Below are 71,669 nucleotides of genomic sequence, written 5' to 3' on the forward strand. Positions count from 1 at the left end.
GAATTAACCACAACACCAGTTGAATCTCCATTTAGTAATGGAGTTGTGAAAGAAATACTAAAATTTTATAAGAGTCGATGAAGACAATGAATGATACAAAATGTGACAAGGAGACATCTCTTGCTTGGACAGTATCAGCAAAGAACAAACTTCAAAATCAAGGCAGTTTTTCAGCAAATCAACTTGTGTTTGAAGCAAACGTAAACATTACCATCTATTATCACTGATTTGCTACCAGCTTTAAAACCTGTTTCTTCCAGTGAGACAATTACAATAAATTTCAATGATTATATATACATATATAAACCAAACCAACTTGTCAAGAAAAAGACGTGCTAAAATGACGTGCCATAATGACAGAAAATATAGTGAAGTTCATTATGAAAATGGTGACAAAGTACTTTACCACAGGAAAGACACAAAAGGTTGGAAAGGTCCTGGTACCAGTTCTTGAAGTGGATGGAAATTCAATTCTTGTGCGTCATGGAAGTGCATTTTACAGATGCCATCCATGTGAAATAATGAAGGCGATACAATCAATTGGAGCACGATACACAAACCCAAAAAATCACAGGAAAACAAAATGAAGACAGATGATAAATGGAAAATACAGGAACATCTATAATGTGTGCAAAAAGGAAGGAATTGTGGACAATGACTTAACCAGTGTTGAGAATAATGGGTGTGACACTAGTATTCCAGATGGACCTGGTATAGATCATAAGAGATAAGAGATAATACGAGAGTCGTTGAAGATTACGACAGAGTTCAAGAGAATAGAGAGAGGGAGAGGGAATAGCAAGAGAAAGGGAGATAAATAGTGGCGAAGAAAATGAAATTAATGTTGATAACCAAATTAAGAAAATAACAAAGTCAGATAACTTGCAAATACAAAAGTAACACAAGATTTAATTAATGATGAAATATGGCAGTAGTGGCAGAGCATCTAAATAGCCAAAAACAACTGGAGGCTCTAGACATTGGACTAATGTGAAATTAGTTAGTAAAAATGATCTAAGTAGCATTAATTGGAAGGAAATATCTTGGTGGAAAAAACTTGATAATGAAGAGAATCTGCTTTTGTTGACATCTTGTGATGAGGTTAAGGACATAATGAAAAATATGAGGCTCTTTTTGGCTGAATTGTGGACATTGACATACAGTGTTAAGTTTTATCATTTATGAAATTACTTTAAGTTTTGTTAAAAAGAGATTTTGTGCTGTCTTTAAAAAAAGATAAAATTTTAACATTTTGAAGAAAACATATTGATAGGAACAAAATTGGATACTAACACTTAACTAGGAAACAAAAAAAAATGATAAAAATTTAACAAGTGGATTTCTTTGAAAATGATAAAAAGTGGTATAAAATCTTTTTAAGATTTTCTAATCACTTCCCCTTGTTACATAATACTAACAGGATCATATTAGACAATTTACAATTTTTGACTTGAAAAAAAAAAAGTGACAAAAATATAACAGCCTAGAGTTCAGATTTTGTTAATTTTTATCACGAAATTGCTTGAAAACAAAAAAAGTTAAACTACACATTCTTGGATAATTCATTTAGAACAAGTCTCATATAAAATTAAAGACACATAGAAATGTCAAACATAAACAAATAATTATAAAATATTAACAAATTATCAATATTTCATCAATATCCTAATATATCTATTTTTTTCTTATTCTTATTTATATGGAAAAATATAGTTTAGTTAAAAAGATTCTATAATTAGATCCAGATATTCACAAATATGATAAAAGCTTAACAATGTCAATTTTTTATCACAATTCTGTAAAGAAAGATATTTTTTAATTTCTTTCCAATGCAGTCTTGTAAAGTACAATAGTACCCATCATCTGGGAAATTTTTATTAGAATAAACTAAAAATTGAGTGAGCTATATATGACAAAATCATTTTTTTCACAAATTTTCAATGCCCACAATGAAGCTTCATATTTTTGATCATGTCCTTAACCAAGCTGTGATCAACGCAAAGTCAATAGAATTAAAAAAATTGGGAGATAATCAAGTCTTTCTTTGGATAGATGATAACGGTGAGGAAACAGAATCTTGTAAATACGTGATTACTGAAAAGGAAAAAGAAGATCCTATAGCATGCTGAAAGCAGGACTTGTGGCAAGGGGCTTTGAAGAAAGAAGAGCTGGTAGACGGAAGACCATTTGGAACCACGCCACAAGTCAGTCTGACCTTCATTGTCACAGAGAATACTGCAAGAGTGCGCACCCATGCAACTTAAATTAACCAGAACATGGGAGAGGTTAAGTGACCTTTACCTTAAAAAAGCTTTCGGACGAATGTTCTCCTATGTAATACCAAAGAAAAAACATGTTGAATAAAGTTAAAGTTAAAAGGGGAAAGAGAAATAAAAAATAACTAAAAATATATTTAATCCCAACAACATATAGAAAATCTGCCAACATATCAACGTTGTTTTAACTTTGCACTCGTGGTTAATACGTTTCACAAAACTCATTTCTTTGCAGCTATAACATATAACGTTGTGGTAAACAAAAAATAGTTAATTGTGAATCACATTTGCAAATATTCACATAGCACTCGTAATTTTTTAGCGGGTTCAAGATATTCAAGATATAGCCTGACATGTAGTCGACAAGCTTTGAGAAAAATATTTGTATCTGCTAGTACATTTGGAAAGTTTAAAAAGTAGAACTGCATTTTCACAAGGTGATGTAATAGAAATAGCAGTCTTCATAAACCCCCCTGAAGATTTGCTTCTGAAGGGAAGAGCTGGAAGCTTATGCGTTGCCTGTATATATGGCTTGAATGATGCACCTCGTATGTGGTATAAATAAAGTTAAAAAGTGCTGCTTGATTTTAGAGAACAGAGATTTTGTATGACAATGCATTATTTTCATGACAATAAAAAAATAATGTTGTATTCTGGTAACTCGATGACTTCATATCCTGCGGAACAAAGAAATGGAAAGAAACTGTTATTCAAACTATGTTCAGGACCTTCAAAATTAATTAGTAGTAAGTTATAGAGTGGTTCTTTCAGAGTCAAGTTATGGCTGTCGGTAACTTCAGTACCCACAAAAGTACTATTTCATGTGTTTATCAAACAGTTGTGGTAGTGACAGCCAGATAATTTTGCCACTGGTCAAGAAGTATAAGGTATATCAAAGGTACTGATGGTACACACAGGAAAATTTCCTACATCATGTACTGAACCGGTAAAATATGCGAACACATTGGTAAATTTATTTGGATGATCGCAGACTGCTTGCAAAACAACCGATAAAAAACCTTTTCTGTTTATGAATGCCTTATTGTGGGTTTCTTTTCCACTGATCATTATGTGTCATCCATCAATTGCTCCAATTACGCTATCCATTCCATTTATTTTTCAAAATACTTTAACTAATTCTATTACTTCCGTTCCTGTGAGCCATTTAATCAATTTATTAGTCATCAAACCCAAACAGACTGTGACAATCTGAAAACAATTTTCAGAACAGTCAACATGTATAATCTGTCTGCAATAGATCAATAGTTCTTTTGAAGCACTGTACCAAAAGTACATACAAATTTTCTTGCCAAGTTCTGTCATAGGATGACCACCACTTTGTTTTTGTTGAACAGAAGTAATTAACTTAACACACTGCAAAGATTCTCAACGAAAGTATGGCTCAGTTTGAAGTGCAACTTGAACATGTTACTGTTAACAGAACGATTTTTCCAATATAGTCAGCAACTTCTACCAATGAATGTATTTGTGAAATACAGGTATTAATTGCAGAAATTATGACATATATATTAATTTTTTGTTGACACTGTTGACCCCAAATATTTATTTTTCTCTTACGCTGAGTAGAGATAATTTTCACTGGTCTTAATTATGCGATGTCTTATATAATTATTTTAACATGAATGCCATTACGAAAGAAGCATTGCTACTTTCATAATAGCTTTTGGCAGTTGGCTGTGGTTCGATTTTTTCAGGCACAAACTTTGTTGGTATCTGCACTGGCAGCCAGATTTACATATGAAAAAATTGGCCCTTCGTTTTACATATACATTATTGGTTCAAATATCCAATGGCTTTTAATAAGGTTTATTGGCGTTCAGAAGGCAGCCCCAATGCTGATCTTAACATTTGATTTACTTTTGTTATAGTAGTACCCTAGCATAATATTGCGAAGGTGTCATCATAGTGAGCTGGATTGCTACGGGAAGTACCATTTCACAATCTATATACAACAGGTAACAATCTATGTTTAACAATTGCCTACATTCAAAATCTTAAATGTGATAATTCTTTCTAAAGTTCTTGTTATACACAATAATATGCCATACATAAAGACATTGTAAAATACCCTGATTTTTAAAAATGTAGGGCATAAAAACCACCCAAAGTAGGGCATTTTAATATTGACGATTTTTGACTAACTTTGGGCTGGATAAAAACTACCCAAAGTAGGGAATTTTAATATTGATGATTTTTGACCGAGTTTGGGTGGGAATAAAAACCATTTAAAGTCTAGCAGCTTTCCCACCAAATACTACCTTGTAGGGAGTCACTTTTATGTTTTGCACAAATGAAGTGTTCACGGCATCTAAAACATGTAAACATACTAAGATTACTTACCATACCATAGCCTTTTAGCAAAAAAAGTTCGTTGCCAGCTTGGTGCAAAATTTAGAAGCATAAACAAAAATCAGAAAAACTTCGCTGACAGAGTTTTTTAGACTTTGAACATATTTAACAGAATACACTATATTAACTTTCAAAATACTAACACTGGATTTCTGGCAGCCAATCAGACCAGTTGCATGTTCCCGTGGCGTTCTCGGGCGCTGATCATTGTCTAAATTTTTTTATTGCCTTGTTCCACCATGCCTTGTGATTGTGAAAGACCTGGACTCTCCAAGCCATAACATAACTGTTGCACGAATGTTGTTGTTCACAAATATCAATGAATGAACATGTTTAGAGAACAGACAGTACAGAAATATAATTAATGTGTTTCTTCTGTATGTTTATTTCAGGGAGATGTATTATCTTTGTAGATAAACCAAAGCAAAGCAGTACTCAGCTGTTTTAATAACTGGGAAAGGTAAATTAAACTTTAAGGTGTTTCGCAGGATTTTAGTTTCATGAGAGAGCAATGTTAACATTTTCTAATTAAATTCCTTTAGCATAGGTGAAGGGTCTCTTTAAGAGACAAGAGAGGAGTTGAACGTCCTCCACCATACCTTAGTTTAAAGGGGCGATTGTGGAAGTCTCATGAAATGCCACATAGTGTTGGTGTCACTTTAAAAAACACCCAGTTCGGTCTGTGAACGGTTGGCACTAGGAAGGGCATCCGCTGTAAAGCTGTAAAACAATGCCAAAACTCTTTATTAATAGCCGCAAGAATAGTTGATCAGACAAACTGCGTAAACGGGGCTGGAACTCTAAGGAGTAAAGGTGTCGCGCACGGTAGGACAGATGTCAGGTGTGAGCATCGTCAGACCGTTACCCAGCTATCACATCACAAGGTAGATAACACTAGGTTGAGGATGGCTAGTGTAAATGTTGGTACTCTGAGAGGTAGAGCAGGTGAAGTAGTTAAAATGTTAGAACCTAGATCTGTTGATATGTGTTGTGTTCAGGAAGTCAGGTGGAGAGGAGCTTCAGTGAGATTTGTGGAAGGTAGGAGGGCAAGGTATAAGCTTTTTTGGATCGATAATAGTGATGGATATGGAGGAGTTGGCATATTCGTTGCAGAGAAGTAATAGATGTTATGCGTGTTAATAGTTGTATTATAGTGATAAAGTTTTTGATAGGTAATAGGATTGTCACTTTTCTGTCAGTTTATGCTCCAGTGTGGACTCAGTGAGGAAGATAAAGATAAGTTTTATGATGAGTTAATAGCAGTCACATCAAAGTTTGGAGACACTGAACTTGTCATGGTGGCCGGCGACTTTAATGGCCATGTTGGGAAGTCATCTGAAGGTTATAGAGGTGTGCATGGAGGCTATGGGTTTGGGAGCAGAAATAAGGAAGGGGAGAGATTGCTTGAGTTTGGAATGGCAACGGACATGGTGGTTTGCAACACATCATTCAGTAAGAGACAGAGTAGGCTGATAACATATGAGTCAGGTGGTTGTAAGACACAGATAGATTACTTCCTGGTTAGAAAGTCAGACAAGAAAGTGGTGAAGGACGTGAAAGTTATATCGGGGGAAGAGTGTTTCCCGGCATAGGTTGCTGGTTTGTGATATTATCTTGAAGAGTGTTAAAGAAGCCAAGGGAAAGTACAGGCCCTGTCGAAAAGTCTGGAAGCTGAAGGAAGAGATTGTAGCAAGACAATTTAGTGCAAAAGTTCAGCAGTTAGCCCACAATGGTCAATGTGATAGTGACAATGTTGAAAGTACTTGGACTACATTGAAGAATTGTCTTCTAGAAGCTTCTGATGATACCTGTGGGTGGACGAAAGGACCAGCTAGACATAGACAGACCTGGTGGTGGAATAATGAGGTTGACCAGTGTATAAAGGAAAAGAGGAAACTTTGGAAAGAGTGGAAGTAAGGTGGTAGTAAAAATATTTACTTAGAAGCTAAGCAACGTGCTCGTACAGCAGTGGATAAGGCAAAATCAGAAGCAGAGAGAAACAGATTTGCAGATGTGTTAAGAAGGGAAGACCAGCACAATGAGGTATTCAAGATAGCAAAGCAAATGAAGAAGACTAATCAAGATGTTGTAGGTGAGAAGTGTATACGTAATGATGAAGGTGCTTTGGCTTGCACAGAGGAGGAGAAAAGGGTAGCTTGGAAGAATCATTATCAGAGGTTGCTTAACACTGAGTTTGATTGGGACGAGGATAATTTGCCTGATGATGATGTTGTAGAAGGGCCAGCTATGCAGATCAAAACAGAATGGGTAGTGGAGGCTATTAGGAAATTGAAGTTTGGCAAGGCTGTAGGAGTATCAGGTATTGTTGCAGAGATGGTAAAAGCATCTGGATATATTGGAGTTGAGCTTATTACAAGTCTTGCTAACCAGATTATAAAGGATGGTGCTATTCCGAGTGAGTGGCAGTCGAGTGTAATAGTGAATTGTTTCAAGGGCAAGGGTGATGCATTAGAAAGGGGTAACTATAGAGGTTTGAAGTTGGTTGATCAAGTAATGAAAGTTATTGAAAGAGTGATTGATAAGTTACTTAGAGCAAGAATTGATATAGATAAGATGCAATTTGGTTTTGTTCCAGGGCGTGGCACTACAGATGCAATATTTTTACTCAGACAGCTTCAGGAGAAGTATTTAGGAAAGAGAAAGAATCTCTATTTTGCCTTTGTAAATTTAGAGGTGGTAACTCAATTTTTTGTCAGACTTGCAAGCATTGGGTACATAAGAAGTGCAGTAGTATTAGTGGAAGGTTAAGAGCTGGCATACAGTTTGTATGCAAGCGTTGCAAAGGTGAGATTATAGAGAATGAAGTATTTCCAGCTTCAATGATGTACAACAGTGGCTCGTTAGAGATAGTTAAGAACTTCTGTTACTTAGGTGATATGTTGGGCAGTGAAGGGGGTGTTGGAAGAAGTGTTACTTGCAGGATAGGTTCTGCTTGGAAAAAGTTCAGAGAGTTACTTCCTTTATTGACTAGCAGAGTCCTTTCAATTGAGGTAAAATGTAGGTTGTATGAGGCCTGTGTAAGAAGTGTTATGTTGTACGGTAGTGAGACATGGGCAGTGAAGCAGGAAGATCTTGACCGTTTAGAAAGGAATGATATGAGAATGGTTAGGTGGATGTGTAATGCCAGTCTGAGAGACAGAAAGAGTTCAGATGAGCTAAGAAGCAGGCTAAGTCTCTGTAGAATTAAAGATGTTATCCAGATAAGAAGATTGAATTGGCTGGGGCACTTGGAAAGAATGGAGGAGGATAATTGGGTAAGAAAGTGTAGAGACTTGATAGTTCCTGGGGCAAAGCCCAGAGGCAGACCGAGAAAGACTTGGCAGGAGGTTATATGGACAGACTTGATAGAGAGGAAGTTGACTTTAGATCTAACACAGTCTAGATCAGATTGGAAGAGGGTCATTAATATACCCCGTCCAACCCATGCTAGCATGGAAAACGGACGTTAAGCCGAGAATGATGATGATGATGATGATGGATGAGTGGCTAGTTACGATGGTACAGTCTATGTACAGCAATGCTAGAAGTCGTGTCAGGATTAACGATTCACTTAGTGATGAATTTAGTGTAAATGTTGGTGTACATCAGGGTTCTGTACTTAGTCCTTTCTTGTTTGTACTAGTCTTAGAAGCGCTGTCGATGGAGTTCAGAACAGGTTGTCATGGGAGTTATTGTATGCAGATGATTTGGTTCTCATAGCATGGAAGAGAAAGGGCTAAAGGTAAACACAGCAAAGTCTAAAGTCATGATTAGTAGCATTGCAGCCAAGTGTGACCTTGTAGTTGGAAAGTGGCCTTGTGGAGTTTGCAGGAAAGGGGTTGGTAGTAACTCAATTTTTTGTCAGACTTGCAAGCATTGGTTGCATAAAAAGTGCAGTAGTATTAGTGGAAGGTAAAAGCTGACATTCAGTTTGTATGCAAGCGTTGCGAAGGTGAGATTATAGAGAATCAAGTATTTCCAGCTTTAATGATGTACAACAGTGGCCCGTTAGAGATAGTTGAGAACTTCTGTTACTTAGGTAATATGTTGGGCAGTGAAGGGGGTGTTGGAAGAAGTGTTACTTGCAGGATAGGTTCTGCTTAGAAAAAGTTCAGAGAGTTACTTCCTTTGTTGACTAGCAGAGACCTGTCAATTGAGGTAAAAGGTAGGTTGTATGAGGCCTGTGTAAGAAGTGTTATGTTGTGCAGTAGTGAGACATGGGCAGTGAAGCAGAAAAATCTTGACCGTTTAGAAAGGAATGATTGGAGAATGGTTAGGTGGATGTGTAACGCCAGTCTGAGAGACAGAAAGAGTTCAGATGAGCTAAAGCAGGCTAAGTCTGCGTAGAATTAAAGATGTTATCCAGATAAGAAGATTGAATTGGCTGGGGTACTTGGAAAAAATGGAGGAGGATAATTGGGTAAGAAAGTGTAGAGACTTGATAGTTCCTGGGGCAAAGCCCAGAGGCAGACCAAGAAAGACTTGGCAGGAGGTTATAAGGACAGACTTGATACAGAGGAAGTTGAGTTTAGATCTAACACAGTCTAGATCAGATTGGAAGAGGGTCATTAATATACCCCGTCCAACCCATGCTAGCATGGAAAACGGACGTTAAGCCGAGAATGATGATGAGCGTAGTTTTAATTTTTTTTTACATTTTTAGACAAAGAAAGTGTTTAAAATGAAGATAAGGTTAAACAATGCACTTCAATTTCCTTTTGGTGATTCCTTTCCCTTCTATATTCTCACTGATTCTTTCCGAAAAAAAGTTTTGAGAAAGTCACTAAATACCATGTGCATTTGTTTTTATACCATCATTAAAATTACATATAGAAATATTGGAAAAATGTAAACCACCTTTTCTGTTGGCATACACAAAACGTTGTGAAGTCCGAGTGTTGGATAATCCATAATTTATAATTATGTTGATGAGCCACCAATATGCAACAATTTCATCATGCATATCTTGTTGCACGATGCCTCCATTACATTTTCTCCTCAGGTTTTAACCACTCTTCCACCTTTTCTCTGTTCTTGTGTGTGTTCATGTTAGTTGATTGATCGAGTGGGGAACTTCTGGAAAATCTCTACATGTGAACAGAAATTAATCTCATTTTTCTGAGCTTCTGTCAACCCATACGGAAGAATATACCTGGGCACAAGTTTACAAATTGTGCAGGGCAATTGTGTACTTAAGTTAAAAAGTTTCTGTTTATTTTATCGTAAATAAATTCTTTATTTCTCGCCAATAAAAAATGCTCTCTTTTTTTCAATTGTACGACGGTAAAAACTTTTAAAGTCGGGCGGCTAAAGCCAGACAAATATTTTTGCCCGACTTTGTATATAGCTATAAGGTCTTTGCGTGGGACAGTATTATGTTAGGGTAAGGTGGTGGTACATCTACAGCAATGTTTAAATGTTACTTTACATGTCAGCAAATTTTATGACCTTGCATAACCACCTCATGTCTACATAAAGAACCTTTGCACATATTTTGTTTACACATGACTTAATTTTTTTCTATCGTTGAAATGAGTTTTTATGTTCATTTTGGAAATAAAAGGCACTCTGGAATTCAGGTTTAAAATGATATTATATATTTTTTATTTATTAAAAGTAAAAGTGAAATGTATAGCTATATATTTCTCTGAAAATTCTTCGCGTCAAAACAACGCACAACAATGGAAAAAATCGGTATATGAGTGTCCTCATGTCTGCTAGCATAGCTATATCAACTTGAAATAATCCAAAAAACTAGCTGGTGCCATGCATTTTTCATTAGTGATTATCACCCAAAATATCAATAACTAATAAATACCTAGCTAACGTGAACTGCCTTTTGTTATAACGAAAAAGTAACAAAAACGGAAAAGTTATCTATATTTTATTTACAGTTTACCCTAACCTTGGAAAACAGCTACCATTTTCAGATTTCTGTGCGAACCATGCTGAAGACCATGTTCACACGTTGCGGCTGGAGATCTTCCGAAATTCGTACCGGATAAAGAATTTGGGATGTCGTCAGAGATTTTTGCCATTTGAATATAAAAAGGCAATAATTACTGGAAACGAGGGTGAAGCAACCGATCCTCTATATGATATTTGGCATGGAATGACCCTCTTGTTCCATGTAGAAGGATTCTAGCTCCAATTGCAACAAACCGTATAAAATAGGTATTCCGGAATAAAATTTCTCGCCGGAATGACTTTTTCCGTGGGCGCGAATAAAACTCGTGGCTGCAAATCTCCATGCCCGGGCAGGAGGAACAGACATTGCGTAATTTCCTGGAAATAAACAAAGAATCTTATCGTTTATTGGCTAGTATTTTTTTAAACCGTTATAAATCTTACATAAACACTGCGATTAGTCTTTTCTAACGAAACAAAGCAGAAAAATACACGTTGAGTAAAAAGGTTGGTAATGATGTTTAAAATAAAAACGAGCTTCTCTTCTTAAGCAAGCTTCATTTTTATTGCTGTCTATTTGAAATCGTTTGCGCTCCGTATGTAGTTGACTTGTCACTTGTGTCCACACGCAGATATACAATAGGCTTGAATAGTTTATTAGCGCGAAATGTAGATTTTATGTTCCTAAACGTTGCTATAAAGGATGGAGTATTTTCTGTGAAAATAATACCATATTAATACCAAGAACCCAAGAAGCTGCAAGAAAAACTAGTGAAAAACACAAGGGAATCATTAAAAATAAATTCGCGTTTTCTATAGTGGCCAAAAATTTCGTTCACTCTTAACACAAAACCGGCTCGCGTAACGGAAAAATACGGGTAATGAAGGGGCTACAAAACGGGAGACCTCCACCCAGGGATTCTTGCCTTTTGAATATTTAAAAAACACGTTGAGTAAAAAGGTTGGTAATAATGTTTAAAATAATAACGAGCTTCTCTTCTTAAGCAAGCTTCATTTTTATTGCAGTCTATTTGAAATCGCTTGCGCTCCGTATGTAGTTGACTTGTGTCCACATATACAATAGGCTTGAATAGTTCATTAGCGCGAAATGCCAGTGGCCATCAAGTAAGCGGTAGCTGTTATGACGTCAGGCAACAAACCCTGCAGACAAAGATGGCAAAATGACATACGGGAAAAGTTTATCCCGGGATCCAGGGCTCCTAGAGGTAAGACCAGGGACCGACGCAAAGCAATTTCTAATTTAAAGGAGAACTAACAATTGATAAAAAGATGTGCTTTAAATTCTCATTACAATGTGAATACAGACTGTTAATTTTTTTATATTTATGAGCTTTACTTCTCGAGATATTTAACATCAAAGTAGTCTTTACGGTCGCATCAATGACAGTGTCAATTAATACTTGTGTGCTGGGTGTAAACAAATGCATTCTGGATGAACGAAGCAAGGGAATGCTTTTATTTATCATGTTTTAAAATAAAAATCTTGTTATCACTTGGCAAAAATAAGTGTATTTAACTTTATTGTGATTTTTTTTGTGTTATATTTACGATGGACCCTATGGCTCACTTCTTTTCCAATTTAAAAGCACTTCACTTCTAATAATATACGAATAAAAAATATCACGAATCAATTCAACTCAGTAGCTGGGTAACTAGTTAATTTTACTTATCAATACACATAATAACTGGCAAAATGATGCACGGAGTCCTTGAAATTATGGCAGTGCGCCTAACAAAAAACTACATGATTTGCTTACTTTTATAACAATTTGTTTTATAAGAACATCAGGATTTTAGGTTAGAAACAAAAGGTATTTTGTTTAGAACGATAGAATAATAGGAATAAGAAGAATAACATGGTCCACTACATATACATTTTCTGGAGAGTGATTAAATAAATATGAAACCATTTGCGTTAAGTTTATTATATATATACTAGTCGATAAAGCCCGTGGAGAAACCCAATCAAGCAAAAGAACAATGGAAAATAGGTTGTTTCAGATGTTTTGCTGACGTCAGCACCGCATGTACACAATTTTTTGGCGAAGTTTAACTTATCCCTTGCCTGTAATGTTTAGGGGTCAGAATGCTAATCAAAATAATGTGGAGGATCATATATTTTTGACGAACGACTAAGGAGATATGAGGTTTAAAAATTCTGAGGTCGTTATTTTTTATTACTGTTTTTATATAATATTTATGTATCTATAGAAACGCTTACTTACTGTAACATTTTAACTTTTAATTTGTAAAAAATATGCACTCTGATGATGTCTACTGGAATGTGTAGACGTATATATAGTTTCTTAAAGAAAATCGTTTTACATCCCTCTGATTTTCACAATGATTAAGCTTCTGGTTATTTTATTTATAATCAATTTGTATGCCCGAAATGACATTTAATAATTTTTCTGACGTCAAGAAAGTCCCTAATAAAAGTAAAAAAAAAAGTTTTTTATTAGAAAAATCCAATTAGGCAGAAGGGCAATAGAAAATAGGTTGTTTTAGATGTTTAGCTGACGTCACCAGTGCAGATCCTAAAAAAATTTGCGAAATTTAATTTATTCTTTGCCTGTAATGTGAAGAGCTTAAAACGCTGGATGAGAAAAATGTATATGATCATGTGCTTTTGATGGATAGTTAATAAAATATAATGGTTTAAAAAATTTGCTGACGTAAGCAAAGAACAGCCAAAACAAAAATATTTTTTTTAGAAATTTGTATACCTGTTGCCTTCATCGTATACATCTTTAAACGCCGATCAAGATAATGTATAGGATCATGTATCTTTGACAAACGGTTGCAGAGATATTGGGATTGAAAGGTTTTTATGATGATGTCATCATCTGTAATGCCTGCATTAAATTAAATTAAGATATTGAATTTAAAGTAGTACTATTGACGTCGCGCTGTTAAATCATTTGAGACATCACATTTTTAGTTACATCAAAGGAAAATAAACACATCCACTTTGCCTGTCACAGACAGACGGACACACTCTCTATATTATTATAAGAGAAGCTCCAGCTCAATGCAGCTCAATCAATATTGCGGACCAGAATGGGCCTGAGAATTTTTTGAGTTCATGGAAGAGAAGTGTTTCAAACGGAAAAGAAGATTTTGAAGGACAGAAGAGAGGTGTTTTGATTGAGAAGGGAAGTGTTTTTTATAATAACAAATGGGAGCCATAGGGGCCATCGTATTTAGACAACAGGTGCTTCATTTAATTTGCTAGACTTGAAAACAAAACTTCAAACGATTATGCGCAATAAAGTATACTGGAAGTGATTTTCTGGTAGGGAAATAAAACAAAAACAGTCCTAAAAATATTCTTCGTTTACCTATACTTTTTCATGTTGTTAAATTGCCGAAAAATAACTTTATCAACGATAATTTTGCTCTACTGGAATGTAGCTTGTCTTCTTCATCGCTCGAACCTCACAACAAATTAAAATCTCTCTTGGAAGACCAAGAAGTTAGTGCATTCTCGCATGTTCTGCTGAGCTATTTATGCCGTGCGACTTCACAAATGAACAAAATTTAAACGAACCAAGTTGGCTTTTGTTCGAAAATGCCGGCGACCGTTAATGTAATTATCGTTTCTGGGTTACAAAATTTGGACATGAAATAATAAATGTTGTTTTCGGGATATGTAACAATGTTTTCATTACAAAAATACAGTTGAAACGCTGATCAAGATAATGTATAGGATCATGTATCTTTGACAAACGGTTGCAGAGATATTGGGATTGAAAGGTTTTTATGATGATGTCATCATCGGTAATGGCTGCATTAAATTAAATTAAGATATTGACTTTAAAGTAGTACTATTTACGTCGCGCTGTTAAATCAGAAAATCTAACATTTGAGACATCACATTTTTAGTTACATCAAAAGAAAATAAACACATCCACTTTGCCCGTCACGGACAGACGGACACACTCTCTATATTATTATAAGAGAAGCTCCAGCTCAATGCAGCTCAATCAATATTGCGGACCAGAATGAGCCTGAGAATTTTTTGAGTTCATGGAAGAGAACTGTTTCAAACGGAAAAGAAGATTTTGAAGGACAGAAGAGAGGTGTTTTGATTGAGAAGGGAAGTGTTTTTTATAATAACAAATGGGAGCCATAGGGGCATTTAGACAACAGGTGCTTCATTTAATTTGCTAGACTTGAAAACAAAACTTCAAGCGATTTTCTGGTAGGGAAATAAAACAAAAACAGTCCTAAAAATATTCTTCGTTTACCTATACTTTTTCATGTTGTTAAATTGCCGTAAAAAACCTTATCAACGATAATTTTGCTCTACTGGAATGTAGCTTGTCTTCTTCATCGCTCGAACCTCACAACAAATTGAAATCTCTCTTGGAAGACCAAGAAGTTAGTGCATTCTCGCATGTTCTGCTGAGCTATGTATGCCGTGCGACTTCACAAATGAAAAAAATTTAAACGAACCAAGTTGGCTTTTGTTCGAAAATGCCGGCGACCGTTAATGTAATTATCGTTTCTGGGGGACAAAATTTGGACATGAAATAATAAATGTTGTTTTTGGGATATGTAACAATGTTTTCATTACAAAAATACAGTTTTGTTTCTTTGTTCTCCTTTAAATATTACGAATAACAAGAATGCCACAAACGAAAACATCACGGCAAAGAGAGAAAGCAAACGAGATACATTCTCAACCTTTTGTTTTATGCAATGTTTGGTTATTTCTAAAAAAGATAGTTATGCAAGAGTACCAAAGCAATTTACATGATAAAGATAACGACAAAAGTTTCTCGAAATTCAATTTAGAACAGACAATATTAGATGGCTGTAAATTTTTAGTAACAGTTTTGACACGGTGAATAAGACTGGATTCTTATTGCTATCAAAATACAAAAATAAATACAACAATCATTCTGAATTTATCCTTACACTTCTCTGCCATATCGTGATACAATGCAAAGAATTCTTTTCGACTCTTTCAGCGCATTATTCTTTCTTTGCTTAGTCTAAATAACCTTGGAAGAAGAAAAAATAACATTTTTTGATCATCAATTTTTTAAGGCTATTAAAATTAAGTTTAACACATTCTTCCTCCGATTTAGGTGATGATTAAAAAATTACGCTGTGTCTCCTTAAAATGAACTATTGTTTGACCAGCAATTACGTAATGTTAAAACTTATTAACATATCCATTGTCTTCTCCACCAATAAAATTGAGACGCGCCAGAATTAGAAAAAAAACATGAATACATTTTCAACTGATTGAGGAAAAAGAATATATAGATATTGTATGACACTCGCTGTACCTAGACTGACTTTATCAGAAGTGATAAAGGAGTAAAGATAATAATAAATAAAGTTATTTTCGTTTGAGGTACGAATTATTAGAAAATAAGTTTATTTATCATAAAAATATTACATATGCACAGTCGGCTTTTTTTCGCGAAATTATCAGCCTTGTATCATCTTCCTTTTATCTCATTATTTGTGTTAATCATGCCGCAATTTTTAAATTTATAACTCTCGCCATCAGATCACGTGACCATGAAATATTTCTTATTGAGTGATCTCCGCAAATGACGTCAACATGTCTTTATTATCTTTAATGAAAGGTGAACAGAGGTTTAGAAATTTTTTATTTAATTTTTTGTTTAGAGACAGAGAACAACATTAGTATTCATATAACAAAGGACTTTTCAAAAAATAATGTATATTGAGCAAAATATAAGCATTTAAAAATTTCCATACTTATTTTATGGCGTAATAGATGCATATCGATAGTGTCATTTTAATGAAATCACATATTATATGGAAGCTAAACGTGCTGTATCTTTTCGTCTTCCTACGGGTTTATACTACAATTTCTTATGTATAAATATGCCGCAGGGTCAACATATCAAAGTTTCCCGTCACCTGCTAGCTTTGCTGGTCTTAATTTTGTTGATCTACATACTAAATATGAGTATCGTACGGGTAAAAAATAATTTCTTATAGCTGTGTTTTTTGTTTTCATTATACCCTTCGAATTTTAACTACCTCAAACCTCCTGCGTTTTTTGAAAAAGCAAAAGCTGTACGTACAATACTCATATTTAGTATGTAGATCAACAAAATTAAGACCGAAAAAGGGTCAATACTTTTGCATCCAACAGCAGGGGCGGATCTAGGATTTCTGATGTACCCCGTCATAAAATGTACTTATATTAGTGACACGCGAAGGCCCACCATGGTTGGGTCTGAGGGCCCAGAAGATTTTTAAACATTAGAGGATCCTAGATTGTCTGAAAACAACATTCCCGCATCTAAATTGTAAATTATTTGGAAAATAAAAAGGCTATTTGTCATTCTTACAGCATAAAACGAAAATCGTTACCGTGTCATCTTTTCAACAATGTTGTTTGGTTGCTTGTCTTTCTTGCTGAGTTTCTATTGTTATATATGAAGCCTATGAACTAAAGAAACAAGATTATCTCATATAATTTATAGATGTTAATAGGCCGTTTCGCTCAATATCAGAGCTCATCAGCATGCCTAGGATAACAAAAAATGTCATCCAGACATGGACAGCCAAATAAAAAAGAAGTAAAGAATTAAGATAACAAGATACAATGATGAGGAAAAAATAGAGAAAAATTTAGCTGTCATTGGCATATTTATATTTAAAAAATACAGGATAACTTGACAACTGCAACTATGTTCTACTATTTCTTGACAGTTGTCAATTAAATGATAATGAATATTGGAATGAAATGGTGTTATATAAATTAAAATGAATGCAGGATAAAATAACAACTGAGTAACCCCATAGTCCCTGCAACTATGTTCTACTATTTCTTGACAGTTGTCAATTAAATGAAAATGAACTATGGACTAAAAAAATGGAAATGGAACACGAAATATGTTAACAATCAAAGTGATAAAGTATTATTAATATAAGTGTTTTAATAATTTTGATAAACATATTTTCTATTAAATTAATTTTTTAAGAATACCAATAGTATAATATAATACCAACCTTTGCAACAAATATACATAACAATTAAAATTCAAGCCTACGATTTGAAAGAGCGTATCTATCAATAACTTTATCTTTGTCAGGGATAATTTCTTGATGGATATATAACAATGCTAACCCATTTAAACGATCTAAACGGAGCTAAACAAGCAATTTCCAGATGATTCGGACCTAAACAGTGAAAAATAAATAAATATTTCTTAGAGAAATTAAAGAGAATTCACTCCTCAGAACAAAGACACTAAGTTTTAACATTTTGAGAAGAATCAAAACCATTATTAATTCCACACACACATGCCAGCTAGCTACCATAGATACGGTTGCTAGTTCTCCAAGAGTAATAATCAAAACAAAAACCACGAATACATGTAGCTAGCTAGCTAGCCATAAGTAGTTCATGGTGATGACATAGTGATGTACACTTAATTACTATGGTAACAAATGGTCAGCAATAATCAGAAATGGAAATTACAGAAAATAAAATCTTACCTCAATGCAACACAATTCTTGGAAGAAACTGATGCAGGAAGATATTTCAAAGCATCTTCATTCACACCAATTTCTCCACAAGAAAGTACAGCATAAAGCTGTTCTGTGTTTAAAAACACATTTTTATTTGAATTTATCCATTTCTCAGAATAAATATTAAATATTTCAATCAATTTCTGCAAATCTTCGTCTTGAAATAATTTCAAAACATCTTCTCTCACTGAACTAAACGCCATGTTGAGCAATGATGTTGAGGAAGATATGAAGATGAAGACTAGCGTGAGCATTTTGGCTTTTGCAGGGTATTGATTTTTAGCCAATCACAACTTAAGAAAACTTCTGTAATGACCAATCAAATCCTGCCGGTGTTCTTCTCCTGCAAACCCGGCACTCTAGACCAATAAGAGTTAAGAATAACCTCATTGCTCCGTCAAAAACCTGCAAAACAAAGTCTATATTTTTCTATCCACCATTAAAGATTAGGTCTAGCCATCTTTGCGCCCTGTCTTCGCAACGAAAATGAAGCTGATGCCATCACGCGCGCCACCGCCACCACCGCGCGACCATACACACAGCAGCAGCAGCGGCGGCAACATTATTAATTTTTATATTGATGAGCGCTCAAATGAATACATTATTACACGCCCCAAATATTACTGGTTAGTACTAAATATTTGAAAATTAGATAAACTATGCTTGTTATTTTTAAACCCCGTCCTTTGACCTATTTGACGGGGTTTGGATCCGCCCCTGAACAGGTTGCAGAGCTACATTTGCGAACACCTAGGCCAAGGACACAGCGTTTGAGATTTGCTTGAAGCATTGTCTAGCGCGTCTACACAACAACATAATCCACGTTAGGGCCTACAAAGATTTCAATATTCTGGAAAATATTGCTATGCTAATGTCAGCAAAAGTTAACACGTTTCAAGAGTATGGATTCTAAGTCTTAAAGTCCGCTGTGAACATTGACAAGTAAGGGACTAAAAATATGCGACCCTATAAAGTTTACAATACGCTAGACGGCCAATGTAATCAATTTTTACCATGATTGTAGCTAGCCACCTATTGAGGTAGGTATATATCCAGTATGTATAGGTAAACACTGCACAACCCTGATCGACAACAGAAACAAACAAATAACAAATAGGCTTAATTGTAGATGCTTCTGTGAACTTTTAGACACCAATGTGTTTTGTGAACACATGGAATAAATACATGTTACTACTGTTGTTTTAGATGGCCTTCTACGGGAATAACGAACAGGAAGATGACTTTGAAGACAGTGATTATGAGAATGTTACACGGAGTGAGTTAACGAGATCAATGTCAATAGTGCGTCTAAAGATACCCAATACTAACTGTAAGATGGAGGTTATACCAACATGGCTCGATAATGTTTGTTACACTCCTGACCGTGACATTAAGGTTGAAAATGATAACAGCACAGAATATCACATAAGGACATATGCAATAACAGCAAAGTCATCTGTGGTGCCTGGAACGCAAGACATAAATCATGGTAAAATATCATTTTATTACAGGGTCTCGGGTGAAAGAGTGAAAGTTTACGCCGTTTTACAGTCAGGAAGAAGCAATGCATGGGTAAAGTTACAGGGTCTACGAGATATTCAATTTCCAAAACAATTTGCAATGTTTTTTCTGGACCCTAATAGCATAACAAAAACTAGTGGATTTTACTTAACAGGTTCAAATTCAGGGAGATTTACTAACAGTTATCAGAAAACGGATTCTTTTGACAGCGAAAATATTATGCACAATTACGGTGTGATCGAAACATTAAGTGCTCAAATTACTGATAATGAAGATGGTAAAATATTAAAGGAATTTTTGTTACAAAATAATTTTGCCGTTAAAATGTTGATGGGTCAAATAAATGTTATGATGGATCTAAAAGCAACCGATGTAAAATCACTTTGCAATTTTTTAAACTTTGTCGATGACAAATTGTCAACATTTAAAGTGGAGAACATCTCGCAAAAATGGAAATTTCTTACATACATTCATAAGATCGATGGTTTATTAAAATCGAAACTTGAAAAAGACTTGTTGGAAAAAATGAATGCAGTTTATAAGGACCGAAAAACAACTACTGATGCATTTGAAATGGAGAGTTTCCTCGTTCATCAACACCAACACGAGTTTGATCGGTGCAAACAAGTTACGTTATGGAACGGCAAAAAACAATTGTCATGGTCGTCTGATTCCGGTGATTTGCACCATTTAGGTGAAACCATACGTGTAAAAGATGTTTTTAATGCGTTGTATAAAAACAAACCCTTGGAATCCGTAAACGATATAAAACTTTCATTCTACAACTTAGTTACAGACGAAGAAGAAAAAATCCACTTCCATAATTTCCTTGTTACGCAAGCTACCATAAGTAGCACTAATGAAGAAGTAAAATCATACTTTCATTATGGAACACACTGGTTTATGGTAAAACTTGACACATTAATGCAAACAACGAAACGCTTTGTCAATGTTGTAAGAAGCTGCATTATGAAGAAAGAAGAAGGTGGCTCATATCCAGAAATCTTGCCTTGGTGTACTGGTGAAAGTAAGCAGAATTTCTCATTGAAACAACTTGTTACATTTGTAAAATGCAAAGAAGGATCAAGCGAAGAAGGAACAAGCGAATCTGATTTAGATCAATTAGAGAAAATTTTAACCAAAAGGAGGTCGTTGTTTACGAAGCATGGAATCATGGGAGATTGGGAGAACAACTGTGCGGTGGAAACAGTTTCGTTTGAGGATGACAAACATAATGTTGATCTCCTTGCCATGAATATGCTCGTTTTACAGAAAACTGAATTAGGTAAGTGTATTGCACCCAAAGGAAAGCCCTCATACAAAGTCATTGGAGAGCTACAAAATATTTTCTCAAAAAGCAAAACGCTGAAAGAGATGGAATCAAACTACATGAAAAAAGCAAAAGTGCCAACCAAAAAAGATTGGTCAATCGTAGAGAAAGAATTGTTGAAAAAAAAACAATGCTTAGAAAAACTGGACAATGGTAACTTCCGTGTCCACAGCCCTTACATTACAAAGGACATGATAGAAGAAATTAAGTCAAAAAAACTTCCTGTTTGTCCTGTACGCCTAGTTCAATTTTTGCGAATGTACATACCTAAAGATGAGGGAGAGTATAACGAGTTATACCACTTATCAAACTGCAAGTGTCAGAAGTCTTCTTGGAAATATGTTGTGGGAGACAGAATACTTGATAAGAACAATCAATGGATTGAACTCTTTGATGTAATGGCGCTGTCTACAAAAAGGAAAGAAGCGTATTTCTTCCATGTGAAGAATGGATTCGGAGCAGAACAATCTCGAGCAGTTTGTTCTCAAGTAAGAGTATGTGGTAATGAAATTTGGGAATCTATAACTGCCAATTTCATTAACAATAGTTTCAAGAAATATTTTTCTGTTGCCACAAAAGTAGAAGAAGAAAATGATTTGCACAAAAGTCTAACAAAAAAAGAAATTAAAAGTATCAGCAAAGATGGAGAGCAATTCTCGTCTTTCATGTGTGATGATGAAATGAAATTCTTCATTTGCTTATCGCCTTTATTTCAGAAGCCTGAATATCTTAAAAGTGCCGTTACTTGCAACTTTGATTTTAAGTTCAAAGATTCCCACTTTTCAGAAATTGCAGGTGGCTTGAACAAACTTATCGGCGCCGGAGTGATCCATCAAAAGACAAAGGTAGTTACGTCAACGTTTTTTGCAACCAAAAACAAATTTTATGAGTTATTGCGAAAACAGTCTTGCAAAAACAAAGAGGCAGACGATATGCATAAGACAATTAAGAACTTGACAGGTATGTCGGGTATTATGGATGGGTCGTCATTTGTTGCGAAAGTATCCCTTATCGATGTTCATCGCATCTTTTCCGATTTTTTTGTCGCCAATGGACAAACAAAAGTCCATCTAAAAATATGGGAAATTAATGGCATTCCTGAGCATAACGTTAGCACTGACAACACCAAAGAAAACTATCCCAAGAAGCAAACAACTATTTCTACCTTTATGAAAAAGTCAGAAAGCAGAAAACGAAAGAGAAACAAAAGCACCATCGCCTGCGGTCAAAGCAGTAAGAAACATTTAAGCTCTGTAAGTGTGAATTTCTATTTTAGAAAACGAGTAAAGTTTGATCCTATCTAATTACTTTAACTGCGGAAAATACTCGAACCTCTGTAGTCTAACATAGGGGTCGACAATATTTTATTAATTGAAGGTTAAACGGTTGTTACCCAGACTTTAAACAGTAATTTTTCACTGTTCTAATCCTATTCAGGCGGGCTTTTTAAGTTTGCTTTATGGACAAAGGAGAATTAAGTTGGCCGGTACCTTAAAGCATCGTATTGACGAGTTTTTATTAAAGAAAATTGGAATAAAAAGAAGTTGACGTGATTTAGGCTAGATGAGGTCATCTTATATCTTCCGAACAGAAAGAGGCTAAAATAATAGAACATAAACCTTGAAAAAAAGAACGGTTGCAAACGTTACAAATTACTTGATAGTAGTATAAAATAGCTTTTAAAAAAAATAGCTATAATATGATTTTGAACCTGTTTTTTTTTTCTATGTTATTCCGATTAGTCCGATTAGGGTTAAATAGGAATATAAAAAAAAAGAAAGAAAAAATTTAGATTCGTTTATGCAACGTCATTATATGTGTTATATATGTTTTAAATTTCTTGCTTCATGTTTATTTGGAATGTGGGCGAAATTTGAGTGAATCTTTTCTAAAACTGACCACTTGTATTTAATTATATATCCATAGTAGTGAAAACATGCTTCACTAATAAAAAAAATTACAAATTATACGTTGTGTCAAGAAAAAGCAAAAGGGTAGACAGAAACGAGAAAACCATGAGGCAGACCAGCTTTATTTATAAAGAAAATTAAAACTAAGGCATTATAAACTTTTTAAGTAAATTATATTTATATTCTGTATCACCTTCCGTATCAACAGGTAACTTTATAAAGTAACTTAAAAGTCGCTAAATATGTATAAATAATTGGCACATGAACAAAACATTTCGTAACTTTGATGCTGGAAATTTGTTAAATTTAAATTTCGTTCATCATAAATATATTCAATATTCAATGTTATATTACGTTAATATTGCAATGCATCCATACTTTAAGGTTTGATTGCCTTGTTTGTTTACAGCATGCTGCCATATTTAAATGTACTGCTTACTTCAGATCACGTGACCAGGTCGAGATCTCCGCTGATGACATCAGCATGCCGAGACCTTCATTGCTATACCTTATTGGTAAAAAAAGTCGGCAAAAAGTTACTTAATTTTGGCTAGGTGACTTATATTTTTGTCGACTAAAATTTTCGCCGACTTTTTTATTACCGAGCAAATTTTTTTGCCATATTTTTTTTTGACCTAATTTTTTTTTCTGACCACCTTTTTACCGTTTTTTCTTCCTTGCTGGTAATTTTTATTAGTTTTATGCAAGTATTCTTTATTAGTGGTGACTAAATTCCAAAATTTAGTCGGCAAAAAGTGACTAAATTTTGTCCAAGTGACTAATATTTTCGCCGACTTTTTATTTTTGCCGACTAATTTTTTTGCCGACTTTTTTTACCTATAAGGTGTATCATCGCATAATACCATGTAATTGTGTCACTTGTTATATGTGTTTAATGTATTTTTGCTAGGTCGAATTGTCAAGTTCGAATGACGAATTATAAAGATAGTTTTACAAACTTCTATTTTATTTTATATTTTGATATAAATTTAAGATAGATTTAGCTGGAATAGGGTCAGTACAGAATATCGAATATTTTTTTTTCAGTCAAGTGTTTTTTTCCTTGTACAATTTTCTGGTAATAGCCATTTTTAAGCTACACATGGAATATACCATAAAACATATAGAGATGGATTTTCCATGTTCCTTGCCATGTTTTTTACATAGTATTTACGAATAAGGCCAAATAACTTGCACGAGTTTTACGTTAAACGTCTTTTTATATTAAAGGAAGATGTTTCTTAACTTGAGGCTAAGTTTGTAGGTACTTTCAACTCCTAATTCACAAAATTATGAACCTTCGTCTCCGTAGTGTTTTGCTTGAAAACACGAAATTTGCGTTGTTTTTCGCAAAAAACATTTGTTTTGCATCCGATTTCCATTTCCACCTGCAGTCCCAGCGTTGATGCGTTGGAGATTAATTTCCTTTTTTATGTGGGCTTGTGTTTCAATACCTCGAAGTTGAGAGATAACCAGTTTCGCATTCTTTGAAGGGGTATTAAAAAAAAAGTGGAAAATAACTTAAAATTCATAATACATGTGCATCCTGTATTGCTGGTTTTAAAATATATTTACAAACAAGAGGTTTTTACGCAAGTTTCCTGTTTATAAAAGACTGAGGTTACAGATATGTTCTGCTGAGACGAAAAGAAGTGACTTTAACAGGCTTAGCAGTGAATGATGCAACAAGGGGTTAAGTCTTAAAGTTTCGGTGAAAGTCCTTCAAAGTTAAGAAACATCCAAACTAAACGCAAATGTTTTATGTATGTAGAAATAAGAATTTTAGACGGATACACAACAACTACTGCCACGACGTGAATTGCATAACACAAAAGTAAATTCATACCTTGAAGGATTTTACTCGTACTATTTTTTGTAAATAAATGTTTTACTAATATTTTTAAACTTTTTATGCCGTACACATCATCTAAATCACAACAGATTAGAATTTTTTTGAATTGAAAGCAAGTCAACAGGATACTTTATCAAAATACCTTGCAGAGTATATTTTGGTCCTATTTTATCAATCTGAAGATCTTTTTTCATGATTTAGCTGTGAATCTTCAATTTGCTGTGTTCTGTTAATTTATATATTTTATTATTTTTTAAACTTAATTATCATCATTGTAGCCGTAGAAACCTACTGACAAAAGAGATTAAACTACAATGTATGCGTAGTTTATGCTCTTGCCTATCCTTTCAAAATATTAATCTAAATTGTATTCTAGTGTGATCTTTTATAATTTGTAATTAAATTTTACTTATAGCTATATTCTCCAGTGCATATATCTAAATATATTTGTTTTTCAATTGTTGTTTTAGCGTCAATTGTTCGTTTGATTGTTTATTTAGTTTTTAATGCTGCATTTGTTTCGTATCTGAAGTACATCTGCGAAAAATGGCAAATCTTATAATAAAATCAGAGATTTTGTCCAAGTGCGCTCACGCTAACAGAAAAAAGTTAATAAAGAAGTTGTAGCATCATATGGTTGATCATCTACTGTCTATCATGCCATATATACTCTCCTGTGTTCAAGAAGTTTTATAAAGAAATTACAGATCGGGCTGTTTTGCTAGTAGCCCAGACGGAACAATGAGCTACAAACTGATTTTACACACTTGGTGTCTTTTTAATCTTTACGTAGGCTAAGTTGAGATTTCCACCTAGCTTTACAAAACATGCACATGGCATTGCCTATTCAGCATTTTGATAATCATTTATCAAAATGCTCATTAATCAATAATATTAACAAGTAAAACACTTCACAGCCAAATTAAGTTCTTCTTAAATATAACTAGATATACTCCTCGTTCTCTGCTTTAAATAAAGGCATAAAATTTTAGCATACTCTAATTCTTCTTGTCTTTCCCGAAATGTCTGATTTGTTTAAATGCTAAATACAATCTTCCGCGGGAAAAAAATCTCAAAAAAATTCTCTATATCTCAGAAACCGGGAGGTGCCGCAAACAAAACGTGAGTCGAGTTATCTCTTATGAAAGGCAATGCTGCCACAGATTGCTAGGCGTGTGCTTGCAGGACAGAGTAAGAAATGAAAATGTTTCTGTTTGGTCATATGACGACCGCCTTATGAAGTAGTGATGCACCGCATGGTGCATCGTAACGAAGAGAATCGCTGACAACTACGGGCAACATGCTGTCCAAGAAAATTAGATATATCCAATAGATCAATCAGAAGGCATCATGTAAACTGACGGCTCCAGAGCTACTTTCGAGATTTATCTCAAAGATTTATGCTGACGAGAATGATTTTCATCAAGATAGTGCTAAAGTTCCGCACTGCGCGTTTGCCAAACAAAAGGCTGTGGTATACATTTTATTCAATTACCAGCTTCAAACTGTTCATCGGCGTTGCTGTTGTTGAAGAGGTGGCAGTGATTTTTGTTTTTGAGCTTTTTATATTCTCTATACTATGTAAGAAAGAATACATCAATTGTTGTCATGCTACAAATATAACATAATATTGATTCTAACGAATCAATAACACTCACATGTGACTACACTGGCATCATAGGCCAAAAATTTCATTAAACTATCGCTCAAAGAACGAGTTGTCATTAAGCATGCAAAGATTTTAAATTTAAAGAAAATTGGAAACAGGATCAAATCAAAGTGTACCAATAAAACATCAACAAGTCTTATACACTACAAACAACTCACATTTCACAGCCTCGACACCTTGCCACCACTTACCTAAATATACGATGCTGCTATCACAGCCCCTCCAATTATAAAAGCAGGTGTGGTATAGTTGACACTGCATATTAGGCATGTACTTAGGTAATAGATTCATTACGTTGTAGAATAAACCGAAGATTTAGGACCATATTGTAAAGTGCCAGATAAATATCAAACGTATTTAAAGGACAAAGTTTATCAGCAATCCTAACTAAACAGAGCTTAAAGGAAAGGCGACCGACCTGCGCACGTGACGGCTTTAGAATAAAAGTTCTTGTTGACAGTGCTGTTTTGAAAGACCAAACTGATTGACTGACTCCATAATATATCAGAAACAAAGACTAAGAATATTCTGATATTAAAAATATTCGTAAAGATATAAAAATTTGATGTTTTTCACATAAAAAAGTGAAAATTTTCACCTAAAACTCTGAAGCAACACACTAGACCCATAATATAAAACAGTCTGTTAAAAGTACCAGTTTTGTTTACATCTTTTTTACAGATTTGCCAAACGGTCAATACGCACAAAATGACGAGGACAAAAAAAGGTAAAGATCAAAATAGCAAAAAAATGTTGATTAACATGTGACGAATATATTTTTATACTGAACAAATTAATATTTACAATTTGGATAAAGATAAAAAAAAGATTCGTGAATAAAGTTGAAGCCACCATATTGCGTGTTCGTTTTGTTGTTGAATGTTTCCGGTCTGTATATTTATTCAAATTTGGCGCAAACTCATCATAACAAGCTTCATCGTTCGAACCTCGTGGTTTGTTGTGGAAAAAAATCCACATCCATTTGCTTTGTATGGTTCATTGAATTAAAATAGCTCACCTAGTTCTCAGATACATCTCTGTTGATCGATTTTCGTACAAAAATACAGGCTTTAGTAAGAAGTAACGTATTACAAGATGGTATTTTGTTGTGTAGATTCTTAGTGATCTCAATTCAAACATCTTATTTTTGATGTTCACTGGTAAGTAACATCTAAAACCTACTTTATTTTTACCTCATAATGCCATGACAATTCTGTAAAAATGTTGTTAGAAAGATATATAGATACTTAGTTGTAAAATATAGTTATTTATTTGTTATAAAAGTAGTTATCTTAGTAGATTTTAGGATTTAGGAAATCTATAATTTTTTTTCTCCCCCTTAAAATTATTTTCTGGCTGCAACAAAATAATTTTTGTTCGCCTCTTCTTTAAAAAAGGCCTCGGACAATTTTTTTAACTTCATACAAAAATGTAGTTGGAAAACAAAAATGGAGCAGCGATACATTTGTGGAGCGGAACTATTTATGTTTCCTGAGAAAGAGCCACATTGCGACTTAAAAAAAGTCGAAACGCCATGAACACTAAACAGTAACACCATTTCAATAATTTTCCAAAACAACCAAACTTTACTTGTATGAGACAGGGTTATTGGCAAACATATCGCAGGCTCAATAGGTCAGCTTTATTGGATACCACACTTCACCTATCTCGGTTAATTCATGTTTGACATTGTGTTAATAACCCTTAATAACGCTTTTTAACTGAGTATCAGCGTGAAAATCCCCTGTATCCCTATGTAGTTGAAGCTAGCTGGGTAACAAGTAGGTGAAGATTTAGTTGATGCAAACAGAATTTTTTCTATGTGTTAAAACCTGAGTGATATGTTTATACTGTGTTAAACGAGCTAAGGGTTAAGTAGGCATTATCTCAACCGAATGGCAAATAAGATAATCCTGATGAGTTTTTGCAGTTAAATGTAGTAATATGTTGCGAGAATTTTTTTAACAGACGTACCTTTAGAATTTTTGTGGCTGTAAAAGTAGCTAATTTTATGACATTAAAAAAGAACATCTTCAGCTTAACAGAATTGTTTTAAAATGCGTTTTAAATGTTCGTTTCTACATTATTCCAAAAATTAACCAGGCAAATACTATTTGCACCTTTAAACGCAAGAAAAATAATAAGAAATTATATTAATATCGAAAACTTGTTAGGGGAACTATCTTATTGGTCTTTCTGCTAAAACAATGGTATATCTTTGAAGCAGATTGAACGCTGGTACTAGTTTTAGGAGTTTAGCTTTTTACATTCTAGTTCACGCTTTTTTTAAAAAATGTGGTGTGGCAATTGGTCAGAAACTATCACTAACTAGTTACGAACTCTATCCTTTTACAATCTCGTGTTTTTTACCTGTTTCTGTTTGAAACTGAGTTTTAGGTTAATTACATTAAAAGGGTGTGGACAGTTTTAGTTCACTTATATTTTTTAATAACAAGATATTTTTCCAGTTTCTTAGGTAGCATGTCCAGGCATCTCTGAAATTAAAAAAAAAAAAATGCATCGGAAGTTGGAGTTCGCGTAGTCCAGTCTTGAAACGAATCGAAACGGACAATTGTAAGTTCTGGAATCTGATTTGTTGATGAAATTTTCTTTTCCAATCCGTTCCGATCCAAAACGAAAATTGAAATCATTTTTTTACGGACAGGAACGAAGAAAAAATTATTAGCAGTCAATCAAACTTATGTATTTTCTTTTTCCGTTCCGCTTCGTTTTGCTCTTAAGTGGGAATGCACCTTAAGAGACTTTGTATCAGATGCATAACAGCAGCTTTTCAGCCAGTAATAACCATGCATGAGGAACAATCGTTAGTATCTAAGGAGAAATTAAGGGATGAGAAAATAGCAGGCTTCAGGAAATGTTTGATTTTTATACTTTTATTTAGATCAAAAGGAAACACTTCTCACTTTCCAAAATTCAATGTGATATTTACTACGTTGTATTATATCTTAGCTGTTAAACTAGAAGAAGGTTTTATTTCCCAGAAATAAAAGTTTTTCACAACTAGTTTTTACTTTATTATTATTTATTATTAGTGTCATCAATTTTTAAATATTGATTTACAGAAGCATCGTTGCTTGTACTGAAACTTACATTTACATCAGAAGATACTGTTATCACAATAAAGGATTTAAACTTGTCAAAAGAGAGCAATGTGCTCAACATTTTTTGACTTGTTTTACGTCTTGGTCAACGCTAGAAACGCTAAGACCTCGTTGGGGTACCTTTGGTGTCAGACGAAGTAGTTTTTTAAACGAATACCGCAGTGGTTTGTTGAGGACACTGTAAACAATCCAGTTCACACATGAGTTTGAATATGCTAGGTAAAACACCAATCTTTTAACCCAACCCACAATCACTGATGGATAAAACGCATGTATTGCATTCACACAGAAATATGGCAACCATAAAATGAAAAACAAGCCGATAACAACAATAACTGTTTTCACTGCTTTCCATTCCTTCTTGATTTTTTGTTTTTTCTTTTCAACTTTATTTCCAAGAGAACTTGAAGCGATGGATTTGATTTGTTTCTGCACTGCGTCGTAAATTCGATAATAAACAAGAATCATAATAAGAAAAGGAGAAGCGAAATACATAAGAGCTAGCAATAATGCCATGGTCGGTGAGTGCAGCATATATATAGTGCAATCCAATAACTCCGTTTCAAATGTTAACTTTACTACATTCAGATAAGGCAAGATTGACATTATGATTGACAATGACCAAATGAATATAACAAGTAGGAAAAAATTTCTTTTTGACGCCCATCTATTGTAGCTAAGAGGATGTTTTATAATCAAGTATCTTTCCACACTCACAACACACAAATGAATAATGGAAGATGAGCATAGAAACACGCCAAGATTGGAAGAGATTTGACACCACTCGCAACCAAATACCCATTTACCTTTAATTGTAACAACTGCCATGGACAGCAATCGAACTATTGGTGTAAGGAGATCAGTAACTGCCAACGAGCATAATAAAGCATTTGTTACAGTACGCAGTTTTGTGAATTTATATACAGCTACACACACCAACGAATTACCAAACAATGCAGTAACAACAATAAGTAATATAACACATGTTAGTGTGATGGACTCCCATTTGGGAATAGTGTTTTCAATTTCTCCATTGCAACCATAAAGTAGGCCAGTTGTGTTTAATGATTTCATTCTTGTCAAGCTTGTTTAACTAAAATCAAGAAAGTGAAAACTATTTGAACAACACCGGTTGCAGATGTTAACCTCTTTTAAGCATGGCGAGATAGTATACAAACTATTTGAACAAACAAATAACAAAATAAAACACAAGTACACTAATACCGCTAACACCAGAAAATATATATGAAGGATCAATTTATATTGTCCAACTAAAAATTGATTTGTCTTCTTTTAAAATATCATATACAAGTCAGGTAAATGAAATTTTCTCGTAAGACTGTAATTTTGAGATGTTGATGTTGTCAATGTTGCTACAAAACCAAAAAAGATATTTTTAAGAATACTGTAATGAATAGACCCCTTTCTATTAATAACTGAATATCATTCAAAATAATAATTTTTTTTTCACATCAATCATTCATTAACACTTTATAGAAGTGCTTGTAAAAGAATAATTAGAATGATTCTTATTTTAATTAGTCAATACATTCCTTCATGTTGAGCAGTTTTTCTTTCTTAAAAACAAGAAGAGAATATATATTTCATTAAACGTAGCAAATCAAGTTTTTTTGTTATGAACGGGGAATCTCTCAAGGAAATAATATTTTTAATCAAATTTACCTTATAAAATACAGGCCAGACAGTCTTTGGTTTTATAAAACAAAATGGAATGAGTCAGAAAAAATTGATGGTTGATTTTGCGTGGATTTGTCTACAGAGGCAAATATTTTTCTAAAGGTATTAGTCCTTAGCCCGTTGAAAATTTGGGGGATCGTACGTTGTGCTTATGTCCCTCATCACTATTTAGACAGACATCGAGTATTATAATATAGATTTTACCCACCGTAAATGCTTCTTCTTAACCTCAGTGAAAAGAGAAGATGTTCCTGCGCACGAGCATGGTTACCCTATCCAGTACAAAACCGTTGGTTGCCAATACCAGTATAAGGTAGAATAACCGTGAGCACAAAGAATATCAAATATATAAAAAAAACGTTCTTTAAAAATGTCGCTTGTAGCCTGACTCTTCTTCCAGCTATTGCTTTCACACGATTATAAATTTTGTTTCAAAATTAATTAATAAATAATTGTGATGTAAAATATTCTTTTTAAATTTTTGAGGGCGCGCTTAAGAGTTTCCACTTTTACTTTTGTGGTCATGTGCTATTGACAGTCAGATTTGCAGCTAACTTTCTGTATTATTGTAGAAAAAAGCAGATTCTCCTAAAGTCGTAAAACTTCTAACTTTGCAGTTTTCTTAGACATTATGCTATATATTTATATATTTATGATAATATTCTCCTTAGAAGCTTTTACATATATTATTTGCTTTAAACTTTTAGTATGTATTCTTACATAATTTTTATAATAATATTGTCCTTTTCCTATTGAAGTGATATTACGATTTAGAAAAGTGAATATATCTTGGAAATGAATTTTTCACACATTAGTTAATAGTACTGAAAGCTAAAATTGAATTTGAGAAATAACCAATTTTTAACAAATTCTTTGATGTGTCGCGACACATCAAATGGTTCTCGTAGCTGTGTTTTGTTTTCCAGTCAAAAGCGGGTCGTTTTAACCTCTCACGAATCTTAAGGCTACTACAATATATTTTCACTAATTTTGTTGTGATTGCTAGCATGTTGTAAACCAATCAAGATGTGTAACGTAAGCCAAATATCTGTACTAACGCGCTCCGCCTTGATGTTTGACACCATTTACCTACACCCAGCTAGCATATTCTAATAACGTTCAGTCCCTTAATCCAATGTGATATCTCAAGAAACGTTAATTTTGGATCTCTCCAGGCAGTTATAAAAAAATACATGTAGCTGCTTACAAGTCTTATAGAGAATGGATTATTCTAAAATTCTAACCTGAAGAAACTAAAATAATCAAAAAAAACGAGAAAACCGACAACAACAACAACAACAACAACAACAACAACAACAACAACAAAATCTTTATTTCTAAGAAGAGGATCGCATAAAAATTAAAACTCTTTCGTAAAATATTCAACAGTATTTATAGCAAAGCGAGAATAAAGAAGAAAAAAGAAAAGTTCAAAATCTTCGACATCTTCATTGTCAAACATATTTAGCAGTGTATTTTTTAGAGGGTTATCCAAATAAAAAATAACCTTTTATGCCAGTATGTGTATTTCAGGTAGTTCTCTCGCAATATTTGCCAAACTAAATCTCTATCACTTGTGTGGTCCACTTAACCCTTTTCAGTCTGGAGCTTTTTGAACATATTATGACCGGGCACATCTAAAGTACGTCACAATAAGAATAAATATTTACTTGCATTAGCACAGTTTTTGTGACGTCCTTAAAAGCTTGAAATTTGTTCGAAATGCCAATATCTGCTTAAAATTTAATTACTTTAATTCTAGAGCGACTTTTTACATTCTGTTTGAAATTTCTGAAAGTTAAATAAAAATTATTTAATATATTTGCCGGTTTTCACATTAAAAGTCGCCAAAAATTACCAAATTTTTTTTCCGATTTTCGGGTAAAATCCGAAAAATCGAGAAATCGGATTAATCACATGTTCAAAACATGCAAAATGATTCTTCTTGACAAAACAAAGTTGTGTTGTAAGTTTCAAGTTCCATACATAATCCCAACAAAAGTTATTACATTTTCCTCATTATAAGGGTATCATAGAGATTTTTAGGGATAATTTCGAGTAATACCCAATGTGAAAGCCTCTGAAAGATTTGCCATGCAGGTTTCTAATAGATAAATAGAGAATTACTGAAACTTAGTAAGAACAAGAAGCCCAGGAGCTTGAAAATTAGCCTGAAAAGATTTAAAAAATTTGAAGTTGATCTTGAAAACGGAGAAGTATAGGGTAAACAAATCATTGAGTATTCTCAATTAAGGGCCTGATACACTTGTACAATATCACTGAAATATAACTTATAATATCAATATAATTTCTTAAAATATGTTTAAAATAGAGTTATAATTTCTTATAATTTCTTATAATATAGTTATAATATGTATAATTTTAACACCTGACATGTGTGTCATAACCTCATAATTTGCTGCATAGCTATGTTCTGCCCAATCTTAGGACACTGCCCAATCTTTGGACATAAATATGCCCAGTCTTAAGACTGGCCGGCCAGACTTAAGACTGGGCAGGGTGTCACAAGATTGGGCAGGAGACCATGTTTGGCCCACCTTCAGACGCCTTTTAGATTTTAAAGAAAGGGTGTAACACATAAGCTCTGTTGTTTGCAAGACCCGACAAACATTCTCAGGCACATTAAAAAAATCATATTTGGTGTATGTACACACAAAAAAAGAATTTGCCTGTACTGTTGAAATGACCAGGCAAGTGTTTGGACACAGTAAAACCTAGCTGTATGCTGTATGTATTAAAGTATTTTACATTTATAGGATTTTTATACAGTTTGTAGTAGCCAAATTTTAAAAATAAAATGTTTAAATATGAAGAATCAGATAAATCGTATTCAACTATATTGTTAATTAGCTAGCTGGCAACTTCATTGGATGAGAAGTTTAACTAGTAGCTACCTATAGCCAACTAATATGGTTGAATAGTTTAAATAGTATATATAATTTTTTAGCCTTTTAATTTGCCAAGAAAAGTTTCAATTTACAATTTACAGTCTAAAGTTTTCATTTTTCTCGTTGACTTCCACAATTGTTCTAAAATTGGACATCTACGTCCATAGATTGGGCAGTCCAGTCTTAAGACTGGCCACCCATTTGTCACTGTCAGAAGATTAACCTGGCCAGTCTTAAGACGGGACGCGTTCAAAGATTGGGCAAAACAGCTATAATATTTGAATAAAATCAAACGAGGTTGATTTTAATAATATTGTTGGTGATCTGGTTTCGAATGCCTTTTGTTTGTGTGACAATAGATCTATTATCTGCTAGCGTTGTTGTGGCAACGACTATATGAAATCAAATGACATTATAACGATATTATGACAAATTATAATTATATTGTAGAAAAATTATAACTGTATTATAGAATATATTTAATGATATTATACAAGTGTATCCTGGCCTTAACTAACCTGCAATGTTAAAATACAACTCAGTAAATAAGAAATAAAATTCATAAATAATTAATTAGTTCTGCTGACTATAGCTTTAGTCTACGTGCCAATCTCGTCCCCAGGGCATCATGTATCTTTTCTGACCCCGGGACGGAGATACGAACATGGCCCTGGAGGAGGCTGGTCCGATATGAAACCTGATTGGCGCGGATATGTCAAATAATTATTGCGTCATACAAAACATTTTGGCGAGGCGGCGAGTCTGTGACCAACAGGAGGAAGCTGTTCGTATTAAAATGGCGGAGGGGGTGTATCAGCAGTATCAAGTTTTTTCAAAGTGAAAAATTTAACAAAAAGCATTACTATGCAATGAGAGCATAAAATAAGACATCATAAAGTAAAACTGCTTACATGACAATATTTCAATAGCTGGGAATGTTTAATAAAGCTAGAAAAGTAGCTAGCTAGCACTATACTATACCTAGCAAACTATCAAAATAAGAACAAAAGAAAGAAACTCAACTTGTTTCCAAGTGGCCAGGTTTAATTTGCAGCTTTTTGCAAAGAATGACGTTGCATAAAATTGCTGCCCATGTCCTTTATAGACAAAATAATTTTGCACAAAATATCGAAAATGTTTTTTTTACAAAATATACATACATTACGTTTTAAATTATATCAGGTTGTTATTAGTGGGCATGTTTTATTACCTTATATCCTTTGGTTACTATAAAAGATATAAAAAGTCAGTAGGTTAACCGTCGGAGCCATTTTATCATTGAATGCACATTTACCCATTTAAGTGCAATTGCTTCAGTAAAAAAATAAAGCTATTGACTTGTTAAGGAGTACTTTTAAACCAATCTGATAAAATATAATTTTACACAAGGCATAAAAAATTTACAAAGCCATTTTGAGGAAGAGAAAAAGGTAGGAAGATTTTCTTAAACTGATTCTTGCTAGGCCTTTTTTAACACGCTATGAAGAAATTTAAGAAAATCGAACTCAATCAAATTTGATTGAGCGCTCAATCAGGCATATAGTTAAATCCAGGATGTACTGAAGATAGTGGTAGATATTTAACAGCTCACCACTGTGATGCATTATCTCAAGAGTTTTAATACAAATTACAAAGCAGTGAACATAAAAAATAACAAAAAAGTCTAAACCGAGTATATAGTTAATATAGCGTCCCATAACTTCAGTAAAAATTAAAATATTGACTTGAGATTTGGTATGATATGGTTTTAGATTGGTTTGATGAAATTGAGCCAAAAAATAGTTCTATAATCATCATACTTTCTGAGTTTCAGAATTTAGCCCTTTTCAGAGACGCCATTAAGCCGTATTGACAGCATATCAATTTTGACCAAGATACAGATTCAGAAATTTTAAAAGCTATTCTAACCTCAGAAATGTCAGATAAGATTCAACCTAAAGTTATGCCAGTAAACAAAAAATTTAGTTGCAAGGAAAATCTCTTTACTGATATCTTTTTGTGATGCTCTTATGAGAATACTTAATTAATCTTCATAGTTAGCTAGTTTGGCATTTTAAATATTTTCCAAGCAGAATGATAACAATAAATAGATGTATATATCAATTAAAAATCGATTTTTGAACAGCAGCAGAATTTTGATGAGCTCTAAAAAGTGCGAATTTATGAAACTAATTTTGGTCCAAAATCCCCAAAATAATTTCCTCAAAAAATTATTCCTGAAACATTCTTTTCTCAAGGTAGCAATACTTTGCTGTTGGTAAAGTCGTATACCAATCCTTTCTAAACTATTAATGCAGTGATACATTAAATCGAGAAAACAGATCACACGTAGACTTGTCGATTTCAATTTTCAATTCAGCATAATGCTTTTGATAAAATTTTTGGATTATTCATGTTTTAAACAGAAAAAACCTTGTTTTTGTAGATCTGTGTGTGCAAATTAAATGTGAGCTTGTTAAGTAAAAAATTAAAAAGCTGCAAGGCGTTTTAAAAACATGTCATTAAGAAAAGAAAAAGCAGAATTTATCAGTAATGGGTGGCTTTTTGAAAATGTTGAGGCCACAAATGTAAAAGATAAAAATACTTCTGAAGTAAATACTTTTCTGAAGCCTTTTTCACCCAATATAACTGCAAGCAGTGAGTCCACCATATATGAATTCAGTTTCAGTTAAGTATTGTTTAAATACAGCAAAATCTTTGTCATCCCATAAAAGCACTAAATGCAGACACAGATATGAACTCACGGTAAATGAGAATTCTAAAGTTCAGCCAAAATGAATAAAAAATATAAATGTTAATATGAGGTTAAATTTCTGAGCCACTTTCAGTCAGGCACCTAGAATGACACGAACATTTGAAAATTATGTAGCCATATTTGCACCTTAGAGAACCAACGAAATGTTTAGATGGGCAAATCATTTACTAATTTCCAAGTTTCCCCTAGCTGCAAGTTTTGCAACCCAGTGCTTGCTAGCCAACCAATTCAGTAATATATACATAAGTAAATTGCTTGAATTTCTTCAAGTAAACAGCAGCCTAAATAACATTATTGTATATTTATACATTTACGCAAAACAATCAAGGGCAATATGCGAGAAGTTTGTGTGTTGCGATGAGAGGAATCAAAACAAACAACAAATCAAAGCTCGCCGCACGTATCTGTGACGTAAAACGCCGATCTCGCTTAGCTCTGCAAGGTTATATATAAAAATTTGGTACATTGAGACAAATCTCATTAAATATTACACACAAAAATACTGTGTATTGAAGGGTCATGTGACGAGGCCTCCTCCAGGGCCATGTTCGTATCGCCGTCCCGGGGTCAAAAAAGATACAAGATACCCTGGGGACGAGGTTGTCTACGTGCTTGAAAAATTGTACAAAAAGAAGGGACGTAACATCTGAGATGGCGCAATATAAGACGATCTTCATTTTGCTACACTCACAAGCTTTAACTTTCGATAGCATATAAACTTTAAAATAAAGTATTGTTCATTGGATAATAAAAGAATCTGTTGCACTGTTAGGATTCTTATTAAAACTCATTTTAGCCTCGTTCTCAGAAAAAAATCTTTAGCCTGGATAACTTTCGTCCAGCCTAGCTCCGCTATCTCTACCTCTCTATCTCTTACATCTCTATCTCCTCAGGCGATTTTATAGATTCCGCCTTCGCTGGCGGAAATCAATTATTGCCATGCAACATATCATTAAGGAGTTATTGAATAGGGTTAAAGTAAGAAAATAAGGATCCTGAGGGGCTGATTATATGGGGCGAGCTGACACAGTGCTGTCTCGTTTAATGGGAAATCTATTTTTTAAACACAACCCGGCTATTGCAGAAATTTCTTCTAAAAGACAATTTCGATTATATGAGGCGGGTTGAAAACAGGTTTGCTCACTTGCCAAACTAGCTCGTTTTATCAACCTGGGCCAGCTCGCCCCATGTGATAGGTTGTCCCCGGTCAGAAGCAGGTTGGCGCATGCGAGGTAGCCGGTATCATGACCAATAATGGTAGAATTTTTTTTGTTCGAGAGAGTCTAAAATTTTCGAATATGTTTTAAAAACAATTTTAGTTTCAATTAAAATTACACACAACCAAGCAGAATTCATTAAATAAGTTAAAAATATACAGCCATCCAGAATTTTTGGTCTCACGTTGTAAAAAACAATATGTTCCCATGTTTCAAAAAAATAAATACCAGAGATTGATGGGTAGATAGATCATAGGTAGACAGATCATATATAGACAGCAATAAGGCGCAATTAGGTAGTTAGGTGAACAAATATTCCATATAGGCTGAAGGCGAAACATAATGGAAAAGTGTTGGGAATGGGAAGGCATAGATAGTAGCAGAACCTTGTAGTTGATAAGAACACACCTGCAAGTAAGGAAAGATATGAAAACATTTTCTTCCAAACCACCACCCGAACCAGCCATCTATATCGTTATATTCATTTTAGTTAGAGAGCACAATGTTTTGTAAACCTCCAACGTTTTCTGATTGGTTACTTTATCTGTTGCTTGTTACCCACTGGTTAAGTATATTGAAAAATGTGTCGCTTCCAATTCCCTTAGGAATAAATATAGGTACCTTATCGGTCAAATAAAGTCGGTAAAAGAAGGTGAGTAAAAATTTCTGTTCCTTAAAAATATTAGTTAAAAAAATTAATCACATTTCACCGACAAAATTTTGCCGACATAATCATTTGTGCCGACTAATTTTTGACAATACTTGCTGTGTTTAAAAACTCTAAATTTATGCATACAAATTTATATAACTTAACTTTACTTACTTTAACTTTATATAACAATTTCAACTAAAAATCTAAACTAAAGATATCCAATGTTTGTATTCGTTTATTTACATCTTAGAAAAATATGAACTAGTCCTGAAAATTCTGATCGGTTAAAAAATATTTCACCTCGGAAATATGTACCACCGATGCAAGATCGTAAAATTCGAACACGAGAACTCGGAGCTTGCTAAAAAACATACGATTTAATTTATCGAACACGAAAAATCGATTTCCGTTAATTCAATTTGCGCATTACCTTGTTTTTCAATCAAGATTATTCTTTTGTTTATTGCATTAAATTTATGCTGGGTTGACTTTTTAAAATGTTTATAATTATTCAATCTCCAATTTTAGAGAAATTCTGGATTTTTTAAAAGCCATATTACACAAACAGAAGAAGGGTATTATTATAGAGAATAGTCGCTTTAAATTTCACCCGTCGCAACAAATTCGATATAAATTTATCACATTTGCTATTTCGTTTGCCCGTGGACATTTTTTTCTTGTACACACAGACAAATACGGTATTATTAACATGAAGGGTAGCCCCTGGATAAATTCAAGGTTTGCCCTTTTTCACATATCGCATTTCGTGTGTCCGTGGCACAGCTATAAAATCAAAGACAGCTATCTCTTCTGTAAAACCATTTTGCGCACAGACAGAAAAAACATGGGTATTATTAATAAAGTGACTAGTCAAAAGGCCGTGGAAAAACCACTGGTACGTAGGTCCTTGTATGAAGTTCTTGTATTCTTGTATGAAGTAGTTAAATTACTCATTGGTGATGGAAAGCTGCGGTGCAACTACTTAAACAGAATATGGTTATTACTACAGAGACTCTAAAAGTTCATTGCTTTATTAATATGGGGATTAGAAAACATTAGAAATAATTCATTCTTTCTCTAGCAGGTTTCTAAAACAGGTTAGTGAGTATCTATACTTTTCAAAATGAAGCTTGTTAAAAATTAAAAACTGACTTGTTCACTATCAGTCCCCGTAATTTTAAAAAGATGAAACGATCTTTATTTTGATTTATAATAACTAGAAATAAATTATTTATATTACTTTATTATAACCCTGGTAAATTAATTCTTTTTGTGGATATATGTTTTTGGAAATACTGAATTTACTTGACAGCGACTATGAATAATCTCTTTTCAAAGCTCACTAGCTTCTCTTAGCGACCGTTATTGTACATTCAACACCATAAATTATAGCTCCGACGCTTGTATCACAACATTTCAAGGCTAAATTTTTGAAGTAGAAATTGAGCAAAAAAGCAGAAGGCCTCATAGTTAATTATCTTTTCTATCTTTTATAACCATTTTTATCTTTTATAACTAAATTGTTGTAGCTGCTTTTTTTGACGATTATTAACGCTTCTGCTTGTTATCGAGAACCCTTAATTGACTTTGTGGGTCGCATTTTTTATCGAGGAAGAAGTGGAAAATGGTGATGAATGAAGCGAGTAATAGAACGTAAGACACTGTAAGTATTGCTTTATCCTACATTGTGAATGATCATCTTGCAATGAAACTGCCTTCCTTCTTAAAGGCTCGAATACACGGAACAATTTTGCAGATCAATTTTCAAAATAAAATATTGAACTAAAATTGATCTAATATTGTTGCGTATATATCGTAGAAAAATAACAGAACGATAATGCCATAATGACGTAAAAACACTCAAAAATTGATCTAATAAAATCAAACCGGTTTGATTTTATTAGATCAATTTTTCGTCGGAACAATATTATTTCAAAGGAAACCGCCAGCTGCTCACTTTTTTTCGAAACTCACGCTCGGTATTTCATTCATTTCAAATGTTTTTATGCACGTAAAGAGAGTAAATGAAGAGAAACGCGACTAAACATGTCAGATAATTTTGTTTTACCAAGTACGTTTAGATCGTATCAAGCCGCAAGGCAAACTGAATTAAGGTACTTTGTATTTCTATTTTTTGTCTCTACTTTCTTCGTGATTACACGTTGCTCTCTTCCACCTAACGTGCAACGTCGCGAAATGACGTTGTCGCGATTCCTATTCGAAACTTGAATTCTGCGTTCACTGGGAGGTTGTTACTACCACAATGCTGTGTCTCCTGAGAGGTTTTAAATGTACAAAAAGCTTTTTGGAACTTTGTTTAGATCCTCAATTCCTGACAATGACAATTCGCAGGACACGCAAAAACGGAGTGAACCAGCTGAGGAGATTGCACAACCTGAAACAGCTGTGGTTGCAAAAAAACGTGGCAGACCTTCAAAAATGTCATCCGAAAAAAGAGATTGGGATGATGACGAAATCTTTGTTCTTATTGAAACTTGGTCGAATCACGATAATCTCTACAACACAAGAAACAGCCAATATTTTAATCGTGATACACGACAAAAATCTCTTGAAAAAATTCAGAAAGAATTAGCAGACCAAGGTATTTTTGCTTCAGTGAAAGATATTGCAGATAAACTCACGAATCTAAAGACATACTATGGTGGTCAAAAAAGATCTGTCGAATCTTCAAAGGCCAGTGGCGCTGGAGCTGATGATGTTTACGAGAGTAATTGGAAGTTCTTTCAAGTTTTGCACTTTTTAAATGATTCGTTTACTCCAAGAAAAACTTTCAGCAATGCCGATGAAAATTCAACGTACGAGGTCTTGAATCCACCCTCAGCAAAAAGCGCAAAGAAGATTCGCGATTCGAGCATGGAGACAGCGCAAAAAGTTATGCATTCTGCGGCTGCAGCTTTGGAAGAGTTAAATGAGAAAAGGTCAAACGGAGGAGCTGAAAGGAAAGAAAAAACGGAAGATGAAGTTTTTTGTGAATTGCTGTGCAAAATATTAACAAGTATTCCGAATGGCGAAGAAAAAGACATGCTTAAATTGAACATGCAACATTCCGCAACGTCACTGAAGTATAAACGACGTCACTCTTCCTCGTCAAGCAGCTCTGTTTCTTCTTCACCTCTCGGATCACCTGTGTTTATGAACAACAGTTACAGCAGTTATAACAATGGATTATTCCAATAAAATATTTTTGTATACGTGTTTCTTTTTCTAGTACAAAGGTAAAAAAAATAACCAGCAATAGTTTATAGCTGATTCCATTGCCATGGTATTTGTCCTGGTCCATAAATGTGGTCTGCGAACACTTCTCTGATATACTCAGCTGAGTTGGTCGCTCTATTACTTCTGTTCACTGGCAACTTCTGAATAATGGATTCTCTCCAGCGCCCAAGTTTAACTTCTCCGTTTTCGCATTCAAAATCGATGAACCCTTGAGGTGTATAACTCTCTTTCGACAAATCTCGTAACATATTGTGCAAAACGAGTGAGGCAAGCGTAATGATAGTTGCTTTTTCAGGACTTAGCATGAGCTTGGTGGAGAATACTCTGAAACGGTTCACCCATATTCCAAACGCGTTTTCACTAATGCGGCGAAATCGTGACAAACGGTAATTGAATATTCTATTTCTCGGTGTAAGTTTCCTTTGTGCGAAAGGTTTCATGCAGTTGTTGGTTAATGGAAACGCATCATCTCCAACAAAGACGTAAGGAATAGGCTCGTTGTTCTGATCATGAGCCCAGTTTGGATCAGGAGACTGTGGCAGGGGCTTACAATCGGGAAGATTTAAGTCACCATTTTCTAAAGCTTTGTAAAAATAGCTGTTTCTATAAACACCGCCGTCGCTTATTCTTCCCTGGCAGCCAACATCCACGAAGCAAAACTTATAATCATGATCGACTATAGCGAGAAGTACAATTGAAAAGAATCCTTTATAATTATAGAATTCTGACCCAGAATCCTTAGGATGTAGAATAGATATGTGTTTCCCATCAGCAGCACCAATGCAATTTGGAAATTGCCAACGCGTTCGAATCTTTTCCTCTTGCGCCATCCATTCCTCTTTGGTGTTAGGTAGATGTAAGTATTGATCCTTGAAAGACAAATGAATTTCTTGGCAAACAGTTGGTATGAACTGAGAGATAGTTGTTTTATGAATTCGAAATTGATACATCAAACTTTCGTCACTTTCACCAGTTGCAAGGAATCGCAAAGTGACAGCTAACTTCTCTTCAGGTGAAATTGGATCTCGCATCATTGTTCGTTGTTTTTGAATCTTGGGTCCAACGATGTCGATGAGTTTCTAATATGATGAATGATTTAATGCTGTCACAGTGGAGTGATCCTTGATATGCAAAATGAAGTAATCAAACTTACCTGAAAAGTATCCGTGTTCATTCTTAAATAGCTTCGGTAGCTCTCAAAATCCGTTAATTTTAATTCGTTCACAATTGTATTATAAGCTCCTCTTTCATTTCTGTGATGGAGCCAATCTTTCACCCATACAGTTTTTTTTTTCCTAACTTTTCTGCCATGTGAAAGAATGACACTGCTTGAAAAGATCAAGGAGCACAAAATTGTTTCTTCTTCGTTGTCGCTCATGCCTGATGTTGTGGTAAATTAAATTCAGATTGTTCTTTATATTGTCTCGTGTATGTATACAAAAATATTAAATCAATTTAAGAATTGAGTAATTATTGACCTAAAATTTTTGTGTGTAATTTTTTTAACAATATTCCGAAAAATAATATTTTTCGAAAATTGATCTGTAAAACTGTTCCGTGTATTCGAGCCTTAATACAAATTAAGTCAAATTTTAGCCAAAAGGAGTTGAGGTAGTTTTGTACAATTTCTTGACATAAGTAGAAACTAAATCTGATACTTTTATCTTTCGTGGGATATATTAATAAGTATCTTTAGTGAAAACACGAAATTTACCCCACTCATTTCCCCAAATATATACAAGGCAGATGGTTCAAACCTTTTAATCTACTGTCTTAATTAGGATATGAATTTCACTGCTCCGAATTCCTCTAATTATGTTACGGCTACTTTATATACTTATTCGAAATACAAGTGACATTATAAATGCTTTGAAATTAATGTTTTGTTTTTTACAAATTGCTATTAAATCTTCCTATAGAATTTTATTTTAAGATAAGCATTGTTTGTCACCTTCCATCTGCTGAGAGTATAGGAAAACAGCTTTTTATTTCATACAGGAAGCTTTATGTAAACACGTTTCGCATATGTTTACAATCGATAACGATAACAAAGAATGTGTCTCTAATCACCCTTTTAAAATCGGAATTATTTCTTTCACGATTAAGCACCACTTATGTGTGTTGTTCGAAAAGTTTTCCTCAAATTAGATCCCTATTGATGAAAGAGGTCTCTTACGTAAAAAGAGAGGGAAAGCCAAAGATTGTTTTCACATGTTTTTTTTCTATGAAAGGCGTCTATAGTCTAGTGGTCCTTATACATTCTATTTGGACTAGTAATATTTCCAACGGAATTATGAGTTTTGTAGCAAAATCTAGCATTATATTTGATTCACGGAACAAACGTTTTTCGAGCATGTGTACTTGAATTTTTTAACATCACGTGATTGGAAAATTTTCTTCTTCTCCTCCGTCCAGGAGAAATTTGAGTCGGGTAACCTTTTCTGTTCATTAAGCACGGAAGCAACAAATGTGATATTTTTGTAACTGATTAGAATAATTTATTTCGTATCAAACCTGCGCTTTAAAGGGAATGTATACTAATTTCAGTAATGTAATAACCAAAACAAAACACGCCAGAAAAAAAATTGTTAATCATGATAATTATTACCTGTGAAAATTAGTAAGATTGGGACATTTCTCCAAGATTACCCGAACATTACTGTGAAATTTATACCAGTGTAGAACCGAATACTAGGATATTAAAATTGCTTTATTTTTTTCTTTACAAAACTATAAAACTCTTCTCACGTATCTATCCTTTAGAACAGAAAAATAAAAATCTAATTGGGTGTAATAAAGTTGTTGTAAGGTTTATTTAATAGTTCTGCGATTTGAGGTAGCATGTTTAATTATAAACAAAGTGACATCAGATGTTTTGTACCGACATAAAACGTGTATTTCTATGGACTCGTAAAAAATTGTTATTCGTCTGTTAGCTAATTTAAAAAGGGAATACAAAGTTTGGAGTAAGACTATATGTGTTGTTTCACATTATTGCTTCAAGTGTAAATTAAATTCCACCTAAAAAAAGTTAAATAAAAGAGGTACAAACGTCACAAATATTCTTTTTTAACATCAACATTTCGGAATATCTTGGAATCGTATTAACTTGTTGATTTCGTGCCACAAGTTGTGAGCATGGATGCGTATTGGTAATTTCCAATTTCCCTCTCGATTTTTTTTTTCATGTTTGAGAACTAGTATTTGAAATCGAGAAAAAAGAAAAAAATTTCTAATCAGATCTTAAAAGATAGGGACCACTACATACTGGGACGTGTCTATTTTGTCAAAAGTTTGTTGTTTATTTCATCAAGCTGAAAAAAATGATATCAGTTTGTTAATTTCATTAAAGAGCGGGAAAGAAATAGACGGCAGTACAGTAGAAAATAGACATGTGCATTTATACTAATGCAGATTTCTTTGTTACATCTGTTTTCGACGACGATAGATTAGAAAAAGAAGTACAAATTGTTGTGAAATTTAATCATTTTCTTGTTTTAACTTGTGCATAAAACCTAACGCGCTTTTTTTAGAATTTACCATTTGAATTATTTTTAGTCGGTATTTTTTCTAGGAAAGATCTATTCACAGAATATTCAGAATCACCCATTAAAAGAGGTAATACTACCTAATTAATTTCTAATTGTACTCCGGAGAGGTCGAATGACAAATAATAGAGCTCCAAAGCCTCTCGACCCTTCAATTTGTATAATATAATACAGGATGTCAAAAAAAACAGGATTGAAAATAAAAAAAAAACAGGGAGTGCTTTAATAACATTGACAAAATGTTTAGAATTTCTTTAGTTGTAATTTTATTAATGTTATGGCTGTGTTGCAAAAAGCATAAAATATTTGATCCCTACAGAAGCCCATTGGGGACATTTTAAACTTCATATTTGGTATACACTGCGATATTAAAATAGTTTTACGATCTAAGGTAGTTTTTTTTTATCTTAAGACAATTTTTCGATCTTAAGATAAAAAACATATTACACCTGAAACACCATAATGCTGTCTGCGCTTTACTCAATTTACGACAAACTGCACACTTGTATTAGAGCGCTCCACCTGAATGTGTGGTACAGTTTACGGTTCTTAATAATTGCTACAACGGGTGTTGAACGCTGGGTAACACTTTTACTTGTGGCTAAACCCGGCAATTTCTATAAGTTAATAATAACACAGAATGCAATTAATCGCTAATTAATTTATTGTTAACAAAAGCGTGATTTTTCAGTTAAACTATGAAAAAGAATTGATTTGAAAAAAAATTAAGTGAAAAGTTTATGATCTACACTTCTTTAGATATATTCTGTTTCTACGGGATCCTGCGAAGAGGGTTATAGTGCATAACGCTTTAGTTTGTTTAACGGAATCCGTACAAAAACAGCACTAACCAAATAGCCTAATACTTATGCTGACTCTCAAGAATGAAACCCACCACCTTCCGCATTAAAACCAAACACGCTACCACAATGTTACCGGTCAGTCAAGGCTACGATTATTAATGCCTCCATTGTTTTCTTTTTGTGTGTTTTGTTGTCTTTTTTATTATTTCTTTTATTAACCCTTTTTATTAACCTTTCAATATAAATACAATGCAACTTGCAACATGGCCATCAAACATTAACACAAAACCCTCAAGAGTGACATTTATGTCGAACAAGGCAAATCACTGAAATTTATTTTGCGTCAAAACCTCAGGTGGGTAAATGAACAATATTGAAAAACCACAAAGGGACTTTTAAGCATTAATAACCTCTCATAACTTTGAGCAGCATAAGTTTAAGTTTCTCAGCTAAAGTCACACACATCGAAGTGTTTACTTGATCGATAGGTTTTAGCCTCTGTTTAACGGAAGTGTTTGCATCTTGGGATGCATCCGAAGTGAAAAAACACAGGTAGGAATAAACGTGTGGCAGTCATGTTCAATTTGATTACCTGAAAACCATTCAAGATTCCTTTGACGTAAGAAAAGCCAAGTTAACCCACGTAAAAACCAATCAACGCTGTTGACCTAGATGCAAGGTTGTTGTTACTTTAACACATGAAAAGAGATAAAATTGTTGCTTTTCAACAGCGGTTAGTTCCTGTTTTTTATTACTCCTTACGTAGACTACTTTTTTAGTAATCATGGAGACGCCGACTGGTGGCATTGTCATTGTTCATGATGGATTTCCAATGCTGACTAGAGTCCACGCTGGAAATCAATCCTTCAACGTGAAGAGAACAACTAAAATATTGACAGAAAACTCTTACAGTAATTATGTAAATAAACAAAATACCACATTGTCACACCTCATTTCACATGATCGTAGGTTTATTACAAATGATTCTTTACCCAGGTATTTTAATCACGGGCTATATCTACCAACGCATACTCCTCTTCAAGATTTTCACCGAATGAATTATGGTCCGGTAACTTGCCCGTGTCCCGCAAGAAACGTATACAGACCATTTGAAGTTCCATATTACTTCCAGAGACCGAACTGTAATAAAAACTCGCTATATTATGATTTTCAAGGAGGCACAAATCCTTCAATGCAACTATCCCACATGTCTAAAGTATCACCTTTTAAAACTATTCGAGCGCTCCCTAAAGGAACTGATGTAGTAGATGCTTGCAGTTTAAAGTCAAACTTTATGGATGAAGTGAAGCAATGGTACCTTGGAAGTACAATCTCAGTTAAGAATTGTGGAACTGACTTTTTAAATGGTAATGCATGCAGGACGAACTTGGTTGGCAAAAGCAAAGAGGAAGTAGAAATACCGGAAGAGCATAAAGGCAATACAGATGTAAAGCTCAAAAATAAATTTAAGTCTACTGAACAAAGAGATAAGCCAAAGCGTACCTCAAATATACTTCATGCGGTGAAACAGAATCTAAATGGTACAAGCGTTTCTGTGGCAAAAAAATTACTAAACGGAACACTTGAACCAAGGATAGTTCTAAAAGATATAAGAAAATATATCAATACAGGTAACTTCAAGGAAGAGATTACGTCCACTGAATTTCATCAGAATAAATATGAATGCCACAAAACTAGAAACATAGTTGTAGAACAGAAATGCACTTCCTTAATACACGACAACAATTGTTTGAGGATAAGCAGAGATCAGAACTTTGATGGACTTGAGAATTTTAAAACCATTGTGAAGATGTTACAGAAGAAAAATAAAAAGCTTAAATTAAAAAGACTTAGAAAAATAAATTTCAACAATCGCTGCAATAAATCTGCCCCTTCTCACGAGCAGGACCACAAAGATGAAATAATAGACCAGCCCAAGTTGTGTGCATTAAAAGAAAAATTACGAGTTAGAAAACATATCCCTAGGTACAATATTACATCTGACAACAGTAACTCTTTTGCCGACCACTTTTTCGTTTATATCAAGAAGTTTTCTCAGAATATAATCCTTAACGCTCAACGTTTGTACTGACAAATCGAACTTCGCAGATTTTAGTCTTTCGTTCTTCCTTTTTAAACATAATCTCACTATTTTTCTCCTTGTACAATGTTGATATCAATGCTAAACGTAGCTATAGATCAAAGTGTTTACACTTAAAGGAGCAACTAAACGGTTCAAGTAACATCTTCGCAATTGATGCTACTTACTCTACATCTTTACAAATTGTAAATGTATTTAATATAAAGTCCGCTGAAAAATCGATATTCAAGAGATATACATAGTTGTCCTATCAGAAAGATTATTATAGTTATATTTCTGTAATAAATTTAGCACTTTTTTATTGTTATTTTCCAAAAATAGAAACGTCGTCTATCTACATTTTTATTATATTCTGTTTTAGCAGTAAAACAAGCTACGCTCTCCAAAATATATTACGGAACAGTGAAATCTAATCACAATATTTTCTCATCCCGACATGAGAATAATGAATGTTACACTTTTTCAGACATGATTCTAAATATAGAAGCCATAAAAACATTTTGTTTTTTCTTTCTGTGATGACCCACAAAGCAAAGGAAAACTAGAGGCCCTTAGGCCTTGAGGTCAGCGCGACTGAGAACTTTAAATGTGTGAGTGAGAATTGTTTATCCACGAAAGTAAAAAAGAAAATTTTCTTCCGCTTCAAGATAGTAAGATTTACCCACTTTCCTCTGAATAATGATATTAGTTCAAATATCGTCTCACTTCTTTTGCTTGGTTTCCACTGCGAGATAGCGTGAGATAATTGGCATATTACTGGGCACGGAGGAAGGAAGTACTATTTCTCGAAAGTTCAAATAAATAGGAATCTGACTTTTCAATTTGAATATTCCCGTTTTCAGTTGCAATTGAATTGGGCAGTTCGTCTAAAGCAAGATATTGACTGGTGTAACCTAGGCTGACGTAAAGACCATTCCCTCGTGTAAAAATACGATCAAGATCCCATTCAGTCCAGTAACGCACAGACGCAATAGAAGGGTAACAGATGGCCCACAAAGCATTGCACACGCATTGGCTACCCGCTGATTCTCCAAATCTAGAATGACCTTGATGAAATGAGCCCAATACTATTTTATCTGGGTTGATAGGCCCGGGGTTGGACTAAACGTCACTAGCCATTAGAAAAGCCAAAATAATATTTACACAAAAATTGAACAGAATGGAGCTGGCCTTAATAAGAGCGAGAAAATTTCTTCAGAAACAGTAGTTTTGAACTGAGCTGAGTGGTTGAACCGAAAGTTCCAATAGCAATGCGATATGCCTAGATCGTAAAAATACAACAAAGTAGAACAGTAAAATTATATAGCTAGCTATATATATTTTTTATATATATTATTCTTTATTGTAAAAAAAATCTATTCTATAAGTTATATATATGTAAAAGTATATTGTAAGATCAAGGTAGTGTGCAAGTCTGACAAGAGATTAAATAGTAACCAAGTAAACCGTTGTTCTTTCGCTTGACCTATAAGAAAAGAAGAAAAAAAAATTACACAATACTTTGTAAACAAAGGGAAGAAACTTTTGCAAGAAGGAAAATTTGCGAAAATTAGGGACCATCAAAAGCTCCATTTTCGTTTCACAATCCAAATTAATGCCCCATAAAGTAAATTATGAGGATAATGCTACTAAATATATCAAGACCGTATTAAAGAAAAAAATAGTCATATTGAAGAAGAACTACTTTGTTCATCACTAACATACTGCCAAGCGCCTCCCAGTTCTGGGGACCGCGGATCGAATCCCGCTCACTGCTTGGCAGTATGTTTGTGATAAACAAAGTAGTTCTTCTTCAATATGACTTACACGCATTATACATTGCATTAGGAGCTAAGCAGATTTTCACCAAGAACTTCATTATTTAAATATGGCAGACAAAAAGTCTGATGGCTGATAATGTATTTTTACCGATAAATTCTACGGTCCAGTACCAAAATTTTAAATCGGCTATGAAAAACTGCGTTTTTAAAATATCCACCATCTTTGAAAGTCTTTTTGTAAATTGGGACAAAAACTCGAAATTGGCAAATAATATTTAAGATCTTAAAAATGGAATTATTTTCGATTTGACGTTAGGGGGGTGGGGTTGGTTTTTTTCGACGTTAATATCCATGGCAGAAAAAAAATATCGCTTTGGGCCCAGATGCAGGAGAGATATATTTGATAAAACGATCGTATTTGACAGTGCCCAGATCTTGTCTGTTTACGAGCAGAAGAGAGGGGGACCTTCCATGTAGCATCAAACAAACTACATTTGGTCAGAATGTACTTCCGTCATCATGATGGCATAGCGTACTGCGATTGAAACATCATGACTAAACCTACCTCTTTTGCAACTGCCATGGCTTGATACTACTGACAGGGGGTGGGGGTGGGGGTTTTCAAAGTAACGTCGAATCAACGCTTAATTTGGAAATGTTAGCATATGGATGCCTACCCTAAACGAAGATGGCAAATTTTTTTGCCCGTCCACTACATTTTCATTATATATGCAAAAATGACACGAACCGAACATTTTATTGATGGCGGCTTTAGCAGTTAGGACAGTAGGTCATTAACTAGCTATATTTCAGTTAATATATAGCTAGCTAGCTAGCTTATTATTAGTGCGACTGGCAAAAATTAGAAACCTGTTGAGGTTTGGGAATACTTAAATGCATTAACGGTAGCTACCTAATAGCTAGCTAGCTATAAAACAATAAATAGAAAAGTAGAATAACTTGCCTTGAAAATGGTCAACGAACAACAAAACCAGTGAGATCTTCAGTGTACGGAGACGTAACTACCAGTCAGACAGCCAAAACCGGAAATATATTTGGTTTTATTTAAATTTTAGCTGTATTTCAGATCTGATCAGATCAGTTTCTTTCTTTTAAAATGTCGTTTCGTTCTGGAAACTCATGATTCGTGCATCCTGATTGGCTGATGAGTGGAAAACAGCCTTGGATTAAGTAGGCGGTAATAAGGTGGTCGGGAAGCTGACTAGGGACGGACAGAATAACACACGAACACAAAAAGGCAAACCGAAATGAAAGATCAGCTACCTGACGGCGCTGACCAAATATGAAGGGTTGGTTATAATTGTTTCAATTCACCTTCAAGTTTTTGATTTTTAGGATATCTACTAGCTATATGCAATTGTAACAGAAGGGATGCTATAGTTAAGCTTGAGGATATAATTATAATCAACAATATTAAACTTGTTCTGTTAGGCGCCATCGTACTGCGTTCCTCGTTTTCCCGGGATGAAAATACGCTGATTTCACCCCGGGATGAGGCTCACGTGTAAACACTTTTCGTTTCATCCCTGAGATTTCATCCCGCCTGAGTGTAAACGTTGGCTAAGTCACTAAATCTCAAAAATCAACAGCACGTTTTGTATCCCTTTTAAACGGCTTTCCAATCAAGGCTTTTTGAACATACTATTTTTTCGAAATTTAGTATTTGTTTGGGTTTCAGGGAAGAATAAAAAAGATCAATCGCTACATAATATTGAATGGGCAAGTTGGAGCAAAGCCTGTAAACTTCTGAAAGACATTCCATGAAGACATAGCTAGTTGAAGTCAATAGATATTTATTAACCTTCAACTTTATTGATATTTCATCAAAGTGGTTTTTGTGAGAATATTACTTGTCGACACCAATTTTTGTATGCTATTATCATTTTTTTGAGAACACGTGTTTTTGCTGCAAGATATTGAAAATTATGGCGATTGCTTCTCGCGCAATTGTGTAGGTTAATTGGTTCCTACGTCATTGAATTATTGAAATGACTGTTGCAACAATGTTGCAGATGAGCAATAGTCAAGTTCATTCATCTAAAAATTAACTTGTTTTTTTCGTGTTTGGCACTTCAATTCACAGGTAAGCTCTCAATTTTGGAAGTCATTGTTAGCAGATTGGAGGAGAATCAGGATATAAAAGTTTGGATGACGTCATGTAGTCCAAGAAAAAAGTGTGAAACGATAAATGATATTATTTTTTATTCGTACCTAAACTTTTTTTATGTCCCAGCACAAGTCTAGAAAAACTAGTGATGAGTCATAAAGAAAAAAGAAAAGAAATTCATTAAACGTAAGGATATGTAAAACGGTTGCAACATTTTTAGATGTATAAAATTACTTGACGGAAGCTTAAAATTAAAGGGAACCAAAAAGCATCCCCCTCCCCACCCAAATAAAATAGGGTTAATGCCGATATTTGAGCATGATCTATGATCATCGACATACACACCAAAAAATGTTAACGTCCACCTTTTTAACAAGTGATAATTAAAAATAGAAAGTTTAACATGTTCAACTTTTTATTTTTAATTATCATTGATTGAAACTGTTGTTGTTTTATTATCATTATTATTTTTCCTGCTTAAAATGTCAGCGTTTTGTCTTCCTTTATAATTACACATCATTAGAGTCACTATATCAAGGTATTAATATCAGAGGTCATATGTTCAGGTGAAAAGACAACTTAAAGAGAGCGACATATAGTGTTAATTTTGAACCCATATTTATCTATGAAAACATTTCAAAATGGGAATAGCCATCAAATGAGAAAACGACATAATTTTTGTTGGTATATCAACCAACTTTATCAAATGATTATTTTACAACCTCGTAAAACCTGCAATATATACTGTTGAAATTGTTATGCTCTCCCCAATCTTGTGACGCTGCCCAATCTTTGGGCATAAAATTGCCCAGTCTTAAGACTGGCCGGCCATTTGTCACTGTCGGAAGATTGGCCTAACCAGTCTTAAGGCAGGGCGCGTTCCAAGATTGGGCAGAACAGTTACCTTGTAACATAAAAATTAAAAAAAAATATTTAAAAAAAATTATTTTATATAGCTGCACACATATATATGGTATAACATATAATTCTATAATAAATTCTATCTTCGTAAATCTTTTGCTTGAATTCGTAGTACACTTTTATTTTTTTCTCGACTGTAAAATAAAATGGATGCTAAAGCACCTACAACGCAGACAAGTATGGAGAATACTTCAGCGTATACTGGCCAACCATAGTTCACTTTGTCGCTTTTTATCGACTGATGTACCAACTTCGTGTACAATGCTAACACAATGATGATAAAGAAACCTAGAAAAAAAGATTATACTATCTTTAAATATTAGAAACAGAAATATTGAATTATGGCTGACTGTGGACAACTTGTCTTGTATTTCAATACGAAATATCCAGCCACGTGTTTTACATCAATTTTAAAAAGATGGAATCTTAACTGACATGTTGCTTACACATATGAGATGAGTATAAAGAAAATATGATAAAAACAGCAACTTACAAACTGTCACGTAAAACAATGATAAAACATAGAGCTTGGCATGAACAAATTTTTTCAACAGAATTGAAATGAAGCAGTATATAAGACCACATATGGTAGCTATGCATGTTGTAATTTGTAAGACTTGCATCGCAATGAAGGTTTCTATAAGAAATGGTAAAACTGCAGTGCAGTTTGGACTTGGTTGTTAGTCACAGTACACAGTACACGTTATCTGATCGTTATATCAAAAAATCTAACCTATTGTTTTTAACCTGCAATCCCATTCGGGCATTCTTATAAAAGCACATTTTTTGAGCTTCACGATTCTAAATAAAATCAACATTTTGAGTTTTAAATAATTCTTGAAGGTGATTCTAAAATAATTGTTGAGAGAATCGACTCCATTAACGGTTTCCTTAAAGTTGTTTAAATAATAAGATGATATGGTTGAATTAATGCAGGAAAAATAGGTTAAGATTTAATAGAAGAAAATCAATGTGTAACGTCTGTCGTAATCTGCACGATTTGTTACGTCGTCAATTTCTTCGAGAGAAATATTGTGATAATGAATATATTTCGGATTATTTAGAGTTTTAAAAACAAAAAATATGATTGAAACTCGCATTCATGTTTTAAAAATTTCGGAAATCGAGCCTCATGATTCTGATAAAAACAAAACAAAAAAATGTGTGAAACTTTTAAAATAAATATGTGTAGAAAAAAGTGTCATTTTTTAATTTTTTCCTTTTTTTGTAATTTATGTACTGTGGGAATAATAGACTAATTATTTAAACAACCCAAAAATGTATCAGAGCTTTAAAAAAACAAGATAAGGCTTCGAATGTCTCCTACACGGGTGTTTATGAGGTGTTTAAGTGTATTCACTCTTTCTAATTTCTGGAATTACTTGAAGAAAAGACGCTAAATCTTGCCTGGTATATTTATATGAGAAGGCTAGCGAATAATGTAAAAAAGAAGCAAAAAAAGGGGAATTAAATATTAAAAGTTTTGCTGTTTTTAAATTCCAGATATGGTGTTGTGTATCCCAGACCTAAGTTAGATGAATTAGCTAACACTTTGTTCACACCAGCTTGTTTGAGCACTGTGCTACGCATTTCCGATTTGAAGCACTATGAAAATAATAAAAATATTATAGCTTGTGGCTGATGGAGCGACTTATGTTTTCGACTCTCTGCAATATCACAGTTTTTTGCTGTGGCCCAGCTAGGAAAATGATTTTACAAAACAATGTTTTTTCCGTTTAAAAGCATATCTCCTTTTCGCACGTTTATTACTGTTCGTTTCAAAACAGGAAAATAGAAATTGAAACATAAGTCGCTGGATCATAAACAATTCGAACGTCTGTCTGCCACGCAAAATGGTAGCTTAGCTGCGACGGGCGAACCCGTGGATTTTTCCACGGGCTAACGACTAGTATTTAAAATTGCACCTTCTTTACTATATCCAAACCTCTCTTCTTTTTTAATCTAAATTTAACCCATAAAGTATCTAATTATAGGCATTTGAAACATTTAAGTACCAGTCACTTCAGATCCATTTTTAATGAACAAATGACATTGTTTGCATTCCGTAAAGACGTCTACACATTGTTTCTATAGCTTATATACCAAAAAAATCTTTAGCTACTTGACCCTATACTTTATTAGAAGGTCTAAATTTAAGCTGAGGCTTGTTATCTTTCAGCATTTTCTCAGACTCCAATGATGTTTTTCTTGTTCTTTGAAAAATTATAAAAATAATGGTCAAATTTATGAAATATATATCCATTTACATTTACAAAGGAAACAGATAACTGTTCTAAAAAAATGACTTACTAGTTGCTCCTATCTCTAGAAAGAAATTCAGCTCGCGCACGTTCTTAAGATGTTCTTAACGGTAGGCAAAATTCCAGCTTCAAAGTTCTTTTAGACTACGTTTTTATAACAAAAACTTGTTTTTTGACATAAATAATTGAAACTAACACGTCACCCTATGAACTATATTCCCTTCTTTTTTACTTTTCTACATCCTCACCATCTCCACACCAACGACTTTGCTACAAGAAAATAGCACAATCGTATATAGTATGCTATACTTACTTGATGTGTGTCTGTTACATGAGGACAAGATGTAACATTTCTTAAACAAGCCTTGGTAACCGTCCATAGCAACCGACCATTCATTGCTTACTGTTGATGGTATTAAAGAAATAAACAAACAAACAAAGCAAACGAAGTGAAAATGTAAAAGAAATTTTTCAATTTTCATTTCTTCGCTCAATAGCTCTTACTTCTTGATTGATTTTTGTTTAAAAAGAAAGTTATGAATATTTATTATCTACGCCAAAGTAAAAAAGTAATCATGTTTAACACACTTCTCCGTTGGTGCTATTTATCGTGTAACAAAAACATTTAATTCAAATACAATAAAAACAAAAGCTGTAATTCGAGTGTCGTGAACTTATTCAAGTTTGAGTTTTAATGTGCGTGGGATTTCCAGTGCTATCTCACGCAATTGCGTAAAATTTCTAGGCTTTTTTGACGGCGCTAATATAGCGGTGGTCACAAACTGTACGGTGGACGTTTCAGCGAAAAGGTTTTCCACAATGCGTTTAATAAGGGCGGATTCACATTCCGAGGAATGGCGTGTAATAAACGGACAACTCAAAAAGTGAAGGTGGAAGAAATTAAACACACTTTAGAACCACGTAGACCTCTAGACAACCTGTTTATGAATAATTACTTATTATTGATAACTTTGCTACTTTTTTATTTTTATTTCTTAAGAAAAGAAAAATTTTCTGCAATATTTTTTTTGACAGTTACAAAAGCTACAGTGAGTAAAATCCATTAAATAAATCGAAAGTTTGGTTTGACGAGGAAACAGAGAGAACACGAGGAGGTGTCAAAGATGCTATGTTACTATCTTTAAGAAGGTAATTAATACCTCTAAAGATCATGGCTTCGACTGGTTTTATGTGCAATAAACTTGTATGTTGCTGTGCAAAAGTTCAAAGGAACTACCTAGTATTTTAGTGACGTGACTGAGCTACGACGTCATTTTATAAAAACGGATGTATCTTTATTTTCCTGGAGAGGAGGTTAATTATTTTCCTGATAACACACTCTGTCAACAAAATAGTAGCTACCCCAGAAAACTATAAATTTTTAAGTAAAAAAATAAGGATATTTCCACGGCGTTTTTCATTCAGGAAGAAACATATACGTCAACAATGATTTCTTTATCTTAAGAGACAAAAGTACCAATTTTTCACCTTGTTGTTATTTTTCATTACGTTCAGAAGCTTTTGCATTGGCACTCCAACCCTCTCCCAAATAAGACGCTTTCTTGCCTTTTATTCTTCTTATCAACAAGTTGTTTGTTAGTTGAGACATTTCGATTGGGCTTAGACGCATGCGCAATTTTCCAGATAAAGGCACAGTGATTCAATAAATAAAGAACGCTTTCCGTTGAAAAGGAAGAGTAAAACGACAATATATGTGAGTGGAGGAGCATGGGTAGAAGACAGTATATGTGAGTGGAGGAGCATGGGTAGAAGACAGTATATGTGAGTGCAGGAGCATGGGTAGAAGACAGTATATGTGAGTGGAGGAGCATGGGTAGAAGACAGTATATGTGAGTGGAGGAGCATGGGTAGAAGACAGTATATGTGAGTGGAGGAGCATGGGTAGAAGAGAAAGATGATGACAGATTTAGTACAAACAGAATGACTAGGCAGGATATTCTTGTGATAGATCGCTACTACCGCAAGAAGCTAATACATATAACGCGTTTGATTTTAGGCCATTTACCTTGCTTTATTGCTCCTTCTGCCGTCATACGGAAAAGTGCCACAAGGTTTCGCCATTTAGAAAGATCTTGAGCAAGTCTAGAGGCTTGATTAGTAATATGTTTTCATATATCACCCCTCACAAAAAAACGCTTGGTTTAATACAAGACCGCCTGCGACCCAAATGTGTCCAGTTTAATGCCACTTTTGCAGGTCTTCTTTCCAGTAGAAGTAAAAGGTAGCTAGTAAATTGAATTCGTCTGTCAACTACCAGAATAAAACGAGTTTTGATTTCGCTCGTTTAAGAATATCAACATTTCTAATGTGATAAAGACAACTCATGTTCAAAATTGTGTGTAGGCAGGACATATGAAAGACATCAAGTGATATTTTGCAATTTTTGCATGCATAAGGCTGCTAATAAAAAAAGGGACATGTAGAGACGTGATTTAATTAAAAACATAATATGCTTTAAAGTTCAACTTGGTTTTACGATAAGTACAGTTTATAATTACAGTTTATCTACATGTTGAGGTTAAATAAATCACACGTGCACCGTGCGTTGTGTAGACATGATAGGGAACGATTCAAATTTGCTATGATAAAGTTAAATAAAAATTGAGGGTAGACAATTATGAGCTATCAACCAAGAACGTGTGCAAACAAAACGGATGCAAGTAGTATGGGTGACCATGCATAGCAGACGCAAAAAAACGTTTCTGAAAAAAATTAGAATTAGTTAGGTTGCAACTTTTGTTTTAATTTCAGTGTGTTAAGATCTCTCAAAGATGTAGCAACATTCCAAAAAATAGTTTATCTATTCTCATTATAACGTTGATGCAGAGATTGGAATACCTTAAGGTAGCGGTGGAGTGCAAAAGATCGACCCTAATCCAAGTACGCACACACTACCAAAGAAAAGTCCTGATCGTTTGTGCTATTAACCAAAGATGCAGTCACATGGAAACGAGTCTTTCCACGGGAATGAGTGATAAAAGAAATGCTTATTATATTTGATAGTAAATTGGAACAATAAATTCATGATTATAAATGAATAAATAAAACAAATCAATTTAAGGTTACGTCAAAATGTTTTTATTTGCGTAGTAGCACACATTTTTTAAACAAACTTTCAAACAAAAACAACAAAAGAAACATCTTATTTCGCAGCTATTGATATCCAGTCAAATTCTGCATTGTTTTTAATCGAACCATGGGCTCGTGTCGCTCATCGGAGTCTTTTCTGCCGAAAGTATAAGCAAAGTTACTTACTCTTTGCAAATAGGACGCGGGAAGGCTACTTTTAATGTTCAATCGACCTTTTAAAATACTTGTATGTTGGTGTGTCAACAAATCACATATTTTAGAAGCTAAACATTCCTGCGAAAGGTTTCGAAAATCGCTATTGTGAAACTTATTGAAGGTTGAAAATGTTTTCTACTGATTAACGAAATACAAATATTCATATAAAATGAATGTTTTTATAAATAATGGAAATGAAATTTACAGGGAAATAATGTTGTTTATAATGTTCATCATTCACCCGTTAAGGCCGGTTTAAACAAACAGATTCCTTTTACCCTGTTACAAATTCATAGACGCAACGGGCACAATGCCACAACCACAGCTAAATCTGTTACAGAGAGTTTAAAAGATCACTTTGTAAATAAAGGGCCTGTTGAATGGCAGTGGAAATATTCTTAAAACCAGTTTCTGGCATTATTTCTTAAACTTGCTCACCATATCTTCAAAAAAGAACTATTTACAATAAAATGTATTGTAGTGGCGAGTGGCCTTGTGGTTATGAATTATGAATAATCACAAGGTCTGTGGTTCGGTCCACAGCGCGGGCATGTTTAGCAAGTGTCTGTACTACAGCTACAAGTTAACCCATGCCATGTGAGGAAAATTGGATAGGTAATGCCGGTGTATACTTAATGTATACATTCCGAACACAGGACCCACATTAATAACAGTGTTTCAAACACTGAAGAGGCTATATCCTTTATAAATATTTGGAATAACAATACTACACAAGCCTAGAAGTGCTAATATCAAATAAAAACAAACATTAAAACTTTATGAGTGTTTATTTATATGGCTATGTCTTCCAACAGGTGCTTCACCAACTGGGCCTCGAATAGGTGATGTTATATTTTGTTGTCCTCGCAAAGGAAGAGCCAAATTTACCTAGTTGTTGTTGTTAAATTGACTAAACTACATCATTTAGTTGGGTCTTTCCTCTCCTTCTGATGACATTTTTATTATAAAGATAATATCTCAAATTCCCTTCTCTGTATTTCCTCTGTTCTGTTTGCTGAATTGGGAAAGGTTTTTTTCTATGTAGATAGAAAAAGCAAAAGTTTGAAAATCGGGTAACTTGTTGGTTTTTGTTCGAACTTGACGTGATGGTTTTTTCTCCACGATACTTATCTTTTTAGGACTTAGTGCACCTGTTTCTAACACATCTGGTCACATTATGACTCAAATTATTGCGTTGAACGTGTCCCAGCTTTTTGACGCCCCAATATTTAGGAGCAAAAACGATAATCTTTCATAATGCATCCATTTAGATACATACAACTCGTCAATAGCCTGTCTACTCTTTGTCTTCAATCCTTTTAAACTCCACGTCCAAATTAGGTCCTCAAATTGTTAGTTTTGTATTTTAGTACATCGTCCCAGGACAAACGAGATAAATTCTGTATATTTCAATAAAAAAAATCATCCTGCGAACTTTTTTCCATATACTGGCGGGAAAAAATCATCGCGGAAAATGTCCTGTCCTGTCCTGGTAATAAACAGGCTTATCAATTTTGATTCTCTGTGGGGAATAGTTGTTCTATGTTTGTTTCTGAACGAGTGGTTTTAGATTATTTAAGTAAAAAATGGAACTATTATGGTAGCTGTGAGATTGTAACTAATCTGTTTGCTATATAAGTTGTTTAAGAGTGTACTAATCAAGGTTCTTCTAATATTCCTTCAACCTGCCTGAAAGTCATGAAAATAAACACAAAGTATATAATATTTTTCCTCTGACAAATGTATATGAATTATTTAAAAAATATATGCGCAAAGTTTTATGTTTTCTCCTGGTAGCTTGGTTTTGTTGACAAAGAGAGGGTACTTCCTTTGAAGAAGACGGTATTCTCCCTCGATTTCCCAAATCCTATTTTACTATTTTTGATTATCTAATATATAAATTATTGGACTAGATAGAACTTACTGAATCTATTTTAAGATCATAAAACTACTGCTAGGGTTCAAATTTTGATTTTAAAGTTTACGAAGAACAAAATTCAAATTTTGCAAGATTTCGCCTTCACATTCCCTATAATAATGTTATTATTTCTTACAAAAGGGTTTTTTATAGAGGTAATTCTTTATCATTGCACATCCGTTTCTTCATTCTCAACAGAGAATGTTTCACCCCGATCGGAACTTTGATCATGATAGGCAAATACAATCGTTGCAAATCATATTATAGAGGAAATACTTCGTGCATCACTAACATACTGCCTGGAAGTAAGCGGGATATAATCCGCGGCCCACAGAACTAGGAGCTGCAGACGATAGGTTATGGGCTTTTAATTCTTTTAGGGAAAACAAATAAAACTTACTTTCAAGAGTGCGCTATAATTATTTAACGTTAATAATTAGAATTTAAAAACCAATCGCAGCGCGATGTTAATTGTTTATTAACAACCAATGAGCGCGCACTGTCTTTTAAATTTCGAATAATTATGCGCAGGAATTGACAAACTTTAAAATTATTATAACAAAAGAAAGATCACACAAGAGGCGAGCCTTACACATTAAAAATTTAAAATTTGTTCCTTCTTCTGTTTATCTATATCCTCATAGATTTAACCCCATACTTGCTAATTCCTACACTCGTTCGTTGGTCATAAAGATTTGAGTAACAACTTAATCAAAAAAATTATAAGGTCGGCATTTTGTCGCCATAGTTTATCAAATCCATGAAAATGAGAAAAATATTTTAAACTTGTGGTTCGCCGTACTCCTGTATAATTCTTCAATTTGCCACAATTAATATATGTAAAACACTGTAACAATAACAAGTTCCTCAAAGCTGCTCAATTTCATTTCGGTCGCAAATTTCGGCTCAACCTCTGTGACAAACTATAAATAAATAAAAAAGTTGATCATTTAATGATCAGGACAAAAGACGTCCTGATCATTAAATGCTAATGAAAGAAAAAGAGCGACATGAGGTAAAACCACTACTTACAGTTTTTAAAATTTGGGATGTAAAATTGATCAATACTAATTTATACTAATTCATTTTAAAGCATAATGAAACAACACTTTAAGTGCAGCATATTGTTGTATTTTTTATAATCAGCAGCGCTCTGTTATAACTTATAAATAGGCGTTCATAGTCTTAAAATAATATTATTTGTTACCAGGCCATTAATACATAAACACGGGAAGCGCACGGAGTCAGAAAGGGTTTAAACAAATTAAAAGGAGAAATCAACGTCATTGAAAATGAAAAGGCAATTTCAATATACAAACGTTTTTTTCTATAACCAACACAAGGTGTATTTGTCTGAGGCCTAACTTTTACTTGCTATTTGACTGGAAAAATCGATGTTCACTTATATTAGGCTTTTACCCAGGCTACCGCGCAAATCTAAATCAAACTTTACTCTTCGCTATTCGTGTAAAACTTGCGAACAAAGGTTTTCCGCAATAACTACTTAACCATTTTTACAAACAAGAATCTCTTTTTAAGGAAGAAAAAAATGTTGCTAATTTAAACGGGTTTTCCCCGGCAAATATTTATTTAATAGATGTGGTCGAAAAGAAGTCGTAGTTTCTACGCTGTCCTTATTCAGGAATGCCAATTCAGTGATTAAATATGGCGTTTCATTTCATACATTAATAAATTATTCGTATATATACTCATTTTAGAACTTGTTACATCAGTTATATCATACTTATCTACATCACGCCGTGTGTGGCATACGTCACAAGGTTGCCGCGCAAGCGTCATGCAAACATTACAATTATGAAACCAGATACAAGATATGCAGGCACAGTGCAAGAAACACACGCAGATGTCATAGCGCAAGATTGCGCTCTGTTGTGCCTCTCGCGCGATGCTTGCTCTTATTTCAACCGTAAGATAGATAACACATCTTGTGAGCTTTTAGCAATCAATTCCGGTACAGAACAAAAAGTATCTGGTTGGAGTTCTACTTAACAAATTATAGCACACCACACGTACGTATTTTGTCGTTGTTCGTATTCAATTTAAAGTTGACGTATTTTTTATAAGCATAACGCTTTTATATGCACGTTCAGGGTCAGGAGGGGAATTAAACATTGTTCAGCGTATATTGCCTACATTTGGCGAATTCTTCTAAGGGTATTATTTCCTGTGTTATGGGTATGAATTAGTTTTTTAAAGTATTAAAGAGTCTTTTGTAATTCCTTATACACAATAGATAAACAGAAGGAGAAGTACTTTTCAAATTTATATCGTATTAGGCTCTTATGCGAGTTTTTTGCCAGTTTGCGTGCATAATTATTCGTAACTTAAAATACGGCGCGCTCATTGGTTTTTAATAAACAATTAACATCGCGCTATGATTGGCTATTAAAGGAGAGGCGAACAAAAAAACTTTTTTGTGGCAGCCACAAAGTAAATTTTAGGCAAAAAAGCAAAAATTGAGCAACGTCTATATCCCAAAATCTAATAAAATAACTACTATAACGACACACAGATAACTATGTTTCTTAAATAAATATCCTTCCTCGCAACATTTTTACAAAGTTTTTATCGCTGTGTGGGTAAAAAAGAAGGAAGTTTGAGATATACTTACCAATAAACATTAAAAATAAGACCTTCAACTGAAGATAACCAAGAATATAGGTATAATGTGAGTATAATAACGTGTTGTTGTGCTGCAAAGTTTTTAGCCACAAATTCACCTTTTTTAAACAAGCAGCTTTAATTTATTACCCCCTTAGTATAAAAACAGCAAATCTTTCAGGAAAGCCATTTTTTACCTGATTTGATGCTATCTAAATATTACAAAATTGTCAAGATTTTACAGGATATTTCAGACCAGCGGATCTGGTCTTTCAAACTATTTGAGGCATCATGAATTTTCAATAAACAGCTGTGCCGCGGCTGCTTGCCTTTCCTTTAAGTTGTAATTAAGGCAAATTTTTAATACATTTTTGTTAAAGTATAAAGTCTTGCCGAACAAGCTTCAGTAAAAGATCAAAATTTAATCGCGACACCGAACTGACCGTTTAATACCCGTAAACCATGTCACACATGCGATTAAAATTTAAATAAAAACACAGAAAACAGCCGTTTGATAGCAAGTTGAATGTTTATTACAGGTACGCTGTGTCGTACAGGAGTATAGGCGTATTACCATTTTGCAACTTCAATTTAAAAAAAACAAGAAGCCCGATGGCTTGAAGATTTCCGTCCAGCATAGGTAATAAGTATATAGTGATAGGCTATCCTTAGAGAATAAAAACGTCATGCATGTTTTCTGCAACCAAAGTTTAACAAGTATATAAAAAAAGAAAACAAAGTCAACCCAGCGTAAATATTTTTCGTTCTGAAGACGAAATTTGATTAAAAGTAGCCCTTTTAGAAGATTTCGTAAACATCATGTTAGTGAAAGTTTAAGCCTGACTGTGTCATGATCACTGAAATATACATTTTTGACCAATGTATCGACTTTAAATGTGTTAAGGACATTCTCATGGACATAGATGTGATCAATAAGTGAACCGGATATATGAGTTGGACAGGTTACAACTTGTTTATATTCAGAAAATCGAGGAAATAGTTTTCGTCACTAAATGCATTTACATTAAAATCTTCAAGTATAACATCAACGATTTCGTTTCCCAAAAAAAGTTGAATAAGGTATAATGACTCATCTCGATTAGGTGAATTTTTACGATATAGAAGTAGAAAACTAACAGCATTCTTTTGAAAGGTTTTCTTCGTCATTTTAAAAAATATTGCACCTGGAATTTTTACAACATCAAACAATTCTATAGCTTCATTATGACCAACTAAAAGACTAGAAAACCTATCCACATTGCTGTTTGGAATTAAAGTAAAGTAGTCTAGTTTTGTGTCGCAGTGGGAGTTTAATGGTATCTGAGTTTCTGGCATGCATAATTTCACTAATTACGCCAGTATCTTTTGATGTCAATTTTGAGTGTTCTCGCATATAATTGTTTTGCTTGGTTGCTCGTGTGTCTAATTAAATAGCTGATCTAGAAAATGTCCCTGTTAGGTATATATCCTCTAAGCTTGTGACTGGACTTAATACAGCATAGATTTTTCCTGAATAAAAGGCTCGTTGCTTTATTAAATCAAAACAAACAACAATTTTTTTAAACGTTTTTCCTTGAACTTTGTGAACAATACAAGCCCACGACAGCATTAGTGGGAATTGCATTCGTTTCATAGTTAGATTATGTTTATTAAATTTGATTTCCTTTTGTATCCTGTTTATTGGAATAACATTTTCTTGCATAGCATATGGTCTGTTCTCATAGCTTTAACTCCTGTGCTTTTGTCTTTCATTCTCAAATATATTTTTGTTACTTTTCGTAATCTATCGGTTTTTATACGATTAACAGTCCCAATCTGTCCATTAATAAGTTTCTCTGATATGTCGATATTTGATGTCAACATGACTTTCGCATTAAGTTTTAAAAGAAGGTTTTGAGCTAGTCCACCTGTCTCCATTTCAGTGCGGCTATGGAGTTTTTGCACCATTGACACAGAAATATTTTCTGGAACTTTGTCAATGGCCTTGATATTTATTTCATCGGCCGCTATACTGTTTAGCATATTTTTGTTGTGTTCAGAGGCAGGTTGGTTTTCAGCAAATATATGAATCGCATCTTTGGGGTAGTTAGAGTCATTTTGAAAAATAAATTTAGATTTAAGTAAATCTTCACGTTGCGTTTATAAGTTTCCCACTCTGATATTGTTTAATAATTCAATCAAACATTGGTCACCAGGCTGCCGATACGCATTTGCAATTGATTTTATTTGTATAAATAACAAATCACCATTTTCTAATGCTTGCGATGCTGCTTTTTTCATCGCTTCTGAAGATTTGTCTTCAGCTTTAGATAGATAAGCACACATGTAAGACACTGCTTTATAATAATCAAGAACAGGCTGAATGTCTATGTTGGCGTCCCATGCCATCAAGCTTTCGGTAAAATAATTATTTATAAAACAGGAATCTGGAAGCCTTTGAAAGTGAATTTGAAATCCGCTATCAGGAGATATGCTCAGTGCGTTTTCATACTCTTTTTTTGTAATGGCTAAACTTTGAAGAATTTCTTCAATTGTACCTGGTTGGGTATAATTAGTTTCATCTAGATGAAGAATATTGGTTAATCTTGAGTTCAAATTTGAATCTATGAAAGTTTTTACCTTTTCTAGTATAGTCTTTCTTTCCTTTAATTGTGTTCCCCTTTCTTCCTTAGGGATGTTGTCAGGTAAAGGCTCACCGACTATTGTATGGTCTGTAAAAAAATTCCCGAAAGAGTATCGACAATTTTTGTTTTTATATTTACGACAAGATTTGGAATGTGTTTGATATGTCAAAACTAGTTTGTAAAGAACTGGGTTGCTTTCTTCACCAGGAAGCTGGCATTTAACTATGTTATCCACTAAAGCAATATATTCTTTCTTAATATCGCTACGTAAAATTGGTGCATTAACAACCCATAATAAAAAGTGGATGTGTGGGCTCCCTCTTACCTGAAATTCAACTCTAATGGCGTAGTAATTTACTATACCTAACGGTACGTTGATAACTATTGTTTTAAAGAACGTCTCAACTCTGTATTGGAAATGTCTTGCTAAAAGAACTGGATTACTGTTAAGAATCTCGGTTCGTTGATAGTAATTTAAATTGTCGATTTCTTCTTCGGATATGTCATTTCCTTGTAATTTAGTGATGATTTTAACCAGTTCATTCCATCTTAAATCTGCACAAGACAAAGTCATAAAAAACGTTGGAAGTCCTAGCTGTTTTACCATAGCCAAAACTTCAAAAAGAAATCGTTTCCAATATGCAGGAGTTTCTTTCAACGTGTTCATAAACGTGAAAGCGTCGTCACTGGCTATAAACGACTTAACTCTTTCTTTAAAATTTGAAGACGTAGCAATATTTATGCAACTATTTAAATTAAGATGTTGCGTCACTGCATGAGCAAAAAATATGTAGTCACTATCAGAGGCAAACTTCTGTCTATCATTCAATAATCTTTGGTTGAAATGCTTGGTCGAAGAAAGTAGTACCTCTCTTTTCGTGTGATATCCGAATTTACCTGTTGGAAATAGATAGGGGATGGGAAAGTTCTTCACAATGCTCATCAGAAATTATTGATATGGGAATTTTATTCTTGCCTGGAGCAATAACAATATTTCCGTCGTCAAATTGTTCATGTGGAATAGTTGGAACAAAAGACGTTTCTTGGCAAGGCAAGCGATATTTGTTTAACGGATTTTCATTCTCTTCTTCGCTATCGTCCGAGTAATCCTCATTCTTGGTTTTTATGTTACTGATATTATTACTTGGTGTCGATTCTATTGCAAAGTCAATATTCATTTCATTTTCATTTTCTCTAGTTTCATGTTCAGATGTTAAATTAATCCAGGAAGGTAATATGTTTGTGAGATTAATTTCAATGTTTGCGTAAAAAGGGTTAACTAGTTTTAGATAATAAAGGACTTTTCGAATAACATCTGACCTTACAGATTCTAAGTAAACGTTAGATTTAAAATTGAGTTTCTTCTTTAACGACACTTGCACTACACCACTATTATCCATTCCTCTTGGTAAGACATTGCTTATTTCATCAGCTTTTATTGGGACATTACAGACTGCCCCATTTATTTTGGGACACTGACCCTTAGGCATTATTGCAGTTCGTTCAAATAAAATTCTTTTGGATATAACGATTTTTCCAATCGTCGTATTGTCATTGATTCTAGGAGATCAAACATTTGAAGATTATTAGATACAGCTTGGGAAAAGGAATTTTTCCTTTTGTAAGTTTTAAATGGCATGTTATATTCTCTGCCATCAAAACTTTCTATTCTGAAACGTAAATGCTCTTCTGAAATAGCTGTATAATCGACATGGCGAAACAATTTAATTGGGGAGATTTTTAGTTTTTCTCGCTGCTTGTGGTGTCATGTTGCGCAGAAACAGACAGAATAACGCTATTATTGCAGAGACTAGCCGGGGAACCCGGTGTCGAAATGCCAGGTTAAGCCACATGTTACTGTGTGACCCTGGGGTAAACTCCTGGCGGAGCGTTTATTAAGATCCGCAACCTGGTGCCACACGTCCAGGTGTATGTCGGTAATCAAATGAAGCGCACAGTGCAACCCGTTGTTAATAAACACACACAGTCAATAATTTTAGAACAGATAAACTATCATGCATATCCATATAGGCATAATACGCTTTTCGAATAAAACTTCATCTTAACTTTGGTTTAAATAAGAACGCTGGGAACAGCCCAGTGACTCACGTCCATAATGGCTTAATACCCTCTTTAAAAAAACTTTATTGCAGCTTCGGTTTAAATAAAAACATAGAAAACAGTCCGTTGGTAACACCGCGCGGATCGCTTAGTACAGATAAACCGTTTTGCACATGCGTATAGTCGTAAAACACTTTTCCCAAAAAAATTTATCGCGAGTTCGGTTTAAATAAAAATACAGAAGCCACCAGCTCTTCGTTAACACTTAATACACATAGACAGCGTCACAAATCCGTATGTATATGAGTAATACCTTTTTCCGATATAACTTTATTGCAACCTTAGTTTAAAAAACAAAAGAAACAGTGAGTCCATTGTCAACACCGGCTGAGGCATTGGTACAGGTAAACCCCATCCAGTTGAAAAAGTCACTCCACAGTTTTATTTTGTGGCATAAGTTTTCATGACAGTAATAAAAGGTGTAGCTACTTAACTGTATTTATTATGAGAATTAAAAAGCATTTCACTTTTTAGCCAGAGGTAGCTAAGGAGCTAGCTAAATACACAACTCCAACATAAAATTAATAGGACAAAAAGGTCTTATATCAAACTAAATAGTTTTTAACTAGGGCTACCTAGCTGGCCGGTTGGTTGTAGAGCGCACCTTAAAAAACCCAATTGGCCTTCCTCATCATGTCCTTTGTGGCATGTCCAGGCAGCGAAGATCGTGGATTGGTTTTTTAAGGAATTAGGCCTCGTGATGGGTATACTACGCGCAAACGGTCAATACAGATTCGGTAAAAAAAATCGGTAAAAACATCGCATTTGATTTCTGTGGCTCGTGAGCGAAATCGGCAATTTGAATCACGGGGTTCATATCAAAAATGGTGTATTCAAGTAATAATGCATTTATTTTAATGTTTTTATTTATATATTTTGAATAAGTTTATAGATTAAAATAATTAAATTAATTAGAGAGATACATTAATTAATTGAATTTTTTTAAATCGATAATGAGGTTTTCGATTAAACACCAACAAACCGCAAAAAGATCAAAGGGATATCTGTAGCCATGTTGCGCACAAACAGACAGACGGAATACGCTATTATGAAGAAACTAGTCGTTGGCCCGTGGAAAGTTCACGGGGTCGCCCGTCTTTTATATATCGCAGACAGAACACAGCTATTATTAGCGCTTTTAGCGAAAAAATGCGTGCTTATTTGAGGGAGGTCTTATTAATATTAGGGTCTCAAAAAGGGGACGCTATTTTTCACACAGGAACGGTTTATCACATATGGTACGATTAAACCTCTAATTTTCAAAACTGCACTAAGTCTTAGAATTTAAAATCATGAAAACCACGTTTTGTTATGGACGTTTAAAATATGGAAAAAATATATTCACTTATTTCACTCGAAAAGCATTATTACCTTTTTTTTTAAAGACAGTTTTTTTGGTCATAGGCTAATAATGAAATATCGTACTTTCCCTCAAGATCAACAACCGAACTACTAACTTTTGTGCTATCCACCGGTGATAGAGGTGGACCCATTTTCATGTTTTTAAAATCCTGAGCTTTTACGCATTCGACAACTTGCTCACGCATTTTTTTACATAGTTTCAACAAGTCGCTACTTCCCCAACAATTTGGATCAGGGACTTCGCCGACTTTTCCGCCTTTTGTGCTTGTAGCGCAATCCCACATGATTTTATTGACCATCCTGATCACATTTTCTTTAAACTTGCTCTCATCCTTGAACACATTATGTTGAACTTTTGTGTTTAAGCACTCAACAACGCTTCCTTGTTTCCAATTATTTTTAGCTCGTTTTGTTGACACATAGCCTTGAGGTTTCAGCGTCAAAATAACTTTCTCGGTATCTGTGTTTGCTTGCAATATAGTATGCATCGTATAAAAAAACGATTGCGATATTGGTTTAAAACTTCCAGAGTAAATGTTGTTCCAACCTAAATACATTTTGTCGAAACTCGATCCATGATCTTTAATGAAATTGTATATTTTATTCGCACATGACCGTGGTCCACAGATTTTCGGTTCAGTAGTGTCATCGTTAGTGCAGCAAGGAGAGTTGAATGTCAGAAAGTATATGTTTGGAATGGTTTTGTATTTTTTGGTGAAATCATTTGCTTTTGTCAGCATACCAGAAAGAATTTTAGATTCAGTGTGTTCAATTGACCCATCATCTTTTCTTTTGCTTTGATCAATGACCCCAGCAATATAATTTTCTCCGTCTACCATGCTGCTTTCTTTCTCAAATGATTTTGGATCTGGCTTTAGATCTACGTCGCCGACGCTGTTGGATATATACGCTACAGCGAATTGTGAAACATCTGTTGTCGACGCCCCTTTGATCTGTCTATAATCTTTTTGAAGTTTAAAAAATTTATCGCAAAGTAATTGAAGATTGGTTTCCGGTGTTGCTTTAACAGACGCCAAAAGAAACCAAATGAAAATGGGGAAAACAATGGCCATAGTGAGATGTCTAAAAGGTAGAAGTAGAGTTTATTCTGCAAACTTGAATCGGCTAAATTCATGTTGCGATATTTGGCAGTGATTTTTTGAATTGTGTTAGAAAAAAAAAAACCGTAGCTACCAGTTTAAACAAACACAATCATTCAATATAGAAGCTGGTTGTGACTCTAAATCAGATGGAAACTGTAAATTTTTTAATTTAGAAAAATTGGCAAAACGAATATAAGTTCGCTTACAAGAGGGGTAGACCTATATGAAATTATTTTTGTGGTTTTATCATACTAGGATAAAAAACGTACTGTCATGTTCGGAAGGATGTATAAATTGATCTGTTATATGGTTTCTTTCACGTAAAGCTACGGGTTATGTTTTATATATGTCAAATTATTTGCCAAATGTGAGATTTTCCTTAATGAATGACTTAATTTGTGAAGTAAATCGAGCAGTCTGAAAACACCAAATCTAACATCTGTTGGCATTTTGTGTTTTTATATATACATGCCTTTTCTAACCATTTCTTGAATACGAAATGAAAGTATTATCTTGCTCCAAAAAAACTATTATTTTGCACGAATAATGTATTACTTACAAAAAAGTAAGTATAATATGAGATATAGCATGTTCAAAACATCTTATGTAGGTAGTAGAGCTTAATTTTTTCAGTTTAACTTTCATTACATTTCCTGACTAAAAATAAATTATCAGATAATTCTAACCTCTTTTGATTTCAATTAATCAATTACATGAAAAGTTAGCTTTCATGAGCTTATCTAAACAATATCACTGGTGAACTAAGTATTAAATGCCGTAAGTACTGGATTAAGGACTGCCTCTCAATTCACTGCCCCTCTGGAGAAAGTCAAAATGCGTCACAGTGTAAAATTACCTTTGGGACAAGTTTTACTCTTCTTCTTCTTTTTCTTCTTTCTTTAGAATCTTTTTTGGTGTAACAAACAAAACAAAGCAATTTTTATCGTTTTTATAGTAAATTTTAAAAACTCACTTTAGGAATTTTTACTGCGAAAAATATTTGAAATGTTTTACATAGTTCGAACTTTTGCATGTACACACACTTTCAGTTTCAACCGTGATATATTCGGTATATTTACAATCCGTTTCACTTCCTGGTCGAACTTTCTACAAGT

At 33.9% G+C, this 71,669-nt stretch overlaps 7 protein-coding genes and 1 long non-coding RNA gene across 13 annotated transcripts; 3 read left to right on the top strand and 5 right to left on the bottom strand.

The window, feature by feature from the left end:
- Positions 1–9,125: 9,125 nt before the first annotated feature.
- Positions 9,126–14,083, bottom strand: LOC130636575 (uncharacterized). The gene is made up of 2 exons (XR_008982275.1): positions 13,916–14,083; positions 9,126–10,931 (listed from the first exon to the last, which is right to left on the bottom strand). It is a non-coding gene; the product is annotated as an uncharacterized LOC130636575 (long non-coding RNA).
- Positions 11,001–25,175, top strand: LOC130636570 (uncharacterized). 3 transcript variants are annotated; one of them, XM_057446331.1, is made up of 3 exons: positions 11,109–11,514; positions 19,311–22,208; positions 23,776–25,175. In XM_057446331.1, exons 2-3 carry the CDS (start codon positions 19,311–19,313, stop codon positions 23,806–23,808), a joined length of 2,931 nt encoding a protein of 976 aa, XP_057302314.1. In that variant the 5' UTR covers positions 11,109–11,514; the 3' UTR covers positions 23,809–25,175. The 3 variants fall into 3 exon arrangements, with proteins under 3 accessions (XP_057302313.1, XP_057302312.1, XP_057302314.1); XM_057446330.1 differs by lacking the exon at positions 11,109–11,514 and adding an exon at positions 11,001–11,060 and having other exon boundaries at positions 19,311–25,175; XM_057446329.1 differs by having other exon boundaries at positions 11,108–11,514; positions 19,311–25,175.
- On the bottom strand, positions 17,714–18,477 carry LOC130637006 (uncharacterized). Its single transcript, XM_057446860.1, has 2 exons — positions 18,072–18,477; positions 17,714–17,753 (listed from the first exon to the last, which is right to left on the bottom strand). Exons 1-2 carry the CDS (start codon positions 18,356–18,358, stop codon positions 17,714–17,716), a joined length of 327 nt encoding a protein of 108 aa, XP_057302843.1. The 5' UTR covers positions 18,359–18,477.
- Positions 25,176–29,298: 4,123 nt separating the features above from the next.
- On the bottom strand, positions 29,299–46,731 carry LOC130636572 (dopamine receptor 1-like). Its single transcript, XM_057446333.1, has 2 exons — positions 46,420–46,731; positions 29,299–30,601 (listed from the first exon to the last, which is right to left on the bottom strand). The coding sequence occupies exon 2, from the start codon at positions 30,580–30,582 to the stop codon at positions 29,563–29,565; it is 1,020 nt and encodes a 339-aa protein (XP_057302316.1). The 5' UTR covers positions 30,583–30,601; positions 46,420–46,731; the 3' UTR covers positions 29,299–29,562.
- LOC130636573 (uncharacterized) lies at positions 40,504–41,937 on the top strand. Its single transcript, XM_057446334.1, has 2 exons — positions 40,504–40,853; positions 41,061–41,937. Exons 1-2 carry the CDS (start codon positions 40,786–40,788, stop codon positions 41,935–41,937), a joined length of 945 nt encoding a protein of 314 aa, XP_057302317.1. The 5' UTR covers positions 40,504–40,785.
- On the bottom strand, positions 42,000–43,354 carry LOC130637007 (uncharacterized). The gene is made up of 2 exons (XM_057446861.1): positions 43,130–43,354; positions 42,000–43,055 (listed from the first exon to the last, which is right to left on the bottom strand). Exons 1-2 carry the CDS (start codon positions 43,352–43,354, stop codon positions 42,000–42,002), a joined length of 1,281 nt encoding a protein of 426 aa, XP_057302844.1.
- A 57-nt stretch (positions 46,732–46,788) lies between the features above and the next one.
- On the top strand, positions 46,789–48,898 carry LOC130636571 (uncharacterized). Its single transcript, XM_057446332.1, has 2 exons — positions 46,789–46,879; positions 47,107–48,898. The coding sequence occupies exon 2, from the start codon at positions 47,112–47,114 to the stop codon at positions 48,417–48,419; it is 1,308 nt and encodes a 435-aa protein (XP_057302315.1). The 5' UTR covers positions 46,789–46,879; positions 47,107–47,111; the 3' UTR covers positions 48,420–48,898.
- A 4,039-nt stretch (positions 48,899–52,937) lies between these two features.
- Positions 52,938–56,021, bottom strand: LOC130635471 (uncharacterized). 4 transcript variants are annotated; one of them, XM_057444804.1, is made up of 4 exons: positions 55,812–56,021; positions 53,971–54,038; positions 53,731–53,892; positions 52,939–53,525 (listed from the first exon to the last, which is right to left on the bottom strand). In XM_057444804.1, exons 1-4 carry the CDS (start codon positions 55,893–55,895, stop codon positions 53,429–53,431), a joined length of 411 nt encoding a protein of 136 aa, XP_057300787.1. In that variant the 5' UTR covers positions 55,896–56,021; the 3' UTR covers positions 52,939–53,428. The 4 variants fall into 4 exon arrangements, with proteins under 4 accessions (XP_057300789.1, XP_057300787.1, XP_057300788.1 ...); XM_057444805.1 differs by having other exon boundaries at positions 52,940–53,525; positions 53,731–53,874; XM_057444802.1 differs by lacking the exon at positions 53,971–54,038 and having other exon boundaries at positions 52,943–53,525; positions 53,731–53,874.
- Positions 56,022–71,669: the final 15,648 nt, after the last annotated feature.

This window comes from Hydractinia symbiolongicarpus, chromosome 3 (assembly GCF_029227915.1).
Source record: "Hydractinia symbiolongicarpus strain clone_291-10 chromosome 3, HSymV2.1, whole genome shotgun sequence".
Classification (NCBI taxonomy): Eukaryota; Metazoa; Cnidaria; class Hydrozoa; order Anthoathecata; family Hydractiniidae; genus Hydractinia; species Hydractinia symbiolongicarpus.

Excerpts from the sequence above, each read along its gene's own strand:
- LOC130637006 (XM_057446860.1), bottom strand. The coding sequence starts at position 18,358 with ATGCTCACGCTAGTCTTCATCTTCATATCTTCCTCAACATCATTGCTC. Across the intron at positions 17,754-18,071 it reads AAGAATTGTGTTGCATTGAG|GTCCGAATCATCTGGAAATT; the intron begins GTAAGATTTTAT and ends TTCACTGTTTAG.
- LOC130636570 (XM_057446330.1), top strand. The coding sequence starts at position 19,311 with ATGGCCTTCTACGGGAATAACGAACAGGAAGATGACTTTGAAGACAGT.
- LOC130636572 (XM_057446333.1), bottom strand. The coding sequence starts at position 30,582 with ATGAAATCATTAAACACAACTGGCCTACTTTATGGTTGCAATGGAGAA.
- LOC130636573 (XM_057446334.1), top strand. The coding sequence starts at position 40,786 with ATGTCAGATAATTTTGTTTTACCAAGTACGTTTAGATCGTATCAAGCC. Across the intron at positions 40,854-41,060 it reads GCAAGGCAAACTGAATTAAG|ATCCTCAATTCCTGACAATG; the intron begins GTACTTTGTATT and ends AACTTTGTTTAG.
- LOC130637007 (XM_057446861.1), bottom strand. The coding sequence starts at position 43,354 with ATGAGCGACAACGAAGAAGAAACAATTTTGTGCTCCTTGATCTTTTCA. Across the intron at positions 43,056-43,129 it reads TGAACACGGATACTTTTCAG|AAACTCATCGACATCGTTGG; the intron begins GTAAGTTTGATT and ends TCATCATATTAG.
- LOC130636571 (XM_057446332.1), top strand. The coding sequence starts at position 47,112 with ATGGAGACGCCGACTGGTGGCATTGTCATTGTTCATGATGGATTTCCA.
- LOC130635471 (XM_057444802.1), bottom strand. The coding sequence starts at position 55,980 with ATGAAAATTGAAAAATTTCTTTTACATTTTCACTTCGTTTGCTTTGTT. Across the intron at positions 53,875-55,811 it reads ATGTAACAGACACACATCAA|AAACCTTCATTGCGATGCAA; the intron begins GTAAGTATAGCA and ends CATTTCTTATAG. Across the intron at positions 53,526-53,730 it reads ATTGTTTTACGTGACAGTTT|GTTTCTTTATCATCATTGTG; the intron begins GTAAGTTGCTGT and ends CTTTTTTTCTAG.